Raw genomic sequence first — 72,089 nt, forward strand, 5'->3', positions numbered from 1 at the left:
ATGCCTGAGACCTTTGGCTGGAGTATTCCATATGCCGAAAAAGCGGCCAGAGGTCAAATCCCTCTTCTTTCTCTCTACAGAACACACACACGACTATTATTAACTGTGATTTTGAGGGTTTTACGGTAGCTCGGTGATGGAAATTGGCGGTGAACGGCGGTTGTATCGTCGTCGAAAGGATCGATTTTGCCGTAGCCTTTAATGAAGGTGACAGATTCTTCCATGAGTGAGTTTGTACAGAATGCTGTGTAGCAGAAGAAGTAAAGGGATATATAACGACTTTAAAAAGAAGCTATTTGATTTTGTATAATGATAATAAACCGTTGAAGATGAAGAACCAAAGAAGATGATGATGGTTTTTTGAACTAAGGAGGGTTTACAGAGAAATGAACTTTCTTTGTAGGGTTTATGAAATCGAAGATCAGAGATGTGTGACATATGCGTTTGTTATTTCAGAAGCAAAACTAGCCACGTAGGCTGTCCACCTCATCATCCCCTTGCCACGTAGGATTAAAAAACTAATTCAGTTAGTGTTTTTTTAACGAAGGGGTGACAGTGACACCAAGTTGTCGAGTAGAGGGTGGTGGGAGCCAACTTGAAAGTTGGGCGTGGTATTGGCCAATTTTACATAGTTCAGGGTGATACAATCCATTTCCCCTTAAATCTAATACGTGTTAGTATAAATATACCATTTTCAAGATGAATCTTTGTATCTAAAACCTTTATATTATAATTTTGTGGTTATTTATTCGTTTTGAAAATCTTGATTATGAAGTTTTGTGCCTATGAGATATTGGTTTTGCAATAGGTGGTTTAAAAGTGAGTGGTTTTGCTTTCAGTTGTGTTTTGTGTTTTAACTTTTAGTTTTTTTTTTAATTTAGCTTTTATTTATTTATTGTATAGTTTTATACTTTTTATATTTTTTATTAATTGTTAAATTAGTTATTACTTATGATGTTATTTGTTTTTAAAACCGGTTAGACTAGTAAACTGATACAATTAACAACCACTAATCGTTTTGGTTTTGAAAACATTAATACAACTGGAACCAAATGCGATAAAATGTAATTTAGTGACGCTTTTGATGCCAACAATATTAGATGAAGCATTGAAGACTTAGCGATTTCTATTTATGTTAAAAAGGTGACAAGTACACCAAGTAAAATTTATATTAGATGTGACCTGGGTTGGATCCTTGAGTCAAACGGGTTTTACCGGTAATTTCACCGTCGTGCCTACGGGCGGGTGGGTTACCGGGTTTTCCCCGGAATTGGTGGTGAACTCGGGTTACTCTCGGAGTACTCCATTTGTCCAGTGGGTGCCCCGATAGTACTCGGGATTGAGTTTGTTGGCCTTTAAAAAAAAAAAAGATGTGACTAAATGCTTGTAACTTGTAAGTGAAGTAAAGATACTTCCAATGTTACTTTGCCCTTCAAGAATTATTCCTAGTTATTGGCTTATAAATATCTATTATGTATATTAAAACAATACATTTTGGTGCCACTTGGCATAATTTTAATCCACTAATTGCCACCTGGCAACTTAATACTCCTCACAATAGTGATTTGAGTGGCAATATACATCTTCTATGTAAATCCCGCTTTTCACTTTGGTTGTAACGCTGAAATGTAAAGTTTCAATCGTTCTCTCAATTTTCCTCAAATAAGTCTACCGTATATACGATATCCATATTTCTTTATAATCATCTTCCAAAATATGATTGAGTTCCCATGTTTAATGATGATTGATCGCATAAGCCCTAGATCTATAAATCCATATGTATTCTGGGGTTTCTTCACATCGATTCTGTGGGCAATCGATTTATCAATCACATCTGTTTGTTCACATCGATTTGGCATTCAATCGATTTGTCAACCCTTATTTAAGGTACGATTCTTTATCACTGGTATGCATATTTATATGGTACTTAATCTGTAGCAAATTTTAGGGGTTTTTTTGAATATGTGTTTGATTCTGTGACACCCCAGGAAAACCGGAAAAACTTTACAACTTGACTAGCTTCCTCAGTGAGTGCCATCAAATTTCGGGACGAAATTTCTTTCAACTTGGGGATGATGTGACAACTCGAAATTTAGAACCTTTCGTTGTAACTTACTTGTACGTTATGTGACTAGTTAAAATGATAACGTGAACCTTTTTATGTGACAAGTGTTTTGTGATGTGTGTATTGTATATATTTGTGTACATGTTATATGTGAACCGAGAACCCGACACGAAACAATAAAGAACCCGACTCGAGACCATGAGGTCTCGAGTGAACTTGGGCCGAGAACCTTTGGCCGGTTGGGCCATTGGGCCGTGACCCCCCTTAACCGATTTACAAGCCCTTTGGGTGCACACACTTGGAACTTGACTATAAATACACCACCTTAGTCATTTGTTACCACTTTGTTGAACATTACACACACACACCCTCCTACTTCTCTCTCTAAGCCTTAAGAACACAAACACACCTCCAAGACTCTCGGATCTAATCGGTTAGCACAAGAACTCTCGGATTTGGACCTTGGATCGGCACACACACACACCTCACCAAACCGGTTAGTATTTCTTGTTGGTTATTGTTGAATGCTTAGTGTTAAAATATTCATATTATGTTTGTATGATGAGATTATGTGACAATATGTTAAGTTGTTGAGTTATACATAATGTTTTGAAAGAGAAATCGGTTCATGAATGTTTCTTGTTATGAGTTGAACTATACATATTTGATGTTGAAAATGGGTTCATGGTATGACAAAAAGGTGAATGATGATATTGGTTGCATTTGGGTTTGATCCGAAAAGTTTGGGTGTTTATACTAAGAAAAATCGGCTAATAAATATGGTTGTCAAGTAGGATGCATGCTAGTAAATTGTATCTTGATAGTTGTTCATGATTTTGGGTGAATGAGTGTTGTTTATGTTATGAAGAACTTGAATATATGCTTTGAATGTATGAAGAACACTTTGAATGATAGTTAAGAATGTGAAAACCCTTGTGATTTTGATCCATCTTTGACCAATAACCTGATTAGGAAAACTGTTAGTGGAATGCTATTGGTAGTTTCCTGATTTGGGCCTGATTATATTGTACTAATGGGACTGATACACCTGCATCAACACGTGAACTTGAAAACGACAGCTTACCGACTCGCAATCACCCGTTGCGACTCGCAACCACAGCGTGATGACTCGAGACCACGCGGTTGCGACTCGCAACCATAACAGGACAAGCCGAGACCACAGGTTACGAGTCCCGTTGCGACTCGAGACCTCAGCATGATGAACCGAAACCATGGTTGCGACACCGGTTGCGACTCGCAACCATCCATGATCAACACACAGCATGACTCGAGACCATGCTTGCGAGTCCGGTTGCGACTCGAGACCACACTATTGGGCCTAAGTTAGTGGGCCGGACTTATGAATTTCTGTGCTACTGTTAACGTGTTATTTGGGCCTGTTATCACAAGCCCAACTGTTTGGGCTTTACACTTAGACGGTGGATTGTGTTTGAACGTTAACTGTGAACTGTTACTGATTATACGTGATTGCCATACGTGTTGAACATTTGTGCACTACTTGGTTCGAATCTGATTATACGTGATATCCGTGTTAGGACGTTATTGACTACTTGCGACTTGATTGACTTTCTGTGATTAACTGCCGAGCAAACCAAGGTGAGTTCACACCCTTTACAAAGCATGGGATTCCCTGGGTTGGGAACGGGATTCAGGAACGTGGGTTCCTCGTCTACCTTGGGTAGGACGTCAATGGTTCAGGAATGTGATTCCTCGTCCGGATGGACGGATAAACGTACTAGACTAAAACTCTATCACGAAGTCCCTCCTTTTTGTATCGACTAATCGCCGGGCCAATGGCGAGCGGGTCATTAGTTAGATAGCGCTATTTAGGTCTGACAAGCCTCACACCGTGCCGCAGAGGGCGGGCGTGAACTAATGGATCTGGGGCACGTCAATGATGATAGACATTGATGTTTTTCAGGGCACATAAACATGACTACAGTCAGCAATCGATACGGTAACGAGTCTAGTATACACATGGGGTAGCCCCCACGGCTGGAGAGCCAGATGATACACATGGGGTAGCCCCCACGGCTGGAGAGCCAGATGATGTACATGGGGTAGCCCCCACGGCCGAAATGCCTGATAACTACATGGGGTAGCCCCCACGGCCGGAGTGCCGGAGTAACTGGGAATGAACTGGTCACGTCTTTTTAAAACTATGGGGAAACCCCCACGGCAGGATGCCAGATAAAGTAAACTGTTTTCGAAACAACTAAAACGAACGCCCACCCGTGAACTCACTCAACTAGTTGTTGACTCGTTACTACATGCTTTGCAGGACCCTAGGTACTCAACTGGAGCTTGCATGGAGGAGGATCGTTGTGGGACAGGGATTGCTACAAGACTATGTTTAACTTGGAATTTTTGGAACTTATGTTATAACTTTAAACTTATGCTTCCGCTTGCAACTTAAACTTATTTGTTTTTGAACACCAATCGTGATGGTTAAACTTTTATAACTACTTATATGCTTGTTCAGTATGATTGGTGGCTGGATCCTGGTCAGTCACGCCTCCAAGCGGTAGTATTCCGCAGGTGGGATTTTGGGGGTGTGACAGATTGGTATCAGAGCCATTGGTTATAGTGAACTTGGTTTTAATAAAGGAGAAACGTTTTTGTTAAAACCAGACTATAACCGGAACAGTGCTCAACGGTCCACAACGACACTTCGCTCCTCATGCAAGGCTCGACGTTCTAGGTAATATGATGTATGTATATTGCCTACTTGTTAGTTACGTAGTACATTGCTCATGGTATGCTTGATTAGTATAACTACTGTTGTTTGAACACATGCGTACTTACTCTGTCCTACTATCGTACTTTCGCGAACCTCTCTCACACGTATCACTCTTATTATGAAGAAACATGTCTGGACGCGTTAACATGACACAAGCCCAGTTGACGGCTTTGATCAACGAGCAAGTTGCCGCAGCGCTCGCAGCTGCACACGCAGGAGGTATATCCTGCAGTCCGAAATTGTTCTAGGATCGTTTGGATCCTACTCTCGTGAACCAACCTTTGTGTTAAACTCTGTCTTTCTTTCACCTACCTTAGGTCAGTATGCTCAGGCACCGGTGTGCACTTTTAAGACCTTTATGGACTGTCGACCCACGACTTTTAGCGGCACTGAAGGAGCAGTAGGTCTCCTACACTGGTTTGAGAAACTGGAGTCTGTGTTCGAAATGTGCGAATGCCCTGAAGCGCGCAGGGTGAAGTATGCTACTGGTACTCTCGAGGGTTTGGCTCTCACGTGGTGGAATGCTCAAGTGCAGATGTTAGGGTTGGTTGCTGCCAACGCCACCCCATGGGAAAACTTCAAGGAAATGATCAGGGAGGAATACTGCAGTCGTAACGACATTCACAAACTGGAAGATGAGTTCTACAATCTCAAGATGTCGGGGTCAGAGATTGAGGCATACACTAAGAGATCGCATGAGCTTGCCTTGTTGTGTCCTACTATGGTGGATCCTCCCTACAAGTGAATTGAACTCTATCTCAAGGGCTTGGTGCCAGAGATCCAAAGTCATGTGACTTCAGCGAGGTTGACTACTATCCAGCAGGTTGTACAGTTGGCTCACCGTCTCACTGACCAAGCGGTGGAGCAGAACAAGTTACCGAAGCGTATAGGTGCTGCAACTACTTCTGGTGCTTCTAGTGGGGATAAACGGAAATGGGATGGAACTTCAAGCAGGGGTTCAACTTCGGTGCAAACTCAGTCTCAGCAGAGAAAGACGGATGATCACAAGAGCCCCGGTCAGCAGTCATCTAGTGGTCAAAGTCATGGTGGATACAAGGGGAATCACCCCAAGTGCAATCGCTGCAGCCTACACCACAGTGGGCCATGCACCAGGGGCAACTGTCATCGGTGCAACAAGCCTGGTCATGTTGCAAAGGATTGCAGGAGCGCATACCCCGTCAGTCAGAATCGTCAGCAACCTCAGCAGAACCAGCGACAGCAGCAGGGTAACAACAAAGGGTGCTTTCAGTGTGGAGCTGAAGGTCACTTCAAGAAGGATTGTCCCCAACTAAACCAGAACAACAACAACAATCAGGGGAATGGTAACAATGGGAACAACAACAACAACAATGGTGCTAGGGGACGAGTGTTCGTGATTGGTCAAGGTGAAGCAAGGAATGATCCCAACGTGGTGACGGGTAAGTTCCTTCTCGACGACTTTTATGTTACAGTCTTATTTGATTCGGGTGCCGATACTAGTTATGTGTCACTAGAAGTTAGTAAGATGCTTAAGCGAATTCCTACACCCCTGGGCGACAAGCACACTGTAGAACTAGCTAATGGTAAGAGTTTGGAAGCCTCACACGTAGTCAAGGGTTGCCAGCTTATTCTCGATAACCAGACCTTCTCTATTGATCTTATTCCTATTGTCTTGGGTAGTTTCGACGTTGTCATTGGGATGGATTGGTTATCCCAACACCGAGCAGAGATTCTTTGCAACGAGAAAATCGTTCGTATTCCTGGTTTAGGTAGTGAACCTCTCATGATTCGTGGCGACAAGAGAAGTGCTGTTGAGAACATCATCTCTCTTCTTAAGGCCCAGAAATGCTTACGAAAGGGCCACACTGCGATTTTGGCTTTAGTTACTGACACCACAGAAAAGGAGAAGAAGCTAGAAGATTATCCAGTTGTACGCGATTATCCTGAGGTATTCCCTGAGGAATTACCTGGTCTTCCGCCCCATCGCCAAGTCGAGTTTCAGATTGATCTAGCTCCTGGAGCCGCGCCTGTAGCCCGTGCACCTTATCGTTTAGCGCCATCAGAATTGGAAGAACTCTCCACGCAACTACAAGAACTCTTAGATAAAGGTTTTATTCGTCCTAGCTCATCGCCTTGGGGAGCTCCAGTGCTTTTTGTGAAAAAGAAGGATGGTACCTTCAGAATGTGTATCGACTATCGCGAACTCAACAAGGTGACTGTGAAGAATCGTTATCCTCTACCGCGTATTGACGACTTGTTCGACCAGTTGCAGGGGTCGAGCTACTATTCAAAGATCGATCTGAGATCGGGATATCACCAGCTGAGAGTTCGAGAAGAGGATGTCTCTAAGACAGCCTTTAGGACTCGATATGGGCACTATGAGTTTCTGGTCATGCCGTTTGGGCTGACGAACGCACCGGCAGTTTTTATGGATTTGATGAATCGAGTGTGCAAACCGTATCTGGACAAGTTTGTCATAGTCTTTATCGACGACATCCTGATCTATTCTAAGAGTAAAGAAGAGCATGAACAGCATCTACGACTTATTTTGGAACTCCTCCGGAAGGAACAGCTTTACGCAAAGTTCTCGAAGTGCGACTTCTGGCTTCGTGAAGTCCATTTCCTAGGGCATGTGGTGAACAAGGATGGGATTCACGTTGATCCATCCAAGGTGGAATCTATTAAGAACTGGCCAGCGCCCCGCACACCAAAGGAAATTCGCCAATTCTTGGGATTGGCAGGTTACTACAGGAGATTCATTAAGGATTTCTCTAAGATCGCGCAGCCTCTCACTTTGTTAACACAGAAAGGCGTTGCTTATCATTGGGGAAATGCACAAGAGTTAGCTTTTCAGCATCTAAAGGATAGACTCTGTAGTGCACCTATCCTTTCACTGCCAGAGGGCACAGATGATTTTGTGGTTTACTGTGATGCATCAATTCAAGGTCTTGGTTGTGTATTGATGCAACGAGATAAAGTCATAGCTTACGCCTCACGACAACTTAAAGTTCACGAGAAGAACTACACGACACATGATTTAGAGCTGGGAGCTGTTGTTTTCGCACTCAAGTTATGGCGGCATTACCTGTACGGAACCAAGTGCGCCATCTACACCGACCACAGAAGTTTAGAACACATATTCAAACAGAAGGAACTGAATATGCGGCAGCGACGATGGGTCGAGCTGCTGAATGATTACGAGTGCTCTATCAGGTATCACCCGGGCAAGGCCAATGTAGTGGCGGACGCCCTCAGTCGAAAGGACACTACGCCTAAACGTGTAAGAGCTCTACAACTCACGATCCATTCTAGTCTACCTTCGCAAATACGAGCTGCTCAGATAGAAGCACTGAAACCAGAAAACGTTAGAGCAGAAGCTCTACGTGGGTCAAGGCAACGCTTAGAACAGAAAGAAGACGGTGCTTATTATGTAACAGGACGCATTTGGGTCCCACTCTACGGCGACTTACGCGAACTTGTGCTGGATGAAGCGCACAAATCCCGCTACTCGGTACACCCTGGTTCGGACAAGATGTACCACGATATTAAAACTACGTATTGGTGGCCTAGCATGAAGGCCCACATAGCAACTTACGTCAGCAAGTGTTTGACGTGTGCGCGAGTCAAGACGGAATATCAGAAACCTTCAGGCCTACTTCAGCAACCAGAGATACCACAATGGAAATGGGAGCAAATTTCCATGGATTTCGTCACTGGCCTACCTAGATCACAGCGCGGAAACGATACTATATGGGTGATCGTGGATCGACTCACAAAATCCGCACACTTTTTGGCAATCAAGGAAACGGATAAGTTCTCCACTCTGGCGGAGATATACCTCAAGGAAGTTGTTTCGAGGCACGGGGTGCCCACTTCTATCATCTCTGATCGAGATGCACGCTTTACTTCGGAACTGTGGCAGGCAATGCACAAGTCTTTTGGCTCACGTTTAGATATGAGCACAGCGTATCACCCACAGACGGACGGGCAGTCCGAGCGAACTATTCAGACTTTAGAAGACATGCTTCGCGCTTGTGTAATCGACTTTGGCAACAGCTGGGAAAGGCATCTGCCACTCGTGGAATTTTTGTCACACCCCCAAAATCCACCCGCGGAATACCACCGCTTGGGAGCGTGACTGACCAGGATCAAGCCATCAATCATATCAAACATAGCATTTAATATAAAAGTAATTAACGTAAGTCTCCATGACATGATTGATGTTTCAAAACCAAATACTGTTTTAAGTAGCGGAAGCAATGTAAAGTAAACCCAAATAAAGTTATAAGTTCAATAATGTTCATGATCCATCTGCCACAACGACCTGCTCCTTCCTTGTGCAAGCTCCATAATTTACCTAAGGTCCTGCAAGGCATGCAGCAAATAATCAACAAACTAGTTGAGCGAGTTCACAGAAAGTAAGTTCATAATGTAATGCATAAGTATAGCTAGTGGGGGCTTCCCATACTAGTGTGTAATAAAGGTGGGGGCTTCCCATGTTTATCTTGGCTAATGAGGGCGTCTCATTAACGGTACTTACTAGACTAACTTCCGACCATGTGTTCTTCTTTACCGAGAACAGGAAAACGTACAGGGTCACGTAGGCTTTACGTGACGTGCCCTTCCCCGAGGACAGTGGTACGCGTGGGGGCTACGTAGGCTTTACGCAGCGTGGCCTTCCGACCTGGAAGCCAGTAGATGGTATTGGGTTACGTAGGCTTTACGTAACGTGTCCTCCCGACCCGGGAGACATATGGCAAATATACTGGGTTACGTAGGCTTTACGTAACGTGTCCTGACTAACCTGAGGACGATGGTCTATAGTCTGGTATATGCGTAAGTACGAGTAATCATTCCATATCCAACATATCCAACCCAATTCCCAACCCGGGAATCCCATGCCTTGGCTGTGTGAACTCACCTTGGTTTGCTCGGCAGATACACAAGGAATATAAGTAGCAAGTAAATGGTCACTCACGTCCTATCATGGTTATTATACGAGTCAGGTTCGTATATAGTACGTATATAGCAATCACGTATAGTCATGGCAAACATGTACGCACGTAAGCAGATAAGACATAGCATGTGAGGATCCAATTGTCTAAGTCCAACAATACCCGGCCCAATAGCATAAGCAGCCCAATAACAAAACAGTCCAGATTCTCAATCGGCCCAAATAGTAAACGTATATCGGTCCAATAGCAAACAGTCCACAATTCAAATCGTTGGGCTCAATAGATTGGGCCCATGACAGTGAAGGCCCAACAGTGTGCGTGCAACGGTGGTCTCGAGTCGCAACGGAGATCTCGAGTCGTAACCAGAGATTACGAGTCGCAACAGCTGGTTGCGAGTCGCAATGATGGTCTCGGTTCATCATGGTCTGGTTACGAGTGGTCATGTGCTGGTTGCGAGTCGCAACGGGACTCGCAATCGTGGTCTCGGCTGGTGCTGTTGTGGTTTCGAGTCGTGACCACGAGGTTTCGACTCGCAATCTGAGTCGCAACCGTGTGACGTGTGTGTGTAACCGGTTTCCATAAATCCTGCATTGACTTATCCGTGATTTCAGCTAACAGTTTGGTCAGTTTGGTAACCAGATCAATTAACAAAATTCTCAACAAATCAATAGCATGATATCGATCAAACAGAACAATTGCAACACAAATTCATAAGAACCCTAATTATAACATGCATGAACAACCAACAATTCATCGACAAACCAACATTCAAGTTAACCCGATGCATACTATAGCCGATTACTTGTTCATTCGGTAATACTACCAGATCATCGATCCTTATGCAATTCATACATTCGCACATATATCCGGTTCATATCTAAGCCAATTACATGATCATCAAAACAGCCGATTTCTATATATCAATACATTCGGTTCTAAACTAATCACAACTACAAACTGATTATATAACAATACATTCAAGGACCAACATAACCACATAATCTAACCGGCCCTAGATCATCATCATGCAAATTCTAATCGGTTCGATTTAAGCATGTAATCAAAGCATCACTTAACACACAAGCATAAAACATCATACTAACCGATTACAAGAAGGAGAGTGTGATCCGAGCAAGGGTGTTCCTTGGTGCCGTCGGGTTCCAAACGAACGAGAGAGAGAGAGCAAAGCTTCTAGGGTTTGTGTGTGTGTTTGTGATTTGCAAAAGTGGTAAAACAAAACCCCTAAACTCAGTTTTGTGTGTTGCGAGTGGGGAGTGGGCCGAGCCCACTCGATTACCTAATGGACCCGAGAACAAGGAGTGACCCAAAGGGCTCGTGTACTCGGTCCGCATACATACGACATACGTACGCACATAATGCATATAACATAACATCTATCATGAAATCAATTAATCATTCAGGTTTATAAAATCACATATCGTGCACAAACGTTACATCAAAGTAAGCCTAAAGTTCGAGTTGTCACATTATCCCCAACTAATTGGAAATTTCGTCCCGAAATTTGGTATGCACTCACTGAGGAAGCTAGGTAAACTGTACTGTTCACTGATTTTCCTGGGGTGTCACATCCTCCCCCCGTTGATCTGGAATTTCGTCCCGAAATTCCGAAGTAGTAGCTTCAGCCTCAGTAGTGGTTGCCTGGTTCCCGAATAACTGGGGGTACTTTTCTGTCATCCTGTTTTCGCGTTCCCAGGTGTACTCTGGGCCACGTTTGGAGTTCCAACGAACTCGGACAAGAGGGATTCTCTTGTGTTTGAGGACCTTCACATCCCGGTCCGTGATTTCGACTGGTTCCTCGACGAACTGCAACCGCTCGTCGATAGTGAGTTCCTTAAAAGGAATGATAAGATTTTCATCTGATAGGCACTTCTTTAGGTTCGATACATGAAAGACATTGTGAACTGCCCCGAGTTCAGCTGGTAATTTCAACTTGTAGGCTACCTTGCCAATCTTTTCTATGATTTCGAATGGTCCGACGTATCGCGGATTCAGTTTACCCCGTTTGCCAAAACGAACTACACCCTTCCAGGGTGAGACTTTCAATAAAACCCGGTCCCCGACCTCAAATTCCAATGGCTTTCTACGCTTATCTGCGTAGGCTTTCTGACGGTCTCGTGCTGCCGCCATGCGTTGTCGTATCTGTGCAATCTTTTCTGTGGCGTCCACTACAATCTCTGGACCCGTAATCTGACTATCTCCCACCTCTGCCCAACAGAGAGGTGACCGGCATTTACGCCCGTACAATGCCTCGAATGGAGCGGCTTGAATGCTGGTGTGATAACTGTTATTGTAAGAAAACTCCACCAAAGGGAGGTGCTTTTCCCAGCCGTTGCCGAAATCGATGACGCATGCCCGAAGCATGTCTTCAAGAGTTTGAATCGTACGCTCAGACTGTCCATCCGTCTGAGGGTGGTATGCTGTGCTCATGTCTAGTCGTGAGCCAAAGGATTTATGCATTGCTTGCCAAAGTTCTGACGTGAATCGTGCGTCGCGATCCGAAATGATGGACGTGGGCACCCCGTGCCTCGAGACAACTTCTTTAAGATAGACGTCTGCAAGTGTGGAGAACTTGTCCGTTTCCTTAATCGGCAGGAAGTGTGCAGACTTAGTGAGTCGATCAACTATGACCCATATCGTATCGTTCCCACGCTGGGATCTAGGTAGGCCTGTAACGAAATCCATGGAAATTTCTTCCCATTTCCACTGAGGTATCTTAGGCTGCTGAAGTAGACCAGCTGGTTTCTGATATTCGACCTTGACTCTTGCACATGTCAAGCATTTTCCAACATACGTAGCAATGTGGGCCTTCATACTAGGCCACCAATAGGTAGTGCTGATATCGTGGTACATTTTATCCGACCCTGGATGTACCGAATAGCGAGACTTGTGTGCTTCATCCATCACAAGTTCGCGTAGACCGCCATAGAGTGGGACCCAAATCCGGCCCGTTACATAGTAGGCGCCGTCTGCCTTCTGTTCCATTTGCTGCCGTGAGCCGCGTAAGGCTTCAGCCTTGACGTTTTCGGGCTTCAGTGCTTCTATCTGAGCAGCTCGTACCTGAGCAGGAAGGCTAGACTGAATCGTAAGCTGTAGTGCTCGCACGCGCTTCGGTAAAGTGTCCTTTCGACTAAGGGCATCAGCCACCACATTGGCTTTGCCTGGATGATACTTGATAGCGCATTCATAATCGTTTAGTAATTCGACCCATCGCCGTTGACGCATGTTCAAATCCTTCTGCTTAAGGATATGCTCGAGACTCCTGTGATCGGTGTAAATCGTGCACCTGGTACCGTACAGGTAGTGTCGCCATATCTTAAGCGCGAAAACAACAGCTCCCAGCTCTAAATCGTGCGTCGTGTAGTTGCGTTCATGAATCTTGAGTTGACGAGAGGCGTAAGCGATAACCTTGTCGCGCTGCATTAACACACATCCAAGTCCCCGAATGGATGCATCACAATAAACCACGAAGTCATCTGTGCCCTCTGGCAATGAGAGGATAGGTGCACTGCAAAGTCTATCCTTTAGGTGCTGAAAAGCAGTCTCCTGGGGCTCTCCCCAGCGATAGGTAACACCCTTCTGTGTCAGTAGCGTAAGCGGCTGAGCAATCTTCGAGAAGTCTCTAATAAACCGTCTGTAGTAACCTGCCAGACCCAAGAATTGGCGTATTTCCGTTGGCGTACGCGGTGCAGGCCAGTTCCTGATCGAATCTACCTTGGATGGATCGACATGGATCCCATCCTTGTTTACCACGTGGCCTAAGAAGTGGACTTCACGAAGCCAGAAGTCGCATTTAGAAAGCTTGGCGTACAACTGTTCCTTCCGAAGGAGTTCCAAAATAAGGCGAAGATGCTGCTCGTGCTCCTCCTGACTCTTGGAGTAAATCAGGATGTCGTCGATGAACACAATGACGAACTTGTCGAGATAGGGTTTGCACACCCTGTTCATAAGATCCATAAATACCGCAGGCGCGTTCGTTAACCCGAATGGCATGACGAGAAACTCGTAGTGACCGTAACGAGTTCTGAAGGCTGTCTTGGAGACGTCCTCATCCCGGACTCTCAACTGATGGTACCCAGACCTCAAGTCTATCTTCGAGTAGTAACACGACCCTTGCAATTGGTCGAATAAGTCGTCTATGCGTGGAAGAGGATAACGGTTCTTCACCGTCACCTTGTTGAGTTCACGGTAGTCGATGCACATCCTGAACGTACCGTCTTTCTTCTTCACGAAAAGCACTGGAGCTCCCCAAGGCGAAGAGCTTGGTCGTATGAAACCCTTTTCCAAGAGTTCCTGCAGTTGCTTTGACAATTCCTCCAATTCTGATGGAGCCAGACGATATGGTGCGCGAGCTATGGGTGCTGCTCCTGGAGCGAGCTCGATCTGAAATTCGACCTGACGATGAGGCGGTAAGCCAGGTAAGTCTTCAGGAAACACCTGAGGGTAATCGCGTACAATTGGAATATCCTCCAATTTCTTTTCCTTTGCTGATGCGTCTGTAACGAGAGCCAGAATGGCTGCGTGACCTTTTCGTAAGCACTTCTGAGCCTTCAAGAAAGAGATGACGCCAACCACAGCACCACTCTTGTCGCCTTGAACTTCTAGAGGTTCCTGACCCGAACGAGGAATGCGAATAACCTTTTCGCTGCATAAGATTTCTGCCTGGTGTTGGGACAACCAATCCATCCCAATCACGACGTCGAAGCTACCCAAAACTATGGGAATGAGATCAATAGAGAAGGCTTGACCAGCTAAGATAAGATTACAACCTTGAACTACGTGCGTGGCTTCTAGACTTTTACCGTTAGCTAACTCGACTACATGTTTGGTGGGTAAAAGTGTTGGTGCACGTTTTAGCAGTTGACACATTTTCACAGACATATAGCTTGTATCCGCACCCGAATCAAATAAAACAGTAACGTAAATATTGTCGAGGAGAAACTTACCCATAACAACGTTGGGATCGTTCACTGCGTCGCCTCGACCTAGCACGAATGCACGACCACGAGCTTCATTGCCGTTATTGTTGTTGTTCCCGCCGTTGTTATTCCCATTGCCCTGGTTATTGTTGTTGCGATTCTGGTTCAACTGAGGGCAATCGCGTTTGAAGTGACCTTCAGCCCCACACTGGAAACATCCTCGGTTCCCACGCTGTGGCTGCTGCTGCTGCTGCTGGTTTTGTGGAGCTGGTTGCTGAGGCTGCTGATTCTGATTCGCAGGACGAGGGCTCCTGCAGTCTTTGGCCTCGTGCCCCATCTTAAGACACCTTTGACAGCGACCCTTGTTACATGGGCCGTGGTGATGCCTGTTGCAGTTGTGGCACCTGGGTTGACTACCCTGATATCTCCTCTGTCTGTGACCACCAGAGGATTGCTGACTGGGACTCTGATAGTGGTCGATTTTCTGTTGCTGAGCTTGTGGCTGAACGGTCGCTGAACCTTTACTAGAATCTCCATCCCATTTTCTTTTACTGTCACCAGATGTAGCAGGAGTAACTGAGGTGGTGACGTTAGCAGTAGCGTTAACACGCTTGGGCAGTTTATTCTGATCAACTGCCTGATCGGTGATACGGTGAGCGAGACGTTGAATTTCCTGTATGTTTTCGAGGTTAGCCGACGTCACGTGGCTCTGAATTTCTGGCGCCAATCCCTTGAGGTACAACTCAATGCGCTTGTATGGAGGGTCCACCATAGTTGGACACAGAACGGCCAGCTCATTAGACCGTTTAGTATACGCCTCGATTTCCGATCCAACCATTTTCAAGTTATACAGCTCGTCTTCTAGCTTGTGAATATCTTCCCGCGTGCAATACTCACGCTTGATGAGTTCCTTGAAATCGTTCCATGGGGTGGCGTTAGCAGCTGCCAACCCTAAGATCTGGACTTGGGCGTTCCACCAAGTCAATGCTATCCCTTCCAAAGTACCGGTAGCAAACTTGACCTTGCGAGCCTCAGGGCACTCGCACATTTCGAATACTGATTCTAGCTTCTCGAACCAGTGGAGGAGTCCCACTGCTCCTTCTGTGCCGCTGAAAGAGTTCGGACGACAGTCCATGAAGTTCTTGAACGTGCAGACAGGCTGCTGCGCGTGTTGACCTAATGTGTACGAATAGGACGAGAGTTAAATACGAGCGTTAATGTAGGATCTAAAGATCCTAGTGTGTGCCTATACTGCAGGATATACTACCTGCTTGAGCTGCTGCAACTGCCGCAGCAACTTGAGCTTGAACAAGAGCCTCTAGCTGGGCTTGTGTCATGTTGATTCGTCCAGACATGATCTTCATAGTAACAAGTAGCATACGTAAGAATGGTTCGCGGGTAGGGCGATGACAGAAAAGCGTAGGCATATAGGTGTTCTCATGAAATCAAAGCATGTGTATCTAAGCGTAATGCGAGCAAAGTTCTAAACAATTCTAGCATACAGGCAATAAACATAAACCTTATTACCTAAGATGTCGAGTCTTGCACGTGGAGCGAAGCGTCGTTGTGGATCATTGGGAGCACTGTTCTGGTTATAGTCCGGTTTTAATAAAAACGTTTTCCCCATATTAAAACCAAGTTCTCTATAACCAATGGCTCTGATACCAATCTGTCACACCCCCAAAATCCACCCGCGGAATACCACCGCTTGGGAGCGTGACTGACCAGGATCAAGCCATCAATCATATCAAACATAGCATTTAATATAAAAGTAATTAACGTAAGTCTCCATGACATGATTGATGTTTCAAAACCAAATACTGTTTTAAGTAGCGGAAGCAATGTAAAGTAAACCCAAATAAAGTTATAAGTTCAATAATGTTCATGATCCATCTGCCACAACGACCTGCTCCTTCCTTGTGCAAGCTCCATAATTTACCTAAGGTCCTGCAAGGCATGCAGCAAATAATCAACAAACTAGTTGAGCGAGTTCACAGAAAGTAAGTTCATAATGTAATGCATAAGTATAGCTAGTGGGGGCTTCCCATACTAGTGTGTAATAAAGGTGGGGGCTTCCCATGTTTATCTTGGCTAATGAGGGCGTCTCATTAACGGTACTTACTAGACTAACTTCCGACCATGTGTTCTTCTTTACCGAGAACAGGAAAACGTACAGGGTCACGTAGGCTTTACGTGACGTGCCCTTCCCCGAGGACAGTGGTACGCGTGGGGGCTACGTAGGCTTTACGCAGCGTGGCCTTCCGACCTGGAAGCCAGTAGATGGTATTGGGTTACGTAGGCTTTACGTAACGTGTCCTCCCGACCCGGGAGACATATGGCAAATATACTGGGTTACGTAGGCTTTACGTAACGTGTCCTGACTAACCTGAGGACGATGGTCTATAGTCTGGTATATGCGTAAGTACGAGTAATCATTCCATATCCAACATATCCAACCCAATTCCCAACCCGGGAATCCCATGCCTTGGCTGTGTGAACTCACCTTGGTTTGCTCGGCAGATACACAAGGAATATAAGTAGCAAGTAAATGGTCACTCACGTCCTATCATGGTTATTATACGAGTCAGGTTCGTATATAGTACGTATATAGCAATCACGTATAGTCATGGCAAACATGTACGCACGTAAGCAGATAAGACATAGCATGTGAGGATCCAATTGTCTAAGTCCAACAATACCCGGCCCAATAGCATAAGCAGCCCAATAACAAAACAGTCCAGATTCTCAATCGGCCCAAATAGTAAACGTATATCGGTCCAATAGCAAACAGTCCACAATTCAAATCGTTGGGCTCAATAGATTGGGCCCATGACAGTGAAGGCCCAACAGTGTGCGTGCAACGGTGGTCTCGAGTCGCAACGGAGATCTCGAGTCGTAACCAGAGATTACGAGTCGCAACAGCTGGTTGCGAGTCGCAATGATGGTCTCGGTTCATCATGGTCTGGTTACGAGTGGTCATGTGCTGGTTGCGAGTCGCAACGGGACTCGCAATCGTGGTCTCGGCTGGTGCTGTTGTGGTTTCGAGTCGTGACCACGAGGTTTCGACTCGCAATCTGAGTCGCAACCGTGTGACGTGTGTGTGTAACCGGTTTCCATAAATCCTGCATTGACTTATCCGTGATTTCAGCTAACAGTTTGGTCAGTTTGGTAACCAGATCAATTAACAAAATTCTCAACAAATCAATAGCATGATATCGATCAAACAGAACAATTGCAACACAAATTCATAAGAACCCTAATTATAACATGCATGAACAACCAACAATTCATCAACAAACCAACATTCAAGTTAACCCGATGCATACTATAGCCGATTACTTGTTCATTCGGTAATACTACCAGATCATCGATCCTTATGCAATTCATACATTCGCACATATATCCGGTTCATATCTAAGCCAATTACATGATCATCAAAACAGCCGATTTCTATATATCAATACATTCGGTTCTAAACTAATCACAACTACAAACTGATTATATAACAATACATTCAAGGACCAACATAACCACATAATCTAACCGGCCCTAGATCATCATCATGCAAATTCTAATCGGTTCGATTTAAGCATGTAATCAAAGCATCACTTAACACACAAGCATAAAACATCATACTAACCGATTACAAGAAGGAGAGTGTGATCCGAGCAAGGGTGTTCCTTGGTGCCGTCGGGTTCCAAACGAACGAGAGAGAGAGAGCAAAGCTTCTAGGGTTTGTGTGTGTGTTTGTGATTTGCAAAAGTGGTAAAACAAAACCCCTAAACTCAGTTTTGTGTGTTGCGAGTGGGGAGTGGGCCGAGCCCACTCGATTACCTAATGGACCCGAGAACAAGGAGTGACCCAAAGGGCTCGTGTACTCGGTCCACATACATACGACATACGTACGCACATAATGCATATAACATAACATCTATCATGAAATCAATTAATCATTCAGGTTTATAAAATCACATATCGTGCACAAACGTTACATCAAAGTAAGCCTAAAGTTCGAGTTGTCACAATTTTCGTATAATAACAGCTACCACACCAGCATTAAAGCTGCTCCGTTTGAGGCATTGTACGGACGTAAATGCCGGTCACCCCTCTGTTGGGCAGAGGTGGGGGATAGTCAGATCACTGGTCCAGAACATGTGGTAGATACTACTGAGCGGATTGCTCAAATACGACAACGCATGGCGGCCGCTCGTGACCGTCAGAAGGCATACGCCGATAAGGGCAGGAAACCACTTGAGCTCCAGGTTGGGGAGCGGGTATTACTCAAAGTTTCACCCTGGAAGGGTGTGGTTCGTTTTGGTAAACGCGGCAAACTCAACCCACGATACGTTGGACCTTTTGAAATCCTTGAGAAAATAGGCAAGGTGGCCTACAGACTGAAATTACCAGCAGAACTCGGGGCAGTACACAACGTTTTCCATGTGTCAAATCTGAAGAAGTGTCTGTCAGATGAGACGCACGTAGTTCCTCTGAAGGAACTCACGATCGACGAACAGTTGAAATTCGTCGAAGAACCTGTCGAGATCACGGACCGGGATGTTAAGGTCCTCAAGAGCACTAGAATACCTCTTGTTCGAGTTCGTTGGAACTCACGTCGCGGCCCAGAGTTTACCTGGGAGCGCGAAGATCGGATGAAACAAAAGTATCCCCAACTGTTTGAGAACAGTACAAACGCTACTGAGGCTGAAGCTACGGAATTTCGGGACGAAATTCCAGATCAACGGGGGGTGGATGTGACACCCCAGGAAAACCGGAAAAACTTTACAACTTGACTAGCTTCCTCAGTGAGTGCCATCAAATTTCGGGACGAAATTTCTTTCAACTTGGGGATGATGTGACAACTCGAAATTTAGAACCTTTCGTTGTAACTTACTTGTACGTTATGTGACTAGTTAAAATGATAACGTGAACCTTTTTATGTGACAAGTGTTTTGTGATGTGTGTATTGTATATATTTGTGTACATGTTATATGTGAACCGAGAACCCGACACGAAACAATAAAGAACCCGACTCGAGACCATGAGGTCTCGAGTGAACTTGGGCCGAGAACCTTTGGCCGGTTGGGCCATTGGGCCGTGACCCCCTTAACCGATTTACAAGCCCTTTGGGTGCACACACTTGGAACTTGACTATAAATACACCACCTTAGTCATTTGTTACCACTTTGTTGAACATTACACACACACACCCTCCTACTTCTCTCTCTAAGCCTTAAGAACACAAACACACCTCCAAGACTCTCGGATCTAATCGGTTAGCACAAGAACTCTCGGATTTGGACCTTGGATCGGCACACACACACACCTCACCAAACCGGTTAGTATTTCTTGTTGGTTATTGTTGAATGCTTAGTGTTAAAATATTCATATTATGTTTGTATGATGAGATTATGTGACAATATGTTAAGTTGTTGAGTTATACATAATGTTTTGAAAGAGAAATCGGTTCATGAATGTTTCTTGTTATGAGTTGAACTATACATATTTGATGTTGAAAATGGGTTCATGGTATGACAAAAAGGTGAATGATGATATTGGTTGCATTTGGGTTTGATCCGAAAAGTTTGGGTGTTTATACTAAGAAAAATCGGCTAATAAATATGGTTGTCAAGTAGGATGCATGCTAGTAAATTGTATCTTGATAGTTGTTCATGATTTTGGGTGAATGAGTGTTGTTTATGTTATGAAGAACTTGAATATATGCTTTGAATGTATGAAGAACACTTTGAATGATAGTTAAGAATGTGAAAACCCTTGTGATTTTGATCCATCTTTGACCAATAACCTGATTAGGAAAACTGTTAGTGGAATGCTATTGGTAGTTTCCTGATTTGGGCCTGATTATATTGTACTAATGGGACTGATACACCTGCATCAACACGTGAACTTGAAAACGACAGCTTACCGACTCGCAATCACCCGTTGCGACTCGCAACCACAGCGTGATGACTCGAGACCACGCGGTTGCGACTCGCAACCATAACAGGACAAGCCGAGACCACAGGTTACGAGTCCCGTTGCGACTCGAGACCTCAGCATGATGAACCGAAACCATGGTTGCGACACCGGTTGCGACTCGCAACCATCCATGATCAACACACAGCATGACTCGAGACCATGCTTGCGAGTCCGGTTGCGACTCGAGACCACACTATTGGGCCTAAGTTAGTGGGCCGGACTTATGAATTTCTGTGCTACTGTTAACGTGTTATTTGGGCCTGTTATCACAAGCCCAACTGTTTGGGCTTTACACTTAGACGGTGGATTGTGTTTGAACGTTAACTGTGAACTGTTACTGATTATACGTGATTGCCATACGTGTTGAACATTTGTGCACTACTTGGTTCGAATCTGATTATACGTGATATCCGTGTTAGGACGTTATTGACTACTTGCGACTTGATTGACTTTCTGTGATTAACTGCCGAGCAAACCAAGGTGAGTTCACACCCTTTACAAAGCATGGGATTCCCTGGGTTGGGAACGGGATTCAGGAACGTGGGTTCCTCGTCTACCTTGGGTAGGACGTCAATGGTTCAGGAATGTGATTCCTCGTCCGGATGGACGGATAAACGTACTAGACTAAAACTCTATCACGAAGTCCCTCCTTTTTGTATCGACTAATCGCCGGGCCAATGGCGAGCGGGTCATTAGTTAGATAGCGCTATTTAGGTCTGACAAGCCTCACACCGTGCCGCAGAGGGCGGGCGTGAACTAATGGATCTGGGGCACGTCAATGATGATAGACATTGATGTTTTTCAGGGCACATAAACATGACTACAGTCAGCAATCGATACGGTAACGAGTCTAGTATACACATGGGGTAGCCCCCACGGCTGGAGAGCCAGATGATACACATGGGGTAGCCCCCACGGCTGGAGAGCCAGATGATGTACATGGGGTAGCCCCCACGGCCGAAATGCCTGATAACTACATGGGGTAGCCCCCACGGCCGGAGTGCCGGAGTAACTGGGAATGAACTGGTCACGTCTTTTTAAAACTATGGGGAAACCCCCACGGCAGGATGCCAGATAAAGTAAACTGTTTTCGAAACAACTAAAACGAACGCCCACCCGTGAACTCACTCAACTAGTTGTTGACTCGTTACTACATGCTTTGCAGGACCCTAGGTACTCAACTGGAGCTTGCATGGAGGAGGATCGTTGTGGGACAGGGATTGCTACAAGACTATGTTTAACTTGGAATTTTTGGAACTTATGTTATAACTTTAAACTTATGCTTCCGCTTGCAACTTAAACTTATTTGTTTTTGAACACCAATCGTGATGGTTAAACTTTTATAACTACTTATATGCTTGTTCAGTATGATTGGTGGCTGGATCCTGGTCAGTCACGCCTCCAAGCGGTAGTATTCCGCAGGTGGGATTTTGGGGGTGTGACAGATTCAATATCCGATTTTGTGTCGATTTGCTCTGAATATCATAAGTAAGCATATGGATCTTTTCTCAATATTCTGATCTGTAACAATTTTCATGGGTCTTATATTAGGGTTTTCTTATTTCTTATATTGAGTAATTATGAAAGTTATGAAATTATGATGGTGTACACATTTTTAGGGCTTATTTGTTAATATGTTATTCCGATGCTCTTACGTTTTAGGTTTATTTAATGTTGAAATAAGAGCTGCAAATTATTGAGTATAAATTTTTAGGGCTTTTTTTTAAAGTTGTTTAACTGAATCTTTTTCAAATTTCAACCTAGAGATTGATTGAGGTATATTACAAGGATGTTAGATTCTGTGAATTCTGCAATGATTTGTGGTTAGAAACTAACACATTTATATAGAAAACTTAGTTCTAAACATTGCTCAGATTGCCTTATGATTGATTGAAACTGTAGGGGAACATGGATCATACTGATTGAATCATGTAGAACTATATACTTATTCTTTATTAAAAAATATATTGAGGTCTAATACAAAGATGTTAGATTCTGTGAATTCTGCAATGATTTGTGGTTAGAAACTAACACATTTATATAGAAAAATTAGTTCTAAATATAATTCAGATTGCCTTATGATTGATTGAAACTGTAGGGGAACATGGTTCATACTGATTGAATCATGTAGAACTATATATTTGTTCTTTGTTACTGTTTGGTATATATGCACTTACTACAACTCAAGTTTACATGATTGTTTCAGTTGTTTTAATTATCTTACTTGTGTTTATATATCTTTGCATCTATGCTTTTTGTTTGCCTTATATAATGAACTACGAAGACTTTTGCCACATTCTTAGTGGTGTCATGTGACATTTGTCTATGCTTTTTGTTTGCCTTATATATTTGTATGGAACTTTTTGACATTTGTTCATATTTATAAGTTTTATAAATGTAAACATGTTTGTTAATTATATTGATTGCATAATAATTTATCTGATGTCGTTTATTTATGTAACCTGTTTTTGTAGGTATTTACTATGGGTGAATGTTCATCAAGGTATATTGTGTTATTTTTATTGTTTATGTAACATGTCATTGTTGTATAATCTGTGTTTTTTTTCATGGTTTTACATATTTTGTAACAATAACGTTGAAATGTTCAAATTTATTAACATTGCATTTTTTAAATCAGGGTTCTGTAGGGTAATGAATCGAGCAGACCAAGTTATTCTGGTAAATGAAAGATTATTACTTGAGTTATTATTATTATTATTATTATTTATTTTTCTTCTTATTAAATACAGTTTATGAGTTTTGTATTGTTTAAATATTTTGATTATAATTATAATTCATTTTCCATTTGATTGTTTTATTAGTCCATTCCAGATGACGCTGCGTCCAAACTATGTGGTGTTGATAAAGGCCCTGCTAATGTTATGATACACACTGAAGATGGAATGGACTTTAATGTTTTTTTAAGCGCTTCTAAAGGGAAGTTATTTTTTTTCGTGGTTGGTCCAAAGTTGTAGAACACTTGGGACTAACCCAAGGATGTTTGGTAGTATTTATTCCTGTAGATCCTACTACGTTTAAATTATGGTATTTCGTTGATGGGGTTAGTCGTGGGTCTTTCTGGACATATATGCTCCCTCCATCATCTAATTTTTATGTAAGATAAACTCAGATATTATTTTTTATAATGTATTGAATTATTACTATAGTTATAAGTTATATTAATAGATTCTTTTTTTATTTTTTTTATCATCCTACAGGTCATTCCACAATGTATTTTGCCAAAAAGTTACGATGGTTCCTCAAATGCTGTAACCTCTATTGTAATGATAGACAACAAAACGTTTAACGTTTCCATTGAAACGTCTGACGGTAAAGTCGGTTTTACCGTTGGTATGGACGTAATTGTTAGTCTGTTTCAGTTGGAGGTTGGTTGTTTTTTGTTATTTACGAGAGGTTTTGGTAATTTTTTCTATTTAAAAGTTTTTGGAAAAAACGGTGTTGAAATCAATTATCCTGACGTAGATGTTGATGAGGTAAATTACATATTGTTACTTATTTATATATTTATATAAATGGTAATTTAATACATGGTATATATTTAATTTGCAGGCTGAAGTTGCACCTCTTGATGTTGAAAATGAAATTGATGAACAAATACATGGTGGTGTTCGTCGGTTTGTTCGTATGGCTGGTGAAGATTATTTTGTAAGTTTGAAAATCATTTTACAGACTGCTAAAAAACAAATGTTCTCAATTTTTTACTTAATAAACATTCTTCTTTTATTTTTACAACAATACAGAGGATTCCTGACCCTGTTTCACGCATGGCTAAACTTCATGAAGGTTTAAAAGATTTGACCGTAAGATTTTTGCATCTGGATCCGCCAATGCAGATTACCAACGGTACCAGACGTGAAAGACGTGAAAGAAGAGGCAAGACTGGTTTTCGATACGCTTTAACCTCTTGGAAGAAGTTCATGAAAGCCGCTCGATTAAGGTCCGTGACCAGGTTCACTTTTCTTTTGATGAAAATGAGCAGGTTTTGAGTGTTGAGAGGGTTGTACCTTACGTTAGGCGTACCAATTAGTTATATGACAATTACGACATGTTTTTTGCCTTTCAATTTTTCTGGTTTAACATTGGTTTTGGTTTTGAATTTCAAGTTTTTATATAATTTTCATATCTTAACTGTTATTTTAACCACTATATGCCATGTGTTTAAAGTTTACTCTATGTTTTTAGTAGTTTTTATTCCCACTACATGTATGATAGATCAAAAACGATATAGAAACTACTTTTAATGATACAATTAAATTGATATATTCTCATATTAAGATTAAGATGAAGATTGCTGATTATTGTTTACAAAAACCCCTTATGCCTCACGGTTTTGGAAAGTACCTCCAGCAGCCATCGGATTAAGATAATAGGTTATTATTTTGCTAAAAGTTTAAAAAGCCAGACTATTACTACAATAATTTGATTCTTTCATTACAAGCCGCTTTACGAAGCAACCATTAAGAGCACATTTCAAGCGGCTATATACCAGCTTGCCTTATACTGTCCATTCAATATAAAACACATATAAACGGGTCCAAATCCCCATATTTATAACTAGGGGCGTTAAGTATTGAATGTCAGGTCATTGGTACACTTGACTAAAAAGGCATAAAATGAGTATGTTAAAAGCTATATTGGACTGATTTTATGTTATCTAGGATGTTGATTATTAAAATACTGAATTAGGGTTTATTTAAGAATAATATGTGGCGAAAGAGACAAAAAGAAATATATGTTTAGGCTTTGAACTGATTTTTAGGCTTTGAACTGATTTTTATTGTTTTATGTGTTGGCGAGTCGGTTTTTAGGCTTTGAACTGATTTTTTTTTTGAATAGTTACACTTCAATTAAAGTTACTGAAGTGGGAGTTTAAAACCTATCTTGGATGGCACGAGTAGGTAAGTTTAATCACATTATTTCCACATTCTTATCATGTTTACATAATAAGCTACATTCTACTTAAAACAAATCCACTTCTTATGATGTTGTACAACAATCACTATAATCCATCATTACCACAACCATATTCGCTTTATTCTTCTTCTCAGTCCGTATTCATGATCCTGCCAATGTAAATTACATTAAAATTTGTTAACCCATTTAACTAATTCAACCTTAATTACATTTTCTCAATAAATGAAATTAAAAAAATACACAAACTATACTCTGTAAAATTGTATATAACTTTGTATGGGCCTCACGTCTTCTTTAATGTAGATAACATATGGTCAACTAAATGTTTTGTTCATAAATATATTGGACGTAGATACAATTGTAAGCCATGTAACACATACATTGGACCAAATATATTATTTATTTTTATATTTATATATTTTCGTTTTTAATTAGTTTTGGTATTGAATGTATATATTTAAAATGGAATCTTTCATATATTTTTTAATTTTAATTTGTTAACTATGATTATGCTTATGATTTCTTTATTAATTAATATAAATGACTAAATTCAAGTTTTAAGTAATTTTAATCGATTATATACTTTTTATATATAAATACTCATAAAGTTGAAATCATAATCTTTTTCAAATTTGCGTATATGAAAATTGAAATTGAAATATGGTAATGATTTAAATATGGTAATGATTGTAAATTTATTATAAATTAATAGTTTGATTATGGCTTCTTTTTTTCACATGAAGAACCAAATGTCCACCAGGTAATCGTATATTTTTATAAATGTAGATTTTTACATAAAATTCATCTGATATTTAGCAATAACAGGTACTCATTTACATTATTTATCTTAATGTAAAATGTGGCATTTTAACAGGATATTTGCATTCAGCAACAAGATGCTATCACCATGAAGAAGGGAGTTGGAAAAACAAGTAAGGGTAAACAACATGACGTTGATTGTACTTCCAAGGGATTTATATCTGAAGGATCTCAATCTCTCACAAAAGATGTAAGTTTTGAGATTTATACAAATAATATTCATTTGTTAACAATAATATGGTATCGTTTTGAAGATAACAATTTTTTTAATCATAAAGGTAAAGGAAAATATAAGGTCGGTTGGTAGTTCCAAGTCTAAGAAGCGTTTACATGGAAAGAAATTTAGAGAACACACTATTCCTGAAGATCCGGAGTTTTTGAACTTTACACGTAAAGGGGAATACAGGCTGGTATTATTTTTGCTCAATAAATCTTTAAATTTACATTATTTTTCGTTATTATTGGATGTTTAAAATTTAAACTGTTAAATAAACGTTGTTACATGCAGCGTCTTCCGGTCGGGGTATCAAACCGCGCTGGTTTTACAAAGAAGCTTCATACACTGAAGATTGAAAACCTGCAGGGGCAAGTTAGTACTTATGAAGTCAAACCGGAAAAAAACGGAAGTGCATTACGCTATTCAGTCATAAATTGGCCTGTATTTATGGCGGAAAATAATTTGAATGATGGCGACATGCTTGATTTCACTTATGTGACTTCAAAGAAAACCGTCATCTTAAAAAATGTCCGATATGTCTAAGCAAAAGTGCACCTATCTTTTATAAACTGTCTTTATAAGAACTGTTTGGTCTTTGTTTTGGTAACTATCTTTTGAACATGTACCTATATGGACCTTTTTCTTAATAGACTTTTGTATGGTACCTAACTTTTGTGTATATGTTTAATGTTTATGTTTATGTTTGTTTCTACAACTAAAAATGTATATCAAAATTCCAGTAGGCTTTACTACTAAATATACTATTTAGTGTCAATTTTTGTATTGACATTTGTTTGCTACTTATCCCTGTAATATTGATGATATAATATTTATCCGTGATTTGATTATTGTAATTGATAACATACAAAAAATACAAAAAGTATACTTGGAAAGCATGAAAATATATGTAATTTTAAATTTGAAAAAACTTATCAACCATAAATCAAGATAATCTGTTGCAATTTAACTTGATATAGTATTAAATTGATTCCAAAAATATGTAAACCACTGTTTATATTGGAACGAAGAGTCGTATTTCTTTTCCTATATAAGCCTCATGTTTGTTGGTTTACTTAAGGTTTATACATTTAACAATTGGATCTTCTTCTTCTTCTTATTGCAGTAACCTTAATCACATTTCCGGTGATGTCAAAAAGATCGAAAAATGAAATTTTTTCTTCTTCATTAAAAGATGTACAGAATGAGAACATTGCAAACCGTATGTGCCATTTCATAAATTTATCGAAATAAAGTCTAAATTTAGAGATCAGGTTAGTTAATTTTTCATCTACCATTTTACAGTTATACTCATGTCGAAAAGGTCAAAGATTGAGTCTTCGTCTTTCGGCAACCAACCTTGCAATATAAACAATTCAAGTGGTAGCATTTTCTTTATCTTTCAGTTTATTGATTATTAGGTAGATACATGGCTCAAACCATTGAAATATACTACTTTTTGTATGCTTTTATTATTGATGTTGCAGGTTGCATATCAAGGATTCCATTTTCAGACATTACTAATGGTATACATATAATCCACACATATATGCATAATCTTTTAACGTGCTGTTATAGTTGTTTGCTTTTTATTTATACTTTGTAATTTGTAATTTTAATTTTTTTTAGTTCGCAATCTTGATACCAATAAGGAAGTGAAAGAGAGACGAAGACAACGAAAAATGTATTTGGATTCTCGAAAATCTCAGTCCCTACGAACACATTCTAACGCTCTCAGGAATGTATCTTCAGGTAATAGTTGTAAACAAAATCTAACTCTCAAAGGAACGTACTTTCATGTAATAGTTTTAAAGTTAGATGAATTGATAGTAATAATGTGACCACGAACGCGTCCTAAACAGTTAAATATCTAAACCTTTTGTCCGTAATAACTTATAATCGTATAGTGATGTTGTATTTGGTAGATGACCATTAAAATTAAAGTAGCATTCCAACAGGATACATATACCAAAATATTTAAACAGGTAACATAAGCCAAAATATTCTCAAGTAGTTTTCCAACAGCTAACATAAACCAAAATATTTAAATAGGTTCCACAAAAACCATTGCTACATACTTATATACTTATTGGCAAAACCGTTTGTTAGCCAAAATTACCATATAAAATGGTTGAACGGTTTTGATCTATGGTACTAACCCCATTATTCTTAGATTACATCCCTAACAAAGAGTGTAGGCATATCCTGATACCACTCTAAAACGCAAAGATAACCCTTCTTGATGTTGTTTTCACGAACGCATGCTGGCCATCCCAATACACTAAACCTATTTTTCTTTTTTCCTCTTTTTGGTTCAGCCGTGACGTTCAAATTGGTTTCGACACCACGCCTATTTTGAATGGTCACCTTTCCGCAGCGATCGATTCCCATGGCTTTTGCGACCTTTACCGGTATCCGCTAAAAATGCCAATATTCAGACTGTAATGATAAAGAGACTAATGACACCATAGAACAACAACAGTTAACTTAGTATACAAATAATCTAACTAACTACTTACAAAACGTGAACAAGAGGAGGGCATGAAAATGATATTTGGTTCTGGTGCGTTCCAGTCAATTTCTTCCGAAGTGAAAGATTCGTCTGAGTCCGAATCTGTTAGCAGTATCACTTCCTTTTCTTTCTTTCGCTCATTTGAAGAACGCGCCATTGCCTACATATAATTATTTGGATAAATACTAGATGTTGATTATCATAGAACATGTCGATTTAGGAAAAATCCCCAAATTTAGTAACAATTGTGTGTAACACTTATGCCAAACGAATATACATATCAACAACAATCCTAACCAAAAAACCTAAAACAAACAATAACAGATGTACAGAAAAGAATCAATGAATAATAATAATAATGCCCCAACGATAAACATGTTCAATTCGAAACCCTAAACCGACCTAACCGATAAATCAAACAAAACAAAACCAATAACTGGAACAATAACGCTAAATCAAGATCAGAAAACCTGTAATTTCGCTCAGAACAAACGCAAATGTATAGAATTTGATGAAACGACGAACAGGATGTCGTTAAATACTAGATGTTGTCTATCACAGAACATGTCGATTTATGAAAAATCCCCAAATTTAGATCGCAAATATGTAACACTGATGCAATTAAAGATCTAGGTTATGTGAGTACATCAGTTGGAATCGTACCTGTTACTGATTTCTCTTTCTATGCTGATAATGTGAATGCCGAACAACTGAACCAGTTTGTATGCGTATGAAGTTAGGTATTATATAAAGGGGAAATATAGAAAGAGATAAGAATCACTGTATATGTAGAGATATCTGATATCGGATATGACTATTAGATTTATAAACACAATTCTTACTTTATTTGATTTACAAAAATAATCCCTATCTTTACTTAATTTTTGTAAAGTTATATATATACACTATAAAATCTATTTGTTTACTCAATGTAATTAAATTATACATATAAAACCGGTTGATTTATAATAAAAAATAATAATTACAACATATTATTTTATAGTAAAATGAAACAGGGAATTTATAGTTCTATAGTGATTCACTATAAATTATAAATGTTACTAATACATATATAAGTTAAGAACTTACAAATCATTTTCTGAGCCGGAAAGAAAGAAACGTATCAGTTCTTGTCCATTCCCAATCCATTTTTTATGTCGTCGTTCAAACTACTGCAGATTGTAATATGCTACCAAACTGCAATACAACTTCATTTCTGTTACTCCTTTGTCAAATAACATGCCATTGTATTACACATTACAGTTACCTATTTTCGAATACTTTAATTGTATTTATACATCAAATTGTATTTATACACATGTATTGTATTTATACACATGTATTTCCTATTATCTTAGATGTCCAGCATCGAACACCTTTGGGAAACATTTCAAACGGTATTATTTAACTTTTTATCTTAATAATATTTACATTTTCAATTTAACCCGTACCATTAATATTTCATGTAGCTTATATGTGTTTTATATTTAATCATTGTCTGTAAGTTTTCATCCCTAAACTTACTCAAGATGAGAGTAAGGAGAGGCGTAAACTGAGAAAATTATACATCGATGGTAAACGTTATAGCATGCAAAAAGGTACATCACAATCAATAGATGTTATAACATCTACTTCTGGTTCATTATCCATCCCGCATGACATGGTCAATGTTACAACAGAGGCGTCCATTGAATATGGAGGTAAAACTTTAATAAATGTTTAAAGTAGGATACTATTTTTAACAAAAAATTTATTTATTAATTGGAGAATGTTTATATGTTAATTATCTGTTTTTTTTTAATAATATTACAGTTTTTGACCCGAGACTTCTTCAAAATGACTACAAAGAGAGACGGAGGTTAAGGAAATTATATTTAGACAGTAAAAGATCTACAAGTCTACAACAACGAAAATTATACCCTTCCAATACTTTATCATCTTCTACTGATTTAAGATTGATATCTTTCAACACGCACAATGTTACTCCTACAACGTCGGTTGTACCTACAAGTAAAAATTATATTTAGCGAATAATGCAAATTTAATTTCAAATACAATATATATGTTTTAAAAAGTTAATAAGTTCGAGTATATTATGTTATTTAGGTAATGTTAGTTGTCTTACAAACAACTTGACTACTCCAATAAACATTCATCGTTTTTCTCTATCTTCAAACATCACAACTTCTAGCAACACATCTACTATACTCGAAAGTTCTTCTTTACAGAGGATGTCACCAGGAAAACGTAAGTTATTAAGTAAATCACGACTTACATCTCCTATACCAATGATTGACTTGACGACAGAAGAAACTACAGATGAGGCAATTTACAAAGGAGTTTCAACAGGTATAATCACAATTACTTTATTTGTTGAATTAATTAAATAGTATATATTATTTTTATATTTATATTACTTCGTAAAGTAATATTCTTTTTTTCTTCAACTAACTTTACAGATTATTTCGACCATGGTGACCAATGTATTACTTGTGAAGTATGCAATGCTAAATTATGGGATGCAGAAAAAGGAAGTGGAAGAAAAGAGAAAGGAAGAATATGTTATTTCTTATGTTGTGGTTATGGCAAAGTAGAGCTACCAGATTATAAAGATGTTGTCCCAAGTTATAAGAAACTTTTATGTATAAGGATAAAGAAAGCAAACATTTTTTGAATAATATTCGACGGTATAACTCCATGTTTGCTTTCACGTCAATGGGTGGTAAGGTTGATCCCACTATTAATAGAGATAATGGACCATTCTGCTACAGAATTAGTGGTGAGAACTATCACAGCACTGGAAGCCTGCTTCCGGAAAACGGAGATCAACCAAAATTTTGCCAGCTCTACATTTTCGATACTGAAAACGAACTTTCCAACAGACAATCCGTTTTTAGGTAATTATAATAAACTATAAATATTTGTCCCACCGAAGCTTTCTTCAGTATTTTTTTATTAATATTGATGTTTTTTGACACTCCGCTATTTTTTAACCAATCGTTCCAAGGATACATCTTCCTCAAGTGTGGCTGAACTTGATAGTAAACTGATTGAACATATAAAAGTTGTTTTAGATTCAGAAAATCAGTTGGTAAAAGCTTATAGGATGGTTAGAGACTGTTTTCATGAAAACCCTGATCTTAATTTCAAGCTTCGTCTAATTGGTATTAGAGAAAAGGATGGACGAACGTATAATTTACCAACCTGTGGTGAAGTTGCTGCTCTAATTGTTGGGGATATTGCCAACACAATCAACAATAGAGATATAGTTATTGAAACGCAGACAGGTACTTTGAAACGAATTAGTGAATTGCATCCTTCATACCTTGCACTTCAATATCCTATTTTGTTCCCTTATGGAGATGATGGTTACAGAATTGACATCCCTCATCGAGGTGTCGTAGACGTAATCAATAAGAAACGTCCAAATTGTACAATGAGAGAGTTCTTTGCATATCGTGTGCAAGACAAAATTAATCAGTTTTCATTGATTCTAAATTCAAGGAGACTCTTCCAACAATTCTTGGTTGATGCGTATACTATGATTGAGAGCGAAAGGCTTACCTACATACGACTTCACAAAAGAATCTAAGGTCAGATAGCTATGAAAGTCTCTGTGAATTAAGAAATAAGGGCCAGCAAGACATATCTAAGGTTGGAAAACGAATCTTTTTGCCTTCTTCGTTTACCGGTGGCGCTAGATATATGATGCAAAATTATTTAGATGCCATGGCTATCTGTAAGTGGTTTGGTTATCCGGATTTTTTTATAACCATCACTTGCAATCCAAAGTGGCCTGAGGTTAAAAGGTTTCTTAGAGACACAAATCTTAAACCTGAAGATAGGCCCGATGTACTGAGCAGATTGTTTAAAATAAAGTTGGATTCAATTTGCAAAGATTTTAAAGAACGCCATCTATTTGGAAAAGTTGCAGCAGGTATTTCATCAAATTGCTTTTTATATACATATTAGATTATTTAAATCTACTAATGATTTCTTTTTGTATAGTTGTTTACACAATCGAGTTTCAAAAGAGAGGATTGCGTCATGCCCACCTATGCTTATTCTTGGAAAATGAATCCAAACTTCCGACGGTAGACCATGTTGATCCATTTATAACTGAAGAAATCCCTGATGAAGATGAAGATGCAGAATTATATGCGCTTGTGAAAGACTGTATGATTCATGGTCCATGTGGTAACGCTAATTTAAGTTGTCCATGTATGGTTGACAATAAGTGTTCGAAGGGTTTTCCAAAGAAATTTCAAGATCATACTACACTGGATTCAAAAGGATTCCCAATATACAGAAGAAGAGATAATGGTGCTTCTGTAGTAAAAAATGGAATCGACTTAGACAACCGAAGTGTTGTGCCATACAACAAAAAACTTTTGAAACGGTACCAGGCACATATAAATGTTGAGTGGTGCAATCAAGCCGGATCAATTAAATATTTGTTTAAATATATAAATAAAGGTCCTGATAGAGCAACCGTTGCTGTTGTCCAACATGATAATAACAATGAAGAACTAGAACAGGACGAGGTCAAAGAATATTATGATTGTAGGTATCTCTCAGCTTGTGAGGCATCTTGGAGGATCTTCGCCTACGATGTGCATTACAGGACTCCTTCTGTTATAAGGCTGCCTTTCCATCTTCCCGGAAAACAACCTGTTGTTTTTGGACCCGACGAGGATATTAATCAAGTCCTTAACAAACCATCTGTCAAAGCATCAATGTTTCTTTCCTGGATGGAACGTAACAAAGACCCGAATGACACAGTGGCCCGTACACTTACATATGTTCAGTTTCCAAGTTGGTATGTATGGAAGCTTGATAAACGTTGTTGGGAACCTAGACAAAGACATAAGTCAATTGGGAGAATTCACGCTATAAGTCCGTCTCTTGGGGAAGCCTATTTTTTAAGAATTCTTCTTAACAAAGTGAAAGGACCAAAATCTTTTGATGATATTAAAACAGTTGATGGTAAGGTATATGATACATTTAGAGATGCATGTTATGCACTCGGTCTTTTGGACGATGACACAGAATACATTGAGGCAATCAAGGAAGCAAATGAAACAGGATCCCCTTCGTATCTTCGTAATTTATTTACTACTTTGCTATTAACAAATACATTATCCAGACCAGAGGTTGTATGGGAAAGCACATGGAGATACATGACAGACAACTTTATCTACAAACTTAGAAAATATCATCGAGTTCCAGGTAATTCTTTTACACAAAATGTTGTTCTTCTACCCTTTTTTTTGTTTTTGGTTGTGATACAAAAAAAAAAAAAAAAACTATTTTGCTTTAAAGAAAACATGGTTTTGTGTTTCATTTATGATATATTGTTTGGTTCATTAAATATTTTTTGATTACATAATATATTTTTTTTTTCATTTTTTACAGCTTTATCAATTCCAGATGAGCAGCTTAAAAACTATGTTTTGAGTGAAGTTGAAAAATTCTTAGCTAGAAACAACTCATCACTCAAAAGATTTGAGACAATGCTGTACCCAGATAATGCGTCTATGTCTGATTCAGACAATCGTTTGATTAACGAGGAGCGTATCTACGACAAAACCAATCTTGAAATTGAATTTAATAATCAACTGAATTTGCTAACTGAGGAGCAACGGTCAGTTTTCCAACAAATAATCAACGCAATTGAGGGTAACAAAGGTGGGGTTTTTTTGTGTACGGCTATGGTGGGACCGGGAAGACCTTCTTATGGAAGACATTATCTGCGGCAATCAGATCAAAAGGTCAAATTTTATTAAACGTTGCTTCCAGTGGGATCGCGTCGTTGTTATTGTCTGATGGCAGGACCGCACATTCCAGGTTTCGTATTCCATTGAATCTTGCAGAGGATTCAGTTTGTAATATAAAACCTGATGGAGATGTAGCTAGACTACTACATGAAACAAACTTGATTATATGGGATGAAGCGCCTATGGTCCATAAGCATGCATTCGAAGCGTTGGATAGAACAATGAACGACATTTCAATATCGACACTTCCAACAGATCAAATATCCGCTTTGGAGGAAAGGTTATTGTTTTAGGAGGCGATTTTAGACAGATCCTTCCTGTTGTTCCAAATGGTGGAAGACAAGAGATTGTCAATGCCTCATTAAGTTCGTCTTATCTGTGGTATCTGAAACAGCCAGTTTTCACCCACGGTCAGCTGTATGTTGCTTTATCGAGAGTTAAAACCAGACAAGGAGTTAAACTTCTGATTTTGGACAATGACGGCAAACCTACTAATAAAACGACAAATGTAGTTTACAAAGAAGTATTTCGTGACTTGTGATCTCCATGTACTCATTCATCGTTCGATCATTCATTCCATGTAACTGTTCTCTAAAATGATCCATAACATTTTTTTGAAGTCATTTAATGTTTATTTTTTGTTGTTTTTTAATCAATTTTGTTAACGTAATACAAAACATGTATACTCATACACACACTTAAATATTAACCTAAAATTCTACATAAATAAACAGTACGTTGACTTATAATTCGCTATCCATTATCTTCCATAAACACAATATTACACAAATTTGCATCATCATGTATCTCGAGATATTAAATTATTTGTCTCATTGTAGTTTACTAATTTATTATTACTTGAACGGTTATTTAATTCAAACGATTAGTTCAATAAATTAAACTTATTCATTGGTGTTTTAGTCCACCCACGAACCTCGCGGGTTCTTAAACTAGTTAATGATATAATTGAGTTAAGCTAAGAATATTTGTAACTAACAACTAATAACTCACGTGCCAATATTATCTATCTCTTATACTAAAGCAAAATAGTGTTGACTATTTGACTTTGATGTGGCTATTCTCTTTGGCCAGAGAATTGATATATGAGCGCCAATTTCCTTCTTCCTATCTACGCTCTTCTTAAATTTGGTAACCTAATCAATTCTCTCAATTAGTTGAAGGCAAATTGATTTCTCTTTAAATCTCAAAACCTAATCAAATTGATTTCTGCAGGCTATCATCTTTCACCCACATTCAATTTTACAAACCCTAAATCTCATCTACGGCTTCATCTGTAGCGATTGTACCTGGCCATACCCACTTCAGAAATCCCTAAAACTTCATCATTCGAACTCTCATCTAGGTATGTTTTCTTTGATTTTTATGATGTAATCCGATTAGAGCATCGGCCGATTCTCATTTTCATTCGAAATCTTCAATTGCATATTTTCTGATTATTTCAGTTCAGATGGCGTCTTTGTCCGATTCTCATCCAGGCAATTCTCAGAAACCCCAATTCAAAACCAGTCGAATATGCTCCATGTATGTTTACTCTTAAAATTCTTTGATTCTACAATATTTTTCTGTTCGTTTTTTCATTTTGTCCATATATGTATGTATGTATGTATAGATATGTGGAACTAATCATTGATATGCATATAGATTTGTGGGAGTTGTGAAATTAATTGTGAGTGTAGGCATTCAACGATTTTAATCGTGTCAGGAGACATGTTTATTCTCACAAGGCGAATGAATCTTCAATTCATGTTTGAATGATCATCCAGGTTTGATTTCGTGTTGAATTGACGATTTTTTTTTCTGAAAAATTGTTGATGTTTATCGATATTTGTTTTTTTATTTATTTTTGGGTTATTGATATGCAAATGGTGGAGAAGTTTATCTAATTCTTCAGGTATAATTTCTATCACTTAATGTTTCTGTCGATCTTAATTAGGTTTTGGTAGGGTCTTTTATTTCCAGACCTCATGTTTGTGACCAAGAGTAACATCACAAATGAGGTTTCAAGCTTGAAAAATAATATAGAACAAGTTTCAGATGATATCGCTATAAGTTTGTAGTTTGTACTCAATTTTGATTACTCTTTTTATCATCAATTTTAATTTTTTTTAAGTTTCTTATTGTTCTTTTTGTTGTTACCGTTAATTAGGCAGCAAAGAAGCATTTAACTCAGAAGGTAGAGAACTTGGATGGGAAACTGGATAAACAAATGGAGATATCAAAATCAATTCAAAGCGAGGTAAAAATGTTACGAAAAAAATATTGCAACTGTTATTTGAAAAAAAAAATGCAAATTTGATGAAAATCTAAAACAGGTGACTGATGTTCGTGATGATCTTAACCAACTTGACTATAACTTAGATTCATTGAGAGAGATGGTTTCTGGCATTGTGAGTTTTCTTCGTTCTCAACACATGTTTTTGAAATTTTACGTCATGTAATTTATTAGTTTCATTGGACTGCAGGATGGAAAGATAATGACTTTAGAAGAAAAGCAGGTTCGTCAACTACCATATATGATCCATTACATGATCTAGAAAGAAATATCATTCATCACTATCTTCATTTATTTTATTTATTTACTTTGAGGATGGGCGTTCTTTAAACAGGAATTTGCTAGGCGTGGAGTGCAGTATCTAAGCAACAAATTTGAGGGAAATATGATCTCTGGCAACACAAAGGTTGTACTCTTAGTTCTTTTTAGCTTCACCACAGTTGTAGTTTGATTTCTGTATCTTATGTTGAATCAAGTCATAGGTTCAATTTAAGTTTGCTGGCAAGTCCGTTGGCGGTTCTCTGTCATCTGGAGGATGGAGGAATGATTGCACTTCAGGTCTTCCGACTTATAAATATTGTTTTTATTTATTTATAGTATGCCTGTGGGCTTGTGGTTACACAAAGCTCAAAAGTATAAAATAAATTAATACTTTTATTTTTACTTAAAGGTTTTATATGTTTTTGTCTCTCAGGGCGTTAATGAAATTCCTGACATTTTGGATTCAGGGGATGTTAACTGGTACTTGAATCTTCCTCTCAATCTTTCCCTACAACTTTATTCTGATTATTTAAAACCTTAACTATTACATGCAATTGGAACAAATCAACAAATCACTTGGTGTAGGCAACCGTCAAATATGTTAAAAATTTAGGATTTTATGCGAACCAGATGTGCGTTTACATGTTTCTAAATCCGATTTGCTTTTTCGCTTAAGGATGAGGTTATGATATTTGCTAAAATTGAAGTAATGTTTTTTTTTTGATGCAGATTTATTATAGCATAAATTGTTTCATCATGATCGTGTAGCAGAAACTGTCAACAAGAGGCAAAGAGTAAGTACCCGGAATTAGGTTTTTCTTTGTTTTAATTGATTTTGATTTGTACTTCGCCTTTCATTTACCACCAGTTACATCCATTTTTTGTAATTTCTTTTCGTGGTTTTTATATTAAAAAGGAGATTTTAGTTATTCTCCATGCTCTTTATGAGGCGAGGGACTGTTTCTTACTTTATTTACATATTTGTGTCATTTCCAAGCACTAGATTTGATTATCCAGTCAACCATTTCTTCTGGGATTAAAGAGAAGTCACTATATTCAGACCAGTATTAGTTGTTCGCCATAGTATAAGCACTGCAACGCTGTTGACGACACTTGCTGATCCGGTATATGAATTGATTAAATATCTTTTACTTACAAAATGTAAGTGCTTATAATTGTTTATGGCAAAAGGATATTCTAACCATTTTACTACAAACTAGGTAACTTTTTGTCAATCTTTACTGTATAAAGTATATTCTAACCAGAGTTTTGTCAAACATTCAGTGGTTCTTGATTTATGGCAAAAGGATGATGTTGTATACTTTGACGTGGATAGCATCGTGTGTGTGGATGAAGGTATTGATAAACTTGCAGAATTTTGTGGAGCTGGAAAAAAATGTTGCTGAGTGGATCGCGAGGTGTGCTTGGTATTAAGATGCTTGCTGATCCTACGTTTTGTATTTTTCGGGATCGGTACCTTTGATTCAACAAGAAACGGTATTACCCAATTTTTTACCTTTGAATATCGTACTTCGATGCCGGTATCGGTACAAAAATTTCTGCAAATTAGATCCAAAAACTTACAAATTTTTTCAGAAAAATCCCCAAAAAACAGCATACTTTTTCAGCAAAAAAACGTTAAACAAGTGCAGGTTTTTTCAGCACTCGGTTCGGCCAAAAAAACCACAGTTTTACCAGCAAAAAACCTCACACAACGCAGATTTTTTTCTATGAAAAACCACAAAAAACGCAGTTTGTTTCAGCGAAAAAGGCAACCAGCAGCAGCGTCGCTGCCGTTTTTTTTACGAACGTTTTCGACGGACGAAAACGCGTCGCTGCAGATTTTTTGGACTAACGAAATGTTGTTTTTTCAGCAAATTTGCAGCCTTAGATTTTTTCGACGAAGGATGCAGCGTGCAGGTATTTCTGACGAACCACGCTACCTGTAGCTTTTTTTCTGCGAAAAATACAAAAGAACGCTGGTTTTTTAGTGAAAACACAACCAGCAGCAGCGTCGCCGCAGGTTTTTTTGACGAACGTTTTTAACGGAAGATGCAGTTTGCAGGTTTTTTTTCAGCGATCTGCAGGTTTTTTGTTTCGTTTCGGCAAAAACAGCAACATCATGACAACGCAGTTCTGCAGGTTTTGGCCCGTTTACTTATGAAATATCATATATATATATATACACACACATGAACAATTATAAATATAGTATATATATACCCTTACAAAGTAGTTGAAATATCATATATACCCAATAATATAATAAATCACATTTTTACCCTTATTTTTTTAGAACTTTGAAATCTCATATATGACCTTTAACTTCAAACGTTATATTTACTCATTTCTAGCATAATTTTTTTAGCTTAGATGTTATATATGGAGTATACTGTTGTTTATGGGAAAAAATAAAAATAAAAAATGGGTAAAAATAAATTTAAGCTACAAATGTGTTATATAAAAATATGAAGTTAAAAGATGAGCATATCTGAAAACTTGAAGTTAAAAAAAATAAGGGTAAAATGATCATTTATTAAATTGTTTTTAATAAATTGGGTATTTTTGATATTTTAACTACTTTGTAAGGGCATATATGATATATTTAGTTTTGGTTGGGTATATATGAAATTTTTAAAATTTATAGGGTATATATGAAATTAATCCTTATGTTATGTTGAATTGTTAATTGTTTGGATGTTGGCATGAACTTGCTTTGATCTTATGTAGCACTAGCAGCTGCATAAGTGAGCGTAGAAGTTCACATTTAGTTTCAGTGATTCGTCATAGAAGTAGAAGTTTTAGTTCTCATAGTTTCTGTAATGAGACTGGTATCTGAGGATAGTTATTGACTAATTTATATATGTGTATATCAGGTTGTTCAACGTTTCCAAGAATTGTTTGCTCAAACAAAATACAAAGAAGCTGCTGAGCTAGGTGCAGAATCTCCTCAAGGCATTCTTCGTACACCAGACACAGTAGCAAAGTTTCAGGTATATATATACTTCCAAATTATGATATTGTGTTAGAATCATTTTCATTTGTTTAATCTTCATTGCAGAGTGTACCTGTGCAAGTTGGACAAACACCGCCATTACTGCAGTACTTTGCGACCCTTCTAATATTCGATGTCACATGTCAACTTCTAATAAACGTTTTTTTTTTCATTTTAGAGTTTTGGTTAACATTTATAAGTAGTATAATTTATTGTAAGACCACAGGTGTAACACACGGGAACTTAGACTAGTATAAATCATAAACGAAAAAGTAGTTTTCTTAACCTCGGAGATTTTAGGATATATGAATTGTAGATCACATTGAAAATTATTACATTTATAACTATAGAAGTCTTCTAAGCAACCAAGGAGGAAGTTTTCTAACGGTACCCCGGTGATTTTTTTAAAAGGATGTCATCAGTTGAAGTCTCATCCATGACAAAATGTCATCCGCAAGTAGGGGTGTTCAGGATTCGTTTCGAATTCGAAAAATTCGAAATTCGTTTAAATTCGATTCGATTATCAAGAATTCGTTTCGATTATAAGAATTCGAATTCGAATTCGATTCAATTCGACTCAAGTAAATCGAATACGAATCGAATACGGATTTATAATTTCAAATTCGATTCGATTCGAAATTCGAATAAAAATTATACATTTTTATTTATTATTTTTATATATAATAAATATATAACTTTTATTAAGCTATACTATAAATTCTTTTCTAAATTTTTTCTAAGTATTAAAATTACCCATTAACAAACCCATTACATGACCCATAAGTAAAACCTAATTAACAATTCTATCCATAGATTTCTAAACATAAAAATATTAACTTATAATGTGGAGTGATTATACCGGGCTTCTCATTTTGAATTTTAGACTTGTGGTACTTTATTTGAAACTTTTTAATGTGATATCGTGTTTTATGGCTGCTTTAAAATTTATGTTTCATTTTTATAGTTTTTTTTACATGTTTTAAAGAATCTGAATTAAATCGAATTTATTCGAATTCGAAATTTTAATCGAATACGAATCGAATATGAATTGGGTTTTTTATTCGAATACGAATTCGATTCGAATTCGATAGGTTTTAATCGAATTCGAATCGAATACGAATTCAAGGAAAAATAAAAATTATTCGAACAATTCGATTCGAATAATTCGAAAATTCGATATTCGATTCGATGAACACCCCTATCCGCAAGCATTGTCTGTGATCACAAACACTGTCTGCGATCACAAACATGAGTGACCTTTTACCTATGGATAGACCTGGGTGATCGGGCTTTATTGTACATTAAAAGAACAAGAAGTCTTCTAAGCATTAAAATCTTATATCTAGAAGAAAAATGTTGCGTGATAGACTATATAATTTAACATTTAACTTAAACACAACTTATCTTTAAGAACAACACTACGTATACAGTAAAATCTTGATTAATGGATGGCCTCGATTAAAAACATATCCTTTTAGTGAGATTATTTATTTATAATAATACCCTTAAGAAAAACACGATACTGAAAAATGAATATTCATTTAACCAGATTAATTATATATTTAACAATTATTTACCGAGATTACATTTTAACAAATGGAGTTGGGGGATAAACCACATTGACGAAAAGACTATCCAATTTTTAATTCAACTTGATTTTTTTTTCTGAAAATAGTTATATTTCATTCTTATTCATTTCTCTGAAAAAAAACTAATTTATACCTTTAACCAACTTTATTTTAGTTATTTCAACGTATCATACATTAAATTAGTATAAAGTAATTTATTTACAAAACAGAACCAAATTGAACTTACAAATATAAATACGTTGATATAAAATTCAAAATCAAGTTAAAATTAGAGTTTAAAAAATATCTAAAAGAATAATATTCTAGAAAGATGATATTATCACGACATTACGTATTGAACATGGCATTGTATAACTAACAATAGAAATGACTTGACGTTGGCTACTCAAATGTTTGTCTTGTAAGTTGATTAACCAAAATAAAAAAACTTAGATCAAAGTCAATATATAATAACTTTTTTGCATTATCCCTTGCTTATTGAATTAAAAGTTTCATTCGGATAAAAATAGTGTCCATACTTTATGTCTATAAATTTCAATATATATAGATACATTGTATGGTTACGTAATTACCACTAGTGGTGGAACTACCTACATTCGGGTGGGCGGTCGCACTCTTTGAAAAGAAAATTAGTGTATATTTTAGTAAAAAAAACCTGAACGCATCCTTTGAAAATATGATTGAACGCCTCATCCACCCCTAACAAATAATTTCTGAGTCCGCCACATAATTACCACCTCTTCAAATCCCTCGCTAAGGATACAGATATGCACTACGTACATGTGATGAGACTATTATTAAAAAGGAATAATGGATGTTTCACCTTTTCACATATTGTAAACTAATGGATGTTTACTAACAGAACCTTAATTTCTTTTTCTCTCCTTATCTTTTCGGCTTAGTAAATGTCTATTGTTTTACAATATATGAAAATATGGGAACACCAATGATTATTTTTGAAGTTGAAACCGTTACCGGCCAACGACCAATAGTTTAGAATTATTAAAATTTATTATTCCTAATAAAAAATATTCAATATTCAAAGTGCATATATTTAAAAATGCAATCTTTGAACATTAAAGACAAGAATTGGTAATATGGATTTGCAACATTTTGCTTTTTTTAGCATACTATTTATTTAATAATCAAAGAACAATTTTTGAGATCACCACGTCGTGACGTCTCATCCACTCTTCATAAACTAAATTGAAAACAAATAAATTTCAATCAAAAGGTGCAACAAAGCTTTTATTTTATCATCAAACATTGCAACTCTTTTTGCAATATTGGGAATAGTTGTGTTGTACTATAATCTTGATATGGCATTTATTTCACAAATATGGTCGGCATTTCATACGGATAAAACCACCTTTGGCGACTCAAATAAAATTGTGGCCTTTCGTCATAAAAAAGAAAACTATTTTGCTTTTGTTCATAAATTATGGCCCTAATATTCTGAAAAAAAAATAATAATAAAAAGCCAATTTCCCTATATTTACATGAGTTAAAATATTTTATAATAGTTAAAAGGATTATTGAATTTTAATAATTCTAAATTTCACTTGTTGACCGATAATAATACAAACTTTAAAAATCCATCCAATGATCTCAACTTGGAAGAATTTGGACCCCATCGATCATTTTCAAACTATAGGTGCACTTAATTCAGTTAAAGAGGCTGAATGTGTACTTGAATCTATTGAGAAGGTCAAATTCTTATATGTTAGGGTCAATGGGAGCCAAATTTTTACAAGTTGAGATCGTTGAAGAGAATTTTTAAAGTTTGAATTATCGGTTAACAGGTAAAATTTTGAATTATTAAAATCCAATAACTCCTAAGCTCTTAGATTAACTATTCTTTAAAATAATGTATGTACAACTATATAAGTTTTTATAAACCTCATCTACCTATTATAGCCTATTATAATATAATTGTACATCACACATGATGCATTTAATCCATCTTAAGTAAGGAACCATGGAACATGTTTTCCTGAATTTTTTAATTATTACCAACAGAAATGGTAAAAGCAAGTCACAAAAATAAATACTAGTGTTTGTATCACTTTAAGAATTTTGTGCAACAAAGTGACACCACATGCAACGTTTCCAGTCAGTATCACTTCCCTTTTCTTCAATTACCACCACCACTTCCGACCACCGTCCAGCCACCCTACATGGACCATTTCACCACCCACCTCCTCCACATCTCCGCCGCGCTATTCCTTCTCATTTCCTTCAACTCACCGCTCTCCGTGTCTTCAATCGGTATCAACTATGGCCAAATCGCCAACAATCTCCCCTCACCGGATAAAGTAGTTCCGTTAATGAAATGCATTGGCGCGGATAAGGTGAAGCTCTATGATGCGGATCCGAAAGTTCTCAAAGCTTTTGCCAACACCGATATCGAGTTTGTTGTAGGAATTGGTAATGAGTACTTATCGAAATTGCAAGATCCGGATGCGGCTCAGTCATGGGTTAAAACGAACGTCCAACGCTACCTCCCGGCTACTAAAATCACCTCCATTGCCGTCGGGAACGAGGTGTTGACGTTTAACGACACTTCGCTCTCCGACTGCTTGCTTCCGGCTATGCAGAGCATTCACACTGCTCTGGTTAACCTAAAGCTTGACAGTCAGGTATTGTATATTATTGATCAACTATTTATTATTATAATTAATAATAATAATAATATATTATTATAAATATTGTTAGAATAGACTCTAACTAATATATTCTCACTAATATATTTTTGCTGACAGGTTACTGTTACCACCGCACATTCTCTAGCGGTACTCCAAACGTCTTATCCGCCGTCGGCCGGAGCTTTCCGCGACGATCTAAAAGATAGCATTACTCCGATTCTCGATTTCCTTTCGAAAACATGTTCGCCGTTTCTAATCAACGCGTATCCGTTCTTCGCATACAAGGGGAATTCGAAGGAGGTGTCGTTAGATTTCGTTTTGTTTCAGCCGAACGCCGGAATAGTAGATTCCGGCAACAACTTGCACTACGACAACATGTTGTTTGCACAGATTGATGCTGTATACGCAGCTCTAGATCAATTAGGGTACAAGGATCTTCCGGTTCAGATATCCGAAACAGGCTGGCCGTCGAAAGGAGACGACGATGAACCCGGAGCGTCACCGGAAAATGCTAAAAAGTACAATGGAAACTTGTTTAAGGTGGTGAATCAAACTAAAGGAACTCCGGCGAAGCCGGATAACGATCTTAACATCTTTGTTTTCGCTTTGTTTAATGAGAATTTGAAGCCCGGACCGACTTCTGAGAGAAACTATGGTTTGTTTAAGCCGGATGGGAGCCCGGCTTATAATCTTGGGTTCTCTGGTATTTCGGCCGGAGGTAACTCCGGCCGTAACACCTCGGGAGCCTTACCGCCGCCATATACCCTGTTGCCGGATAATCCAAACAACGGGTACATGTCGATCTCGTCGGCGGTGAGTTTCTTTTAATTTTCCCTTTATTCTCTCTACGCTTTTTAAAAAAGTTTGGTTAGTCTTGTAGATCGGGTATAGGTAACCTCTACACATCTACCTTTGAAATTTTATTTATAATATTAATTTAGAATCTTTTTGTTGAAGAAGTGAAGCAATGTGTGCTTTTTTTTTTGTTTTGCAGGGAAGATTTGAGTGGGAGAATAGCATGAGAATCAGAATTATTGTCATGTTGATGTTGATTGTGGTGGTTTGAATGTTATGAAAAGCTTTTTGAATTATTTATTTGGTTATGATCCAATCAGAGCATCAAATAAAGGGGGAATAAAGATGGAAAACAAGGGGGGCAAAAGTTGATAATTCTGTAAAAGTGGTGTAGGCAGAGGCTTTGTTATCACAATTCTTTCATTACATGTTACATTATCTCTTAATGTATTTTCATTTTTCCAAAAATATTTGTTTCCTTTTTTTTAATGTAATGAGCCTTTTTTAATGCAATGTATTTTCATTGATTAACTTTTTTTATAAAGTTTTGGACCATCAAAGTTAACGAAAAACAAAATTTCTTATAATATTATACTTTATTGTTACAAAAACACACCCAATGAAAATGTTGAAGTGTAATTTAACTTCAACATCTCTTTATTTTGGAGGGGCTTAGTCAGGTATCAAAATATACGGTGTCATAGTTCTACAGTATACGATATCACTCGATTGAGAGATACAATTTGAGTGTTCGTGACTCGTGAGTCATACCACCTACCTATCCTAGATACTCCATTCGGAGTGATTGCTAGCTTTGTGCTATAACGCACTATTTGTATTTTCTTTTAACATCAACATGGCGAGGGTTGTGGATACCCCATCGTCTCACTCGCTTTCCGCATAGGCCACAGACAAGGTGAACCCACACTCTTCCCTCCCCCCTCTCTGTCCAATCCGTCTGTTGAAAAGCTCGCACTCCATGGCACCCCCTTGTCATCTAAGTGCCATGAGAGACATAGATCACCCCATGGACTTCCATTGCGGAATGAGAGACATAGATCACCCCATGGACTTCCATTGCGGAATGCGGATGGTCTAATATTATTTGAAACATACATGTTTTTTCTCTTATCTATTTATTATAACATCTTATGTACCATTTAATACAGGTAAATACATAACTTATATAAAAGAAAAATGTATATCATAAAGGGATTAAAGTTTATTTTAAATATCAATAAAATACAATATCAAATGTAAACACTATATTTTCTAACTTCAGTTCTCTATATAACATATGAAAATTACAATCTGAATCAAATCTAACATTCATATTTGACCAATGGGTATGGGCTTCGGTAAAGCCCCCCCCCCCTTTAGGCACGTCACACACCGCCCCCAAGGGGCCTGGCGCGGCACATGCGTCGGAAATCAGACGATGGAGACGGGGCATGCTTGGTGGGGTCCATTCAATATATCTGTTGATATAACAGCTAATTTAAAAAAAAAATCAATTTAATTTAAAACCTTTATACCAAAACTCACCCACTTTCTCCAAACAACTCCCACATTTTTATATAAAATACCCACATAATCTTCTCTAAAAAATACACCATGTCATCTTCTTCTTTATCGGGTTCGACGGACACCATGGAAGCCGTAATTTTTTTTATAAACAAGGTGGTAGAGGCGACACAAATAATTTTGGAAGAAGAAGAGGAGGAGGAGGTTTCGTCACAACCACGAAACAGGAACCCACACATCGAGCGAGACCGAGAAAGTTAGTGATTTTTTTATTCTTATATTTATATTCTTATATATTTATTCTTAATTTTTTAAGTTTATGTTTTTAGTCTTATTTTTTAATTATAAGTTGTATATATATTTTGCTATCTTGTAGGTGCTAACCAAAGATTAATCGTTGATTACTTTGCCGACGAGCCGCTGTACTCGGAGGCTATTTTTAGACGCCGTTTCAGAATGAGTCGTCGACTTTTCTTACGTATCGCCGACGATTTACCCGCTTATCACCCGTTTTTTACCATGCGACACGATGCTAGAGGCAAAATGGGCTTCACCACCTTACAGAAATGTACTGTGGCGATTCGTCAACTTGCTTATGGGATGACAGCCGATTCTTGGGACGAATACTTAAAGATGTCGGAAAGAACTGCTAGAGAATGTTTATACAAGTTTTGCAAATTTGTGGTGAAGCTCTACAGCCAAAAATATTTGCGAAAACCTGTTAGGATATGAGGCTGTCATGATTGTGTTTGTTTGCATGAAATGATGTAACTGCAGCGGAAATGAGTGGCAAACTTTGTAAACACAAACAAAAGAAAGTATAGATTGATAAACAATTGCTTTTCATTGAGTCAAAAGATTTACATAAGAGCAAAAGATTACAGTTAAAGCTTACAATCTAAACTCCCCCTCAGCCTGATACACCAGAGTTGGTTGCACAAGATGAAAGGATGAATTGAGGAGAAGAACTCACTCAAAACGATCAAGTGTAACAGTACAGAGTATTGTCATACTTATAGGCAAACCAAACTACTGACATGCTTCAGCTGACATCACCATGATAGTGACATCTAATGACCTAACAAACTATAAATACTGTTCTATACAAACTACTGTTCTGTAACATCTGATAATCACTAAACTACAAAACATAAGGAAACTACTGCTTCACGTTCCACTGTTGTAGCCTTAGCACAGATGTTGAGTCTTCAGTGCTCTCTTCAAAGGTGATCAGTCTTTGAGAGGGCAGTGCTTGAGTCTTCAGCAGTACTTAGGTAACAGCAGTAGATAGAGCAACAGAGTTTGTCTTCAGCAGTTGTTAGATAATCATCAGAGTTTGGTTTATCAGCTGTTGTAGTTGAGCAGTACTTAAGATCCATAAGCTGTTAGATAACCACTGTCAAGGGGAGAGATTAGAGTAAACTGCTGCTTATTAAGTGTCCACTGATGGGATCCGGTTTTGGCTTTACATTATCTATTCCTCTGTTAGGGTTCAATCCTAACAATCTCCCCCTGGAACAGATAATGCCAAAACCCTTCCTTATTCAGGACCTTTATTACTCATCAGAAGTTCCTTTGCTTTTCTTTTAAATTCTTTCTCAAAATCCTAGGAACTTGTATCATCCTCATCCCTGCACAGTGAGAGCTCAAGGAGATCTTGTAGATCTTCAGCACTTAGGCCTAGTGCCTGATTCCTTGATATATGCCTCACTTCACCATTGGCTCTGACCAAAGTCAATACGTGGGTCTTTTGATCAGACATCCACTTTAGTATTTTAAAGCCAAATGGGTTTCTTGGGAGAGCTTTATTTCCTGATGAACTTGAAATGATTGGCCTGGAAAAGAAGTGCAGAGCAGTATCATGAGCTTCAGACATTCGTATGAATGCTTGTTCAATAATCTGATTAGCTGCAGCTATGTCTGCTTCAACTTCTTTGTCAATCAGCTCACTATTTGTGACACCTGCTGATGACTTTTGGCTTACTACTTTGACCTTTTTGGCAAGGGCTTGTAGTTTTGCCAATCTTTCTTTATCTGAAGCTATTTTCTTCATAGCTTCTTCTATCTGTTCAGCTTCGTTGTTCTTTTCTACTCCAGCAGATAGCACTTCTTTCTTTTCTTTTCTCAATTTTGTGACAAAATCTTCTGCTGTGCTGATCTGTGTTTCAAAAATTTTGACTTGTTCCTGCAGCTTTTTGTAGTCAGACTTTTTGGGAGGGTTAGAGGCTTTCAACCTCTGCTTCTCAAGCCTTTCATAAGCTTCTTCAATTTGCTGCTTTGACCATTTTGCTATGGTCTCCGCAGTATCCACCTTTCCATCCACCAACTCCTGCTTCTTTCTTTTATGCTCGGAAATAAGATCAGCTATGAATTTGTTGTATTTGTTCCAATTTGGAGCTGTCTTTTTCTTCCGTGGATCAAGTTTGATCTTTTCAATTCTGTCAGCTTCAAGTTTCAATGCAATGATTGGCCAGTTTGTGAATTCTGTTTCATCAGCAGAATAGAACTTTTCTTTCATTATGTACGCAAGATATTCCTTTCTTAATTCATTTCGTTGTTCTGTTTCAGGGAATAAACTTGACGCCTCTTTGTTCAATTCACTTGCATATTCTGCTATTTGTTTGACTTTGTTAAGCAGGAATTCTCTTCTTTCCAGCATGGCTTCATCACCTTGATCCTTGCATTCAACTTTGGCTCTTATCTTTGCTTGTCTTGCTTTTGTTTCAAGATGTTCATTCATGTTGTCTGGAATTATGAAACCTATGAGAGAAGGAAATTTCCTTTTTGTAGGATCATCTATAGTGTAAAACTGCTTCATCTCATTTTTCACAGCTTCTAATTCCAATGGATACTTAGCCGCAACAGGATCATATTTTTCATCAATAGCTTGTGCTGTTTCTCTTTTTCTTTTTCTTTTCAGAAGCTTTGTAGAGTGTGGTGTTGGAATGATGAGATCAGTGGTGGATTTTTGAGCAACAGTGGTTGAAACAACTGGTGTTTCATCCACTGTTGTCATTACAACTGCTGATGTGTCAGCAGATGTCTTCTGCTTTAGAGCAGGGGATGGAGAATGAGAAATGATATTTGATGGTGGTGATGGTGGTGGTGACTCATCATCAGGGATGAAAACCCTTCTCCTTTTTAATGAAGAAGAGGCTGATGATGTTTTGGGTGGATCAGTGGTTTGAGATTAGATGGCAGTGGTTTGTGATTGTGATTGACTAACAGTGGTTGAAACAACTGGTGCTTCAATCACTGTTGTCACTACAGCAGATGTTGTAACAACTGCTGTCTTCTGCTTTATGGCAGGAGGCAGTGGTGGTGTGGCTTTAGATGATGATGGTTTGGTGGTTTTTGGTTTTGATGAAGATTTTTGTGTTGTAGACACAGGTGGTGGTGGAACAGTAGTTGTGATGGTGTATGATGAGGTGGTGTGTGTTGGAGGTGTGTGTGTTGATGTAATGGCAGCTGTTTGGCTACTGACAGCAGTTTTTGCAGTTTTTGTAACTACTGTTGTATCAGCTGATGATGTTTTTGAGGTTTTGGGTTTCTCAGGTTCAATGTACATCCCATCTTCTATACCTTTCTTTTTCAACCTGATTTTCTCCCCCTTTTTGGCATTATCTGCCAGGGGTGTATCCATGAAGAAAATGGCAGATGGAGCTTTCTCACTTTGAGCATTCTGTTGAATGCTGGCCTTTATAGCCTTGATGTCTTCTTGAGTGTCTTTGAACCGAGACTCCACCATGTTGGTCAGCATTTGTACTTGATTTGCATGCTTTTTAGCAGCCATTTGTTGCTGTTGTTCAAGCAATGGTTGGAGAATATTCCATAGCTCATTTGCAGCCAATGCTTGTGGAGCAGGTGCTTGAGCAGGAGGAGTAGAAGATTGGGCTATTTGAGCTTGTAACAGCTGCTGCACCATATCTTTTATCTCTGCGACAGAAGATTCCAGGTTTTCAACTCTGGCCGTCAATTCATTATATTTTGAATCATCACTTGAATTAACAGGATCATCTGAATCCCCACCAACAGTGGTTGTATCAATGTGTGACTTAGGAGCTGTTGCCCAAAAGTCATCCATTGATGCCCCTTTCTCTTGGTACTGGGGACTTCTTTCTTCAGCACTCGATAAACCTTTGATGTTACCAGCAGTTAAAGATAACTCCCTGGTGGTTACCGATGTTGCCATGGAAGAAATTGCCTTCAAGGGAGTCTTAGTAATGTAACAACTGTCCAACTGAAGATCTGTTGACCCATCAGTTGTAGTTGCTGCTCCACTTGAACTACCCCCGAGAGTTACTTGTAACTCAGGGGGTGTAACCTCCTCAGCTGTTGCTGGGGTAGCAGAGGTATGTGCACCAGACCCAGTCACTTGTGGAGGTATGCTCTCAGTAATGGGTGATAGAGAGGAACTGGTTTGTGTCTGTGCTATATCAACTGCATGCAACAGGGGTATTATTGATTGTGGTAATATGATTGGTGAGGGTGTGGGTGTTGAAAGAGACATGTCCTTGGGATCAGGACTGTGGAAGATAGATCCGAGTGGATACAGAGCTTCATAATGTGGTGTCCCTGTGCTTACAACCTGATCCTTTTGTGAGGATGCAGGAGGAGTTTTAGACTGGGGTTGAGATCTTTCTTCGAACTGCTGTGAGGAAGTAGCAGCAGTGGTTTCATGTGACTTTTGTGTTGTCACTGGCATTAACTCTGGGATCTCATCTTCCAGAGTTGCCTTTGGTGTGGGTTTGGTGGGTTTTCTGGATGTTTTTCTTTTGGTCTTTTTGGTGGCAGGTGTTGGTTTCAAAGCATTGAGTGTGCTACTTTGATCACCTGGAGCAGTGGGCTCAGCAGTGGTTGCTTGAGGGTCAGTGGCAGTTTCTAAAACCTGCTCAGCCTCCTTTGTTTTTAATTTTATTGGTGCCATCATCCTTGAAAATGTTTCAGATGTTAGACTTTTTATTTGAAAATGGACACCTTGTTTGGGCAAATTTTCATCTTCTTTTACAAATTTTTGTTTAAAGTAATAACTCAGAAATCTTGGAAAAAGAAGAAATGATTTGTTGTCAACATTCTTTACCATGTCATTGAAGATCTCCTGGGAATAATTGTAATTTTTATTGTTTAAAATAGCATATCCCAGGCATTGAATCTTCAATGGTATTTCATTAAACGCTGTTGTTTTATTAGAAACACAACTTAAAAGTGTGTTAAATAAAAATCTGGGTGCAGATGGAAAATAACCTTTTTGTAAGGTATCTACCTTTGCTTGTTCTGCATACCCTCTTTTCAGAAAATCAGCTTTTAACTCGGTTTTATCAAAAGAAGTTGTACCTTTCAGATCATCGAGTTTGAAGACCTCTGAGATTGATTGTGGGGTGATTCGAAATGCTTTACCCTGTATCGAAGAGTTAATGGCTACTGCTTTCTTATCTTGTTTTTCAAGCTTTGCGTTTTTCCAAAACTCATTCTGGGTTTGCAAGTATATGGGAGCATCTGCAGTCAGCAAAGTTTTGTACTTTGATGCAGACAGTGTATCAATGATGGAGTCGAAAGTGTGGTTATCGGTAGGTTTTGTGAGGAGACCTACGTAGTTATGAGGTGATTTGTATGGGATATCAAAAATTTCTTCGGTCGTTTGAGCGACCTCTTATGAAGATGATGGTTTTGATTTTGATTTTGATTTTGGTTTCGTCATTTTTGATGAAGAAGATCGAAGAAGATTTTGGAGTTATGAGGGGGAAACTTGTAACAACTCTCATTAAAATTTATAATTAGAATAATAATTAGGCAATAAGGAAACCCTAATTGAGACACCCAAGTAATTCCGCACTAACCCTAAAATTTCCGGAATAATCGGAATCAGGATCAGGGCCCCTAAAACTCAGGAGGGTTGAACCGTATTTGATAATTATCTTTAAATTACGTTGTCTATACTGAGAATTGTCGAAAATTTAGAGTCACCAAGCCTATGCCACTGACTAGCCTACTATACAAGCTAGACTGACCCTTTACGGACCGTATGGGTAGGTCCTTACAGACCGTAAGCCAACCGGTTTCTTTACGGACCGTAAGGGTTGAAGCATACGGTCCGTAAGCGAGTCCAAATTTTCACTATAAATAGCCGACATCGGGACTTGAATTTTGGAAGTTGAACGACGTTCAATTACTGTCTGTGCATCGAATTAGAGTCGTTACACTACAAATTAAACACACACCACACTCGAATCGCTGCCACGGAACAGGGTAATTACTCGATCGCTATTACGATTCATTTTCCGAGATCAATATATCCAAAGAATGTTTAAGTGCTACCCACATTAGGGTGATACTTTGTCGTTTGTCGTTAATTCGATAAATGAGTTTAAGTATCGCACTTTGTCGTTCATTGTGAGAATTTGATCTCGTGAGTTATCGTAACTGCTGTATTGATCACTAACCCTGTTTTGTGTGCATTATTGTTGAAATTAGGTTAACAGGGCTAAACTCATATTCTATCCATACTAAATCTGCAATGTGAGTCATTCTCTTTTTATTAACTGTTTTACAATACTCCAAATTATTTTCAGAACTATAATTACAGTGATTAAGTTGATGTAATCACCAAATTACAGCCAGTATGTGGGGTATTGTGCACATTACTACAGTTTAAATCATTTTAGGTGGGCGAACCTAATTTTAATTGATTTACGTCATTCATTGGGGCAGCCAATGGTGATATGACCACTGTCACAGATCCGGTCGAGTGACAAATACTGTGGGTAGTTGGTTGATATCAGAAACATGTGTAAAAGATCTTAACACTGTGAATAATCATAAAATGTGTCATTTTCAGTAAAATGAATGATTCACTCAGTATTTCCCCGCTGACAAAAAATCTTTTTCAAACATGTTTCAGGTGATCTACTGTAAATCAGGAAAAGTGTTGAGGAGCATTTCAAGCTTAAAATAGTGGCTCAGTATAAAATAAAGAAATATGCTTTGAAATAAGGATTTATCACTAAAACTTATGTATTGTAAATTATCGGGGTTTATCCCGAGTTGTGAAATAAAATAATCGGGAAAAGTTTTTAGCTTTACAACAATCCTGATGTTAAAATTCCGCTGCTAAACTAAATATCACGGGATTTCTGTCCCGCGGCTCCTGAAACGGGTCAAACCGGGTCGGGGGCCGTGACAGAAATAAGGTGGTATCAGAGCCACTGAGTTAAGCTAATTAAGTATTTAAACGATCCTTAATTTTCCTGATTACTATTGTGTGATTATGTGTTTATTTAAACTGATTATTTGTTAATTACAGTATGGGTAAGCAAAAGTTGCAAGATATCTATCTTAAATTAGATAGATCAATTTACGAAGAGGGAAGTTCGTCTAAAATTAAAGTTTCAAAGCTCCCTACAATTCCTGAAGAAGGAATATTTGTGCGTAAAGCACAGTATGAGAGTCCACTTTCTGCTAGAAAAAGGAGTATGATTATTAAGAAAAGTAAGGAGCAAATCCGAGAAAAGAGGATTAAAAAGGAAACCTAGGATTTAATCAATAAATCACCGTGGGAAGATAAGCTAGATGAAAAATGGACAAATTTATATATGCTAGCTACTGTAGCAGAAAATGCGAATCTTTAAAGTACTAGTACTAGTAATTCTCAGTAAGTAAATAAATAAATCTAAGTGTGTGTTTTCTTGTATTTTGTACAAATAAGTGTGCAATAAAACTTTGATGTTATTTGTTAAACTTTGTTCCAAAGTTTTAACTTAATATTTTTGTGCATTTTGCATATATGCTACACAGCATGAACGAGATATCTGAAGCTTTTCAGAACCTCAATCTTTACCCAGTGAAGATAGAAGTTTCCCACGAATTTACTGGATACTTTGCTGATGTAGACCAACCTGTAGAAGTTCATGCTACACCTTTGACAAAACCAAAACGAAAGAAAAAGAAGAATTATGTGTGGGGAAGTCGTATCCGTAGGAAAAAGCCAGTTCCAAAACTTCCTAAAATAAACAATCCTTTAGAAATAGCAAAAGAACGTGGTAATGTCACACCCCGAATTTCCATGTGTCACCGGTGGGCCCGGTGGGGGTAACGTGACGTAGTTGATAACATCATAGTCAAACAACACAATATATAAATGCACGGCGGAAGCAGAAATAGATTCATTTCAACTTTACATAAACGTAATATTTAATGTCACAAGTAGTTGAAACGGATCCACAGGCGGATCAAATAAAATAAGATAAATGTTCAACAGACTTTAGACGCCTAGAACTTGCAAGATTCCTTACTAACGCCCTGAGCAGCTTCCAGCCTATTACGTACTTGTACCTGTCACTTAGACTTTGGAAAATACGTCAGTTTTCACTGGTAAATACACTCAACTGACTCATTTGAAAAGAGTTTATGATAATTGGTTTAGGCGCACAAGGCACAAAACTATTTTGACACTTGATTAAGATGCACAAGGCAATATTAATCTTTTATACTTGGGACAAACTATATCTCATGTTATCAGTTTTACATAACTTGCTCTACATACGGGGCCCGGTCCTATGCCGGTTCAAGATTAACCGACACACCACTATTCCCTTATTGGGAATCCCATATTGGGTATAATCAAATAATAAGCATGAAGCATCTGTCAGGTGTATGCCTACACCCCGTGCTTAGGTCGTGGCCATTGCATTTTAATGAGTCAAGGATATCCAGGACACGGTCGCATTAACCCCCAATGTTTCAGTCAAGCAATACGAATTAAAACAGGTTATTTGAATTTCCCGACACATTGGTCTTCGAATCCCATACCTGACCATGCGGTATTTATATTACCGTATCCCAAGCCCGTAATAGGGAAAATAAGTTAAGAGTATTTACCTGAGCTAGCTCCTGTCTTAAATAGCAAGAATTATAATAACTCAGCCGTATTCACTTAAGTAAGCGTAGGTACAATTTACCGGAAGGCTCTAGTCTGGAACGATGGTATAAATAACCAATTAGAATACTAACGGGTCTTTAATTAAGTTTAAGCTTAGACCGGTTAGTTTTAAGGAATTATACGGTTCAAGCGCACGATTAAGCGAAGACCGGATAGAACGTGATTTAGACCCGACAAGCTTGAATACTTGTATAATATGGGTATACTAAATACATTCTGGATTTTGAGACAAAAATGATAACGTTTGACCCGTTTCGGTCAATTTACGCAAACTAGTTACGTAAACCGAACCGAACGCAAAAAGGGCGTAGCCAAACGAGTCAAATGCAAGTTCCCTGAGATAATATGCTTTAATATGATATAATATCAGTAAGTTATGTTCTATACTGCCCGTAATAATTTTAAACTCAATTTATGCCTTAGGAGGGCATTTTGGTCATTTAAAAGATTGTAAAAGAGTCAAATTAGAAATCTGAGTTTAGGGTCTGGTTCATACACTAAATATACTTAATATAACATATTATATCAGTAGGGTATGACCCATATACCAAATTTATCATTTAAAACCAAACTATGCACCGTAGGGGTATTTTAGTAATTTCACAAGGGCTAAAAATGCCAAAAACTGGAAATCTGAGATCATATACTTATACTTACTGTTATTATATGAAAATAGGCTAATTACATCAGTAGGTATAAGTCTTACATGTTTAAAACAAGTATAACGCTTACTATGCGCTTAAAACGCTAAATATGCGATCTAAGGGCGTTTTCGGGTTTTCAAATTTAAATCTGTGATTTTTATATTTCCAGAATACTTAAGATAATTTATTCATCATATAAAATCAGTAGAAAAAGGTTTCGGGTCAAAAGGATGTGTAAAACTCATTTTATGGCTAAAACGGTCAAAACCGACATAAGCCGAAATGACTAGGCGACCTAGGATCCGTTCAGCCAAAAATCAATTAAAAATCATCAAAATTCCCAGAATATTATATTACTTCTGTTGGTAAAAAGTTTTGCATCAAAACGTGGCCAGAAACGGGTTCTACGCGAAAAGGACCGTTTATGTAAATTTATAATATAGTTTTACGCTAATGGCCATAACTCACAATCTGGACCACCAACTGATCCGAAATTTTCGGTGCAAGTTCATATATTAAAAATAAAGATTTCTATCCTTTCACTTTTCCAAAAATCCCGTTTTAAATCAAAAAGGGCAAAATAGTCAACTTTATGCATAAATCGGAAACATGCATTCGAATAGGCTAAGCATAGACTCAATCAAAGAAAATTCCAGAAAGTTTAACTAAAATAAAAATAGTCAAAAATACTTTCCAATGCAGATCTCGAACATGCATGTACGAATCCGAATCGATAGTCTACGGAATAATCGTTTTACAAGACTTTCGGTTCCGATTCGTGGCTATACTATAGATTGTCGAGTTGATGATGATTAAAACACATTCTTATATGTAATACAAGTTACTTATGATGATCAATCAGATTGCATGTCATCTATATCATTAATCATGTCATTTTTCACAAAAATCGCTTCTGTTGACTTTTTAGAAATAGGTTTGACTCGACATTTAGCATGCATGTAGTGGGAATCAGTTTGTATCCTTTAGAGGGTTTGTTTCCCACATAAATACCAATCTATAACAAGTTTCAATTCGAGAAATGACTGAAAGAAATCCGTTTAATCGGAAAGTCAAAGGTTATGAACACCCAGTTTGACTTTTATCAATAATCACAACAAGAATGGATTAAAGAACGAATTGAAAGCTTACAAAGGTCCTAAAGATGTTTAGTGGACACTAGAAGTCGGCCTTGATGATCAGATTATCTCCAGAGAAGCTTTGAGAGCTCTTGCAAGTCTTGGTGTTCTTGTTCACAATTGTAAATACCAAGAAATGAGATGAATTCGGATTTAAAGCAGAGTTTTTGAGGTTTACTGTTGATGTAGGCATGCAAGGCTTCTAATTGGAGCATTTGGAGGCAAGATACAACTGTAATGCACTTGAATTCGGACTCAATTTGACCCAAAACGAATTTCTATTCGCTGGGCAACCCACGCGGCCCGCTTGGGCTTTCCCAGGCGGGTCGCCTGACCCTCCTGATCAGCCAACAACTTTTAAACTTTGGCAGAAATGATCCCTGAGCTTGTATGCGATGTTTCGGCTACTTTTCTCGACCCGTAAACCCCCAAACTTGGTTTTTAAGAACCTTAGGACTTTTACCAACATGGTAATGTCCTCGGATAACTTTGCGCTCAACCGAAAAGCCATGAAATTCGACGTTGACGCTTTTAGTCCCTTAAGTACGGTTTTGGCCATAACTTTCTCATACGTTGACGAAACTTCATGAAATTTTTACCACATATTCTAGTGAGTATATTTTAGCTATACAAAGCTTCGGGTCTGCCAAAAGTTCACTCAGAGGTATAAATTAAACATGTTGACACTTTTGGCCCCTATAGTTTACAATACTTCACTTTTGTGCAATTTCCGCGTCGTATGATCCATGAACCATCCGTTAAAGGTTATAAACATTATGTGGGGTTATCATAGAGTCTATTTATCCATTGTTGACACTTGGGACCCTTACGTTCCATAGTTTTCACTGTTTGTCACTTTTAGTCCCTCTAAAGTATGTTTTCACATAACGGAACCTTATGACACGTGTCAAGACATTATTGAACGAAATTTTTCGAGGTGTTACATCCTCACCCCCTTAAAAGAAATCTCGACCCCGAGATTTATTCAAACAAATGGGGATATTTCTCTTGCATCGTGGATTCCACTTCCCACGTGTATTCGGGACCTCTACGGGCATCCCATTTGACCTTTACAATAGGCACATGCTTCCTTCGAAGCTTCTTTACCTGTCGATCCTCAATCGACAAAGGTTTTTCCAACAAACTTTAGACTTTCGTATAAGTGTATATCTGTATGCGGTATAGTCAGTGATTCGTCAGCGAAACACTTCTTCAGATTACAGATGCGGAACACATTAGGTATAGCGCTAACTTCTTCAGGCAAGTTTAACTTATAAGCAACTGACCCGATACGTTTGACAATCCTGAAGGGTCCTATGTACCTCGGGCTTAGCTTGCCTTTCTTACCAAATCGCATCACCCTCTCCCAGGGCGATACCTTATGTAACACTTTATCACTTACATCGAAGTGAATAGTCTTTGCGCTTAAGATCCGCATAACTTTTCTGCCTATCCCTGGCAGCTTTCCAACGATCGCGAACCTGAACGATCTTGTCTGTCGTCTCAAAGACGATATCCGGTCCAGACAACTGGACATCTCCAACTTCCGCCCAACAGATGGGCGATCTTCACTTTCTACCGTACAAGCCTCAAAAGGCGCGGCCCTAGTACTAGTATGGTAGCTATTTTTATAGGAGAATTCTATCAAGGGTAGGCGGTTATCCCACTGCCACCTAAATTAATCACACATGCTCGAAGCATGTCTTCCAGTGTTTGGACGGTATGCTCACTCTGTCCGTCCGTCTGCCAACCGTTATGTGGTAGTGCTCCTTGACTTATTGGCGGAACATATCCTTAAATCCTTAGGGTGCCATACATCGCGAGCTCCACCGAGCTCCTTAAATAGGTTTTAGCTCATAAGTTATTTGACCTTGATATATTCGATTACCTCGAATGATTTCATATATTCAGAGCTTACTAGCCTGACAATTAACAGATTGGCGCACCTTTCCAGGGTGATATCTTTTGTTGAACCTTATCTCTTTAACAAGAACTTAGGAGGTTTGCTATTTCCATGAATCCTTGATTTTCTGCCGAATACTGGCAGCTTATAGATCCCGATAATTGGACTTACCAATTTTCTGTCTAGCAATAGATGTTTAACATCTTATCTATACAAGGTCTCCCAAAGGAGCAGCCTTGATACTTATATAACAACTGTTATAGACAAGCTAATCTTAAGGTGAGATGGTTATTCCAATCACTGCTTAAAACTAACCTTAAGGGGTAGCTAATCTTTTAAGTCAGTCGAATAAATCGACGATCCTGGGCGGCAATTGGGGATTCCTAGATATTGCCTAAATAGGGTTGCGGTAATCAATGCATAAGCAAGATGAACCGTCTTTCTTATTTACTAAAAATCGGAGTTCTTAGAACCTTGAATTTTGGCTTTACGAAACCTTATCCAAAACTTATGGATTTGGCTCTTAGTTCTTCCTGTTTCGCTGGTAATAACAGATATAAGATCTTTACAATAACTGCAGCCCTACGCGGGATGTTTGTCCTAACATCCTCTTGCCTCTCGGAAGGTAAACATGGTAATTCTTATAAAGAAGCTATTTATGACACATAGAGGTGTCAGAGATTTCTGCATTCTCAGGCTTTGGCTCATCTATCGCTTTCAGTGTCAGATAAGTGACATATTCCCTTTACCATTACAAGGATGCCCTAAGTAGAGATACTTATAAGGACATTTTTATATTGGATATCTCCTTTGAATACTACTAGTCGACTTTAGTACAATATGACCATTGGAATATCTTCGGGGATCCCATGCATTAAACCTCCATACTGATCAGGCATGGAAGCAATCTATGGGACACACTAGGATACGCAAATCCTCATATGGTACTCTTATCAAACATAGTTTGGCATTCGCAGACGATAGAAAACAATGAGGAAAAATAATAAAATAAAATAATTAGTATATATTGTCGTACTCCTTCTGGGGAAGAGTACTCCAGATTCTTATGAAAGGATTATCTCCGAGGATGGGAGAGAGGTCATTAAAGATTCCATTGGTAAATTATACCTCATATTTAATATATGAAGTCCTTATGAATGTAATCCAGAGTTTGCTAAGCTTATGGTTTGCTAAAGATTTATTATCCCTTGCATCAATGCAAAAATACTTGGCAGTCATTATCAATGCTAAATGGTATAGGACGTACCTAATGCTATTATCGATGTGCACCGTCTCAGGTATTCAACCGATAGTCCAGGTGGTTCCTTTCTTATCCTTTCCAGACCTAGCTGCTCCTTTCTTGGCAGCCTTAGGGCAATTAGTACTGATGTGCCCCTTTTCACCACAGCTGAAACAGTTTGCATCCTTCATGTCCCTACATTCGTGGGACTGGTGGCTAGTTCTTTTACAGATGCCACATTGCTTTATCTTTTGGCTTAATCGACACTGCCCCCAATGTCTTCTTTTGCAGGTTTTGCATGTAGGCTTTTTGTTGGAATCCTGTTGGTTATTGTTGAGCTTGGATTTGCTCTTCTTAGGATTCTGAGAGTTATCCTCCTCCCTTTGTCTTTTGTCATTAGTTTCATTCATGAACGACTTTTGTCTCACTACATCTAGAGTGAGAGACAAGGATAGATCTACAGCTGATCTGTAGTTGGTTGGCCTTGAAGCCTTAACATCCCCTTTTATTTCTGGTGCCAAACCACCGATGAAACGCGCAATGCGTTTTGGTTCCGGGGTGATTAAATAGGGTACTAGTCTAGATAGGGAGTTGAAGTCGGTAACATATTGCTGGCAATTTAGGTTTTTCATTGTGAGGTTCAGAAAATCTGTCTCCACCTTTTCCACTTCGTGCTGTGGACAGTAGTTCTCTTTGATAAGGTCCGCAAACTTGGACCATCCCATAAGGTATAGGGGAATTTTCCCCGTGGACTGCATCATAGCCTTCCACCATACAAGAGCCTCTCCTTTAAAAGATTGTGAAACAAATTTTACTACGTCCTTATCAGCACAATCGCTGATGTCCACAATCGTTTCCATTTCCTCCAGCCATTCCATAGCATCAATTGCTCCTTTTTCGCCATTGAAATCTCTGGGTTTGCATGAGACGAAATATTTGTAGGTGCACCCGCCCTCAGTTGAACGGGGCTTATCATAGAGTACTAGCTCCTGAGGTTCGCTCTTTTCATCTGAAGAGTGAGCGGAGCTCTCCTTACGAGCTGATGTATTCGTTTCCGTATGGATCTTTGAGTGAGTGACACTCGGTTCCTTTTTGTTCTCAAGGACCTTATCCACAACTTCACTAATTGCTGCGCTAATCAAGGCCTGAAGAGTAGCGCCATTAACATTTATATTTATATTTGCATCCTTGTTTTTAGCCGCTGCACTGCTGTGCGCTTCGTCGGAAACCTCCATTCTGGAGCCTTGGTACTAACACCAAAAATAACGTATGCTTAGATGCAAGTTATTATGAGATCATCGTAATGGATGATTTATAAAGTCATGGTATTACTAAACCATAATGGCTGTTTGGTTTATAACTTCCTTATAGTATGCTACTAGAAAGTATGTCAATTATATTTAGCCTAGGTCAAAAAGGACCATCAATTGTGTTTATGGTTTGGACCGAGTCCATTACCTATTGACTGGGGATCACAATGTCACAACTGTCCTTGTCATAACGACAATCTTTAGATAGTTGGAAGGCTTGTCATGAAGGACATTAAAAATCATAGGCCCGAAGGCCTTGTCACAAAGGACATACTAAATATGGTACATAAGGCATTAATATGTAAGCCGCAATCTTATTGGATCAGAGATCTTAAGGTTCGAACATAGTTCTTCACCTTTGGACAGAGAGTCAAAGACTACAACCGTCATCTTTTGAAAGATAATTTATTTTGCCACAAAGGCTAGTCAATGTACATCATTCTGACTAACTAGATGATTGTGAGCCCCAGAGGAGTCAGCCATGGTGAAGCCTTGAAGGCCAACTAACCATGAAGTAATAGCTTACTTAATTACAGGGAATTGTCGAATCTGATAATTTAAATAACCATGGTGCAAGCAAACCATATAGGCCAATAGATAGTATTTAGTTTATTTGATCATGTCTTGCCTAGATTTTTAAATAAACCATCTTTGGCGTTTAAATGGAATAAATCCTTTATACTTACTAGACAGGGGACATAAATCACGACTGTCAATGTCATAGCGACATCTTATATAGCACAACGGCTTGTCCCATAGGACTTTTCGATGGCACAGAAGCCTTGTCACTAGGGAAATTTTTAATACATAATCAATGATTCCTTTGGATCGGAAAATTTCATAATTCATTGTCTTGACAAGAAGTTATGAAATAAAACTATCGTTTTCATGTATGCAGCTTTGCCCGTAGGTATACATCCCAGTGGATGTTTAGATGTGTACATCATGTTCGACGTTTATTAGCCATGATTCCTATCGATCATATAGGCTAATTAAGGGGTTTGGAAGTTCCTAATATAAAGGTGACAATCGCGATTTTATCGCATCACTGTTGTCGGGAGTGTTAACACGGTTTCAAGTGTTAATCAGGATCTGAATCTCTTCTAATCAGGTTTTACCGTCTTAGCAAGGTCTTCAATGACATTCAAGCTAGGTCAAACCTTTTAAGATTCTCCTTTAATACATACACTTAACAGAAAAGGAATAAAGTTTATTTTATTCAGGATTATAATTATCCCAAATTTATTGAAAATATAACTTTGGCATAAAAGCCTAGTCACGTAGACAAGTTTAATTTATAACCCATGATTTCTGAGAATCGAGGCATTACAATTTATCCTAGTTATAAAACATTACGGATATTGAGGTGGCACAAAGGCCTAGTCACAAGGACATTTATAAATTATAAGCTAGGATTTCAGAGAATCAAAGCCTTGAGGTTTGAACCTAGTTCATTACCTTTTTCTGACAGGGAGTCATAGGTGACGACCGTCTTTATTAAAATTTCTGGCCCGTGGGCCTATCAATTAACATTTCGTAAGATGTTAAGATATATAGTCATTGCACTGATGATACGTTCAGTGGTCACAGTAATAACATGACGCCATGATCAGTGTTATTAATTTAATCAACTGTCGTTCAGTGGTCATAATGATGACATGACGGCAGGATTAGCACTTAATTTAAATCATCTGTCATTCAGCGGTCATAATAATGACATAACGACAGGAATAGTACTTTAATTTGAATCAATTGTCGTTCAGCGGTCATAATATTGACATGACGACCAGATTATCGTCTAGAGGGCTTTTGAGCATAGCTCACCCCCTTAGGACGGGGAATCTCCAAAGATTCACAACTGTCGATGTCGCAATCGGACAGTGTATTATAGCTCGTGGCACTTCATCCTTAAGGGATGATTATTTTACTTACAGGGAATTTTAAATAAATCCAAATTTTCAAATTTATTACCCGTAGGCACTTCATCCTTAAAGGATGGCTATTTTACTTGCAGGGAATTTTAAATAAATCCCAATTTTCAAATTTATTACCCGTAGGCATCAAGTCATTATCAGACTTGTATACAGATATAATCTGTAGATAATTTATAAAAAGAGTGGCTTGTGTGATTTTACAGGTCACGCTTAGCCAGGAGTGTTAACATGTTTACATATGTTAACAGAGATTTGAATCTTTTCAACCAGGTTTTACCATATTGGCCAGGCCTTTTATTAAGACATTCAAGCTAGGTTTTTGCCTTACTAAGATTCTATTTAAATGGCAAATCAAATAAAAATTGATATTTTCCATTTATTTAATATTCCTTATTTAGAATGAAAGTCCAAACATAATCATTCCATTATATAAAAGTAAAAGTATAAAGTTGCCCTAAGCGGGACTTGAAAGGAATAATGTTTTCCTCGCAGGGACAGAAAGATAAATATGTCCTTATAAGGACTAATAAGGAAACGATCTTCAGTAAAAGGAGCTTCTTCTTCATTTTATTTCTGAATGCTTTCTCCTTGGATGTTCATTTCACTTTAGCCGTGGTACGAAGCTCAGCATCTCGGGACTCCGGGTGTGGAGAACTCCTATTACGGCTCCTTCGCTTGGCGACGTATCCAATATATAAAATAATTGGAAGCAGTAAATTCCAGATTAGAATCGGGAGTATTCCTATGTTAAGTCTAGACTCAGAAGGTTAAGGAATGTGCTATTGTGTCATTGAGATTAAACACTAAGGGCTAGTGTTTAATTCACTCAATGTTGGCTCTGATACCAACCTGTCACACCCCGAATTTCCACGTGTCACCGGTGGGCCCGGTGGGGGTAACGTGACGTAGTTGATAACATCATAGTCAAACAACACAATATATAAATGCACGGCGGAAGCAGAAATAGATTCATTTCAACTTTACATAAACGTAATATTTAATGTCACAAGTAGTTGAAACGGATCCACAGGCGGATCAAATAAAATAAGATAAATGTTCAACAGACTTTAGACGCCTAGAACTTGCAAGATTCCTTACTAACGCCCTGAGCAGCTTCCAGCCTATTACGTACTTGTACCTGTCACTTAGACTTTGGAAAATACGTCAGTTTTCACTGGTAAATACACTCAACTGACTCATTTGAAAAGAGTTTATGATAATTGGTTTAGGCGCACAAGGCACAAAACTATTTTGACACTTGATTAAGATGCACAAGGCAATATTAATCTTTTATACTTGGGACAAACTATATCTCATGTTATCAGTTTTACATAACTTGCTCTACATACGGGGCCCGGTCCTATGCCGGTTCAAGATTAACCGACACACCACTATTCCCTTATTGGGAATCCCATATTGGGTATAATCAAATAATAAGCATGAAGCATCTGTCAGGTGTATGCCTACACCCCGTGCTTAGGTCGTGGCCATTGCATTTTAATGAGTCAAGGATATCCAGGACACGGTCGCATTAACCCCCAATGTTTCAGTCAAGCAATACGAATTAAAACAGGTTATTTGAATTTCCCGACACATTGGTCTTCGAATCCCATACCTGACCATGCGGTATTTATATTACCGTATCCCAAGCCCGTAATAGGGAAAATAAGTTAAGAGTATTTACCTGAGCTAGCTCCTGTCTTAAATAGCAAGAATTATAATAACTCAGCCGTATTCACTTAAGTAAGCGTAGGTACAATTTACCGGAAGGCTCTAGTCTGGAACGATGGTATAAATAACCAATTAGAATACTAACGGGTCTTTAATTAAGTTTAAGCTTAGACCGGTTAGTTTTAAGGAATTATACGGTTCAAGCGCACGATTAAGCGAAGACCGGATAGAACGTGATTTAGACCCGACAAGCTTGAATACTTGTATAATATGGGTATACTAAATACATTCTGGATTTTGAGACAAAAATGATAACGTTTGACCCGTTTCGGTCAATTTACGCAAACTAGTTACGTAAACCGAACCGAACGCAAAAAGGGCGTAGCCAAACGAGTCAAATGCAAGTTCCCTGAGATAATATGCTTTAATATGATATAATATCAGTAAGTTATGTTCTATACTGCCCGTAATAATTTTAAACTCAATTTATGCCTTAGGAGGGCATTTTGGTCATTTAAAAGATTGTAAAAGAGTCAAATTAGAAATCTGAGTTTAGGGTCTGGTTCATACAGTAAATATACTTAATATAACATATTATATCAGTAGGGTATGACCCATATACCAAATTTATCATTTAAAACCAAACTATGCACCGTAGGGGTATTTTAGTAATTTCACAAGGGCTAAAAATGCCAAAAACTGGAAATCTGAGATCATATACTTATACTTACTGTTATTATATGAAAATAGGCTAATTACATCAGTAGGTATAAGTCTTACATGTTTAAAACAAGTATAACGCTTACTATGCGCTTAAAACGCTAAATATGCGATCTAAGGGCGTTTTCGGGTTTTCAAATTTAAATCTGTGATTTTTATATTTCCAGAATACTTAAGATAATTTATTCATCATATAAAATCAGTAGAAAAAGGTTTCGGGTCAAAAGGATGTGTAAAACTCATTTTATGGCTAAAACGGTCAAAACCGACATAAGCCGAAATGACTAGGCGACCTAGGATCCGTTCAGCCAAAAATCAATTAAAAATCATCAAAATTCCCAGAATATTATATTACTTCTGTTGGTAAAAAGTTTTGCATCAAAACGTGGCCAGAAACGGGTTCTACGCGAAAAGGACCGTTTATGTAAATTTATAATATAGTTTTACGCTAATGGCCATAACTCACAATCTGGACCACCAACTGATCCGAAATTTTCGGTGCAAGTTCATATATTAAAAATAAAGATTTCTATCCTTTCACTTTTCCAAAAATCCCGTTTTAAATCAAAAAGGGCAAAATAGTCAACTTTATGCATAAATCGGAAACATGCATTCGAATAGGCTAAGCATAGACTCAATCAAAGAAAATTCCAGAAAGTTTAACTAAAATAAAAATAGTCAAAAATACTTTCCAATGCAGATCTCGAACATGCATGTACGAATCCGAATCGATAGTCTACGGAATAATCGTTTTACAAGACTTTCGGTTCCGATTCGTGGCTATACTATAGATTGTCGAGTTGATGATGATTAAAACACATTCTTATATGTAATACAAGTTACTTATGATGATCAATCAGATTGCATGTCATCTATATCATTAATCATGTCATTTTTCACAAAAATCGCTTCTGTTGACTTTTTAGAAATAGGTTTGACTCGACATTTAGCATGCATGTAGTGGGAATCAGTTTGTATCCTTTAGAGGGTTTGTTTCCCACATAAATACCAATCTATAACAAGTTTCAATTCGAGAAATGACTGAAAGAAATCCGTTTAATCGGAAAGTCAAAGGTTATGAACACCCAGTTTGACTTTTATCAATAATCACAACAAGAATGGATTAAAGAACGAATTGAAAGCTTACAAAGGTCCTAAAGATGTTTAGTGGACACTAGAAGTCGGCCTTGATGATCAGATTATCTCCAGAGAAGCTTTGAGAGCTCTTGCAAGTCTTGGTGTTCTTGTTCACAATTGTAAATACCAAGAAATGAGATGAATTCGGATTTAAAGCAGAGTTTTTGAGGTTTACTGTTGATGTAGGCATGCAAGGCTTCTAATTGGAGCATTTGGAGGCAAGATACAACTGTAATGCACTTGAATTCGGACTCAATTTGACCCAAAACGAATTTCTATTCGCTGGGCAACCCACGCGGCCCGCTTGGGCTTTCCCAGGCGGGTCGCCTGACCCTCCTGATCAGCCAACAACTTTTAAACTTTGGCAGAAATGGTCCCTGAGCTTGTATGCGATGTTTCAGCTACTTTTCTCGACCCGTAAACCCCCAAACTTGGTTTTTAAGAACCTTAGGACTTTTACCAACATGGTAATGTCCTCGGATAACTTTGCGCTCAACCGAAAAGCCATGAAATTCGACGTTGACGCTTTTAGTCCCTTAAGTACGGTTTTGGCCATAACTTTCTCATACGTTGACGAAACTTCATGAAATTTTTACCACATATTCTAGTGAGTATATTTTAGCTATACAAAGCTTCGGGTCTGCCAAAAGTTCACTCAGAGGTATAAATTAAACATGTTGACACTTTTGGCCCCTATAGTTTACAATACTTCACTTTTGTGCAATTTCCGCGTCGTATGATCCATGAACCATCCGTTAAAGGTTATAAACATTATGTGGGGTTATCATAGAGTCTATTTATCCATTGTTGACACTTGGGACCCTTACGTTCCATAGTTTTCACTGTTTGTCACTTTTAGTCCCTCTAAAGTATGTTTTCACATAACGGAACCTTATGACACGTGTCAAGACATTATTGAACGAAATTTTTCGAGGTGTTACATCCTCACCCCCTTAAAAGAAATCTCGACCCCGAGATTTATTCAAACAAATGGGGATATTTCTCTTGCATCGTGGATTCCACTTCCCACGTGTATTCGGGACCTCTACGGGCATCCCATTTGACCTTTACAATAGGCACATGCTTCCTTCGAAGCTTCTTTACCTGTCGATCCTCAATCGACAAAGGTTTTTCCAACAAACTTTAGACTTTCGTATAAGTGTATATCTGTATGCGGTATAGTCAGTGATTCGTCAGCGAAACACTTCTTCAGATTACAGATGCGGAACACATTAGGTATAGCGCTAACTTCTTCAGGCAAGTTTAACTTATAAGCAACTGACCCGATACGTTTGACAATCCTGAAGGGTCCTATGTACCTCGGGCTTAGCTTGCCTTTCTTACCAAATCGCATCACCCTCTCCCAGGGCGATACCTTATGTAACACTTTATCACTTACATCGAAGTGAATAGTCTTTGCGCTTAAGATCCGCATAACTTTTCTGCCTATCCCTGGCAGCTTTCCAACGATCGCGAACCTGAACGATCTTGTCTGTCGTCTCAAAGACGATATCCGGTCCAGACAACTGGACATCTCCAACTTCCGCCCAACAGATGGGCGATCTTCACTTTCTACCGTACAAGCCTCAAAAGGCGCGGCCCTAGTACTAGTATGGTAGCTATTTTTATAGGAGAATTCTATCAAGGGTAGGCGGTTATCCCACTGCCACCTAAATTAATCACACATGCTCGAAGCATGTCTTCCAGTGTTTGGACGGTATGCTCACTCTGTCCGTCCGTCTGCCAACCGTTATGTGGTAGTGCTCCTTGACTTATTGGCGGAACATATCCTTAAATCCTTAGGGTGCCATACATCGCGAGCTCCACCGAGCTCCTTAAATAGGTTTTAGCTCATAAGTTATTTGACCTTGATATATTCGATTACCTCGAATGATTTCATATATTCAGAGCTTACTAGCCTGACAATTAACAGATTGGCGCACCTTTCCAGGGTGATATCTTTTGTTGAACCTTATCTCTTTAACAAGAACTTAGGAGGTTTGCTATTTCCATGAATCCTTGATTTTCTGCCGAATACTGGCAGCTTATAGATCCCGATAATTGGACTTACCAATTTTCTGTCTAGCAATAGATGTTTAACATCTTATCTATACAAGGTCTCCCAAAGGAGCAGCCTTGATACTTATATAACAACTGTTATAGACAAGCTAATCTTAAGGTGAGATGGTTATTCCAATCACTGCTTAAAACTAACCTTAAGGGGTAGCTAATCTTTTAAGTCAGTCGAATAAATCGACGATCCTGGGCGGCAATTGGGGATTCCTAGATATTGCCTAAATAGGGTTGCGGTAATCAATGCATAAGCAAGATGAACCGTCTTTCTTATTTACTAAAAATCGGAGTTCTTAGAACCTTGAATTTTGGCTTTACGAAACCTTATCCAAAACTTATGGATTTGGCTCTTAGTTCTTCCTGTTTCGCTGGTAATAACAGATATAAGATCTTTACAATAACTGCAGCCCTACGCGGGATGTTTGTCCTAACATCCTCTTGCCTCTCGGAAGGTAAACATGGTAATTCTTATAAAGAAGCTATTTATGACACATAGAGGTGTCAGAGATTTCTGCATTCTCAGGCTTTGGCTCATCTATCGCTTTCAGTGTCAGATAAGTGACATATTCCCTTTACCATTACAAGGATGCCCTAAGTAGAGATACTTATAAGGACATTTTTATATTGGATATCTCCTTTGAATACTACTAGTCGACTTTAGTACAATATGACCATTGGAATATCTTCGGGGATCCCATGCATTAAACCTCCATACTGATCAGGCATGGAAGCAATCTATGGGACACACTAGGATACGCAAATCCTCATATGGTACTCTTATCAAACATAGTTTGGCATTCGCAGACGATAGAAAACAATGAGGAAAAATAATAAAATAAAATAATTAGTATATATTGTCGTACTCCTTCTGGGGAAGAGTACTCCAGATTCTTATGAAAGGATTATCTCCGAGGATGGGAGAGAGGTCATTAAAGATTCCATTGGTAAATTATACCTCATATTTAATATATGAAGTCCTTATGAATGTAATCCAGAGTTTGCTAAGCTTATGGTTTGCTAAAGATTTATTATCCCTTGCATCAATGCAAAAATACTTGGCAGTCATTATCAATGCTAAATGGTATAGGACGTACCTAATGCTATTATCGATGTGCACCGTCTCAGGTATTCAACCGATAGTCCAGGTGGTTCCTTTCTTATCCTTTCCAGACCTAGCTGCTCCTTTCTTGGCAGCCTTAGGGCAATTAGTACTGATGTGCCCCTTTTCACCACAGCTGAAACAGTTTGCATCCTTCATGTCCCTACATTCGTGGGACTGGTGGCTAGTTCTTTTACAGATGCCACATTGCTTTATCTTTTGGCTTAATCGACACTGCCCCCAATGTCTTCTTTTGCAGGTTTTGCATGTAGGCTTTTTGTTGGAATCCTGTTGGTTATTGTTGAGCTTGGATTTGCTCTTCTTAGGATTCTGAGAGTTATCCTCCTCCCTTTGTCTTTTGTCATTAGTTTCATTCATGAACGACTTTTGTCTCACTACATCTAGAGTGAGAGACAAGGATAGATCTACAGCTGATCTGTAGTTGGTTGGCCTTGAAGCCTTAACATCCCCTTTTATTTCTGGTGCCAAACCACCGATGAAACGCGCAATGCGTTTTGGTTCCGGGGTGATTAAATAGGGTACTAGTCTAGATAGGGAGTTGAAGTCGGTAACATATTGCTGGCAATTTAGGTTTTTCATTGTGAGGTTCAGAAAATCTGTCTCCACCTTTTCCACTTCGTGCTGTGGACAGTAGTTCTCTTTGATAAGGTCCGCAAACTTGGACCATCCCATAAGGTATAGGGGAATTTTCCCCATGGACTGCATCATAGCCTTCCACCATACAAGAGCCTCTCCTTTAAAAGATTGTGAAACAAATTTTACTACGTCCTTATCAGCACAATCGCTGATGTCCACAATCGTTTCCATTTCCTCCAGCCATTCCATAGCATCAATTGCTCCTTTTTCGCCATTGAAATCTCTGGGTTTGCATGAGACGAAATATTTGTAGGTGCACCCGCCCTCAGTTGAACGGGGCTTATCATAGAGTACTAGCTCCTGAGGTTCGCTCTTTTCATCTGAAGAGTGAGCGGAGCTCTCCTTACGAGCTGATGTATTCGTTTCCGTATGGATCTTTGAGTGAGTGACACTCGGTTCCTTTTTGTTCTCAAGGACCTTATCCACAACTTCACTAATTGCTGCGCTAATCAAGGCCTGAAGAGTAGCGCCATTAACATTTATATTTATATTTGCATCCTTGTTTTTAGCCTCTGCACTGCTGTGCGCTTCGTCGGAAACCTCCATTCTGGAGCCTTGGTACTAACACCAAAAATAACGTATGCTTAGATGCAAGTTA

General features: G+C 38.3%; 3 protein-coding genes and 1 long non-coding RNA gene across 4 annotated transcripts; all 4 read left to right on the top strand.

The window, feature by feature from the left end:
• The first annotated feature begins 32,882 nt into the window (after nucleotides 1–32,882).
• Nucleotides 32,883–35,397, top strand: LOC110895708. Its single transcript, XM_022143033.1, has 5 exons — nucleotides 32,883–33,090; nucleotides 33,162–34,382; nucleotides 34,569–34,797; nucleotides 34,917–35,210; nucleotides 35,325–35,397. The coding sequence occupies exons 1-5, from the start codon at nucleotides 32,883–32,885 to the stop codon at nucleotides 35,395–35,397; spliced, it is 2,025 nt and encodes a 674-aa protein (XP_021998725.1).
• Nucleotides 35,398–37,098: 1,701 nt separating this feature from the next.
• On the top strand, nucleotides 37,099–37,593 carry LOC110905480. The gene is made up of 4 exons (XR_002573166.1): nucleotides 37,099–37,187; nucleotides 37,264–37,338; nucleotides 37,414–37,446; nucleotides 37,558–37,593. It is a non-coding gene; the product is annotated as an uncharacterized LOC110905480 (long non-coding RNA).
• Nucleotides 37,594–44,134: 6,541 nt separating this feature from the next.
• LOC110921769 (glucan endo-1,3-beta-glucosidase 11) lies at nucleotides 44,135–46,039 on the top strand. Its single transcript, XM_022166122.2, has 3 exons — nucleotides 44,135–44,707; nucleotides 44,831–45,526; nucleotides 45,708–46,039. The coding sequence occupies exons 1-3, from the start codon at nucleotides 44,246–44,248 to the stop codon at nucleotides 45,777–45,779; spliced, it is 1,230 nt and encodes a 409-aa protein (XP_022021814.1). The 5' UTR covers nucleotides 44,135–44,245; the 3' UTR covers nucleotides 45,780–46,039.
• Nucleotides 46,040–47,122: 1,083 nt separating this feature from the next.
• LOC110895716 lies at nucleotides 47,123–47,764 on the top strand. Its single transcript, XM_022143043.1, has 2 exons — nucleotides 47,123–47,288; nucleotides 47,409–47,764. The coding sequence occupies exons 1-2, from the start codon at nucleotides 47,123–47,125 to the stop codon at nucleotides 47,762–47,764; spliced, it is 522 nt and encodes a 173-aa protein (XP_021998735.1).
• The last annotated feature ends 24,325 nt before the right edge of the window (nucleotides 47,765–72,089 follow it).

Source organism: Helianthus annuus, chromosome 2 (genome assembly GCF_002127325.2).
Source record: "Helianthus annuus cultivar XRQ/B chromosome 2, HanXRQr2.0-SUNRISE, whole genome shotgun sequence".
Lineage (NCBI taxonomy): Eukaryota > Viridiplantae > Streptophyta > Magnoliopsida > Asterales > Asteraceae > Helianthus > Helianthus annuus.

What these genes read in the sequence shown, in the direction of transcription:
- LOC110895708 (XM_022143033.1), top strand. Translation starts at nt 32,883, where the DNA reads ATGGCTATCTGTAAGTGGTTTGGTTATCCGGATTTTTTTATAACCATC. An exon ending in ATTTGGAAAAGTTGCAGCAG is followed by an intron (nt 33,091 to 33,161) that starts GTATTTCATCAA and finishes CTTTTTGTATAG; the next exon opens with TTGTTTACACAATCGAGTTT. An exon ending in TTGCTAACTGAGGAGCAACG is followed by an intron (nt 34,798 to 34,916) that starts GTCAGTTTTCCA and finishes TGCGGCAATCAG; the next exon opens with ATCAAAAGGTCAAATTTTAT.
- LOC110921769 (XM_022166122.2), top strand. Translation starts at nt 44,246, where the DNA reads ATGGACCATTTCACCACCCACCTCCTCCACATCTCCGCCGCGCTATTC. An exon ending in ACCTAAAGCTTGACAGTCAG is followed by an intron (nt 44,708 to 44,830) that starts GTATTGTATATT and finishes TTTTGCTGACAG; the next exon opens with GTTACTGTTACCACCGCACA. An exon ending in ACATGTCGATCTCGTCGGCG is followed by an intron (nt 45,527 to 45,707) that starts GTGAGTTTCTTT and finishes TTTGTTTTGCAG; the next exon opens with GGAAGATTTGAGTGGGAGAA.
- LOC110895716 (XM_022143043.1), top strand. Translation starts at nt 47,123, where the DNA reads ATGTCATCTTCTTCTTTATCGGGTTCGACGGACACCATGGAAGCCGTA. An exon ending in CATCGAGCGAGACCGAGAAA is followed by an intron (nt 47,289 to 47,408) that starts GTTAGTGATTTT and finishes GCTATCTTGTAG; the next exon opens with GTGCTAACCAAAGATTAATC.